The following is a 72,089-nucleotide window of genomic DNA, read 5'->3' as shown; positions in this document are numbered from 1 at the left end:
AAAACATATTCTTAAAAGGGTATGATAACAAACAACCTTGAAAGTGATCGATAAATGCTTCTTCATTCACCTTTACTATACTGTATGTGTGGAGAATTTCCATGCAGAAGACAGGCTGGACCATCTGTCTGGATCTTCTTTAATCCTTCATCACTTTGCCACTTTTGTGTAATTTACACTATTAATTTCATGCCAATAAAAATCTGTAGACCACACCATAAAGTTTTGTTGTCTGTATATTGATAGAATGATGGCAATTGGCAGGCCTTAGCATTTTCACTATAATACTTCTTATTTCTGTCATAAACCCCTAACACGTTTTTTTCATCCATGTGTCTCTGTGTACACTAATAATCCTGAACGTTTCTCTTCACATTACACTATTCATGAACATGAAAGAAGCTGAAACAGTGAATCTCTTCACCTCCAGTGAAAATGAATTGCCATCAACATCCAGAAACCCAGGGAAAAAGGCTCCATCTAGAAAAAAAAAAACAGCGTTGCTACTGAGTTAAAAATAACTACTTGTGTTAACACAGTAGATGAAATTGTGTTAGAACAACTCCAGGGGAGGGCCACTGAGTTGATCAGAGGGATGAAACATCTCTCCTATGAGGAAAGGCTAAAAGAATTGGGATTGTTCAGCCTGGAAAAAAAGCTTTGGGATGACCTAATTGTGGCCTTCCAGGACTTGAAGAGATCTTACAGGAAAGATGGGGCAAGACTATCTGCAAGAGCTGATAGGTGGTGAAAGGACAAGGTGGAATGGGTTCAAATTGAAAGAGAGTAGGAAATACTAGGAAAAAATGACTTACTGGGATAGTGGCAAGGCACAGGACAGGTTGCCCAGGAGTGCTGTGGATGCTGTGCTCCTGGAGATGTTCAAGGCCAGGCTGGATGTGGCTCTGAGCAATCTGCTCCTGTGAAAGGTGTCCCTGGCCATGACAGGGGATTGGAATGAGATGATCATCAATGTCCCTTTTCAACTCAAACCACAAAAAAAGGAAAAATAGAACTAATATTCCTTCTCACCAGACAACAATTGGTCTTCCATAATATTTGATCTTCAGAATAAAAAATCTCCATATCTAATTACACATGCCTTCAAAAATAGAAAAAATAGCTAATAAAAAAGTATATATTGAAAATTGCTTGCCTGAACAGTATTCTCAAATTCTTACTGATGGAATAAAAAGAGGCTTTAATGACCCTACTCGTCACTTTTACCACATTTCCACTTTTTTGGTGGTAATTTTAATTTTCACAGATACTTGAAAAAAGCAGGAACAGAGAAAAACAAAATCAAGTTATACTTTTTTGCATTGATTAGAAGTTTTTTTCTGTTCTCTGTTTGATCATTTGTCCAATACTGACTCAATGAATATTTTGTAGTAGGGATAGTGATACTAATTGACACATTGCAAAAAAAGTATTTAAGTGAGGTTTTACCGGTTGTATTGGAAAGAGTCTTCAGAAGTCAACAGCTAAACTTCTATTGATTTTGATAGAAACAGAACTGATTCCATGCTCAGTGACTTGCATCAGAAAATTATCAAGATTGTACCACAACACTGCTACCTTGTGGCATGACATAGAGCAAAATCATTATTGCTTTTGTGACATGCCTTTCCCTTCACTAACAGGGATGCCATGAGTCACAAACTGCTAACGCCTCACACTTGAAGGTATGATTCCCTTCCCACTCTAAGTCTTTCTATGACAATTAGTGGAAAACTATGCCTATTTTACTCATTTTATGACTACAAAGTTTTAACAGAGGATGCCAAATCACTTTCCCCTTATAATTCTAATTTATAATGTATTCCTAAGGATGTTAATTATCTTGTAAAATTTTGTAATGCTGATGTTAGGAAAATGGATATAGTTTTCCAGTAATGGCCTGAACAAATGTGGAACTAGTTTGTACATCACAGATAAAAATACCCTTCCTTACTCCACTATATTTATGTCTCATTAGTTTATGGACCTAAAGCCCTCCAGGGATTGTCACTCACAAATCCATCTAATGTTTATGAGCTCTAAATTTTGCATTTGGATCTCTAATTTATCCAACAGATATGGAAAATCATATAGATAGAAAACTCCCTAGTGCCTACAAAGCTCTAGGTTTTAATAGAGAGGGCAGAAATAGCATAAGCATAATGTTTAATATAAGCATGATGCTCAGCACATTATTGGCAAGCTAAGTGCATCACCTCGGAGGAAAGACATTCACTATATTTCAGGTAAGTGGAATAGCATTCCTCCCAGGACTGTTGGCTTGTAATGATGCAGGGTTTAGCATGGTTGTGTGTTCATGCCATCCAGTTCCTGTTGGAGAAGTATTTTAATGGAACATTGTCGACACAGGCGAGTGAGGATCAGCTATTTTCTGGTAGCTCTAAACTTTGGGGACCAAGGGGGCACTGTCATTTCTCCACCACACACATTATCAACGCTGTTTTTATTTGCAAGCCCTGTGCAAACAGGCCTACCATAAATGTGCAATAATGGCAGAAGTTGAGCACACATCACTCCGAAATTCAAACCTACACAGAGGACTGAAAATGTTATGCAGTTATTGGTATTCTACTATCTGAAACTCCTGTTAAACATACATAGATTTAACCATTCTTTCAGCTTCCTACAGCATAACACATGGTGCAGTTATGGTGGATCCTAACACAAGTATCTTTCCTACTGATGCTGATGGTCATACAGCCTCAAAACCACTACTGAGGTACCTATAAAATAAAATATAAAACTGATTTATTCATCCAAAAAGACAGCTATGTCCTAACAGAATGCATGTAGCTACACTGTAAAGTTTAGGAAACTGAACTGGAAATGGAATTTTGCCAAGAGAAAAACTTTAGGGATGGATAAGAAAATAAGGGATAGGTATTTATCAAGACTCTAAAAAGGCTGATCATCAGCAGTAACATCTTAACAGTGAATGCTTCATAAAAAAAAACAAATTCAATAGACAATACAATTCTTAAATTTGGTTAAAATAATAATATTGTTTATACTTAAATTGTCCTGTCCTGAGCAGTAAAATTTAGTGAGATAATAATGAGGTCTCTACCTCATGATTACTTGAGCATTATCTGTGTCTAAGATGCTTTTTCATATCAAATAAAATTTCAAACTAAATGGGACCTCCCTCATAAAAACAATTTAATTGAGTGTTTTTTTTACTAGAAAAATGTTACAAAAGTATTCAATAATATTAAAGGTATTTTCCCATTAAGGTCTCTCTGCTTAAAATCATAAGGCTTTATTATACTCCCAAAGATATAACTAAGTAGATTTTTCCTGGATGATTAAAGTTTTCTGTTTCTTTTTTTTTTTTTTTTACAGAGATTGAACTTTTACAGGGATTATTTTATTTACGTAGAAATAATACGCCAGCAATGTATCATTTTTATTCTTAGTTCAGTCCTGTGAACCAGGAGATAGATGTTTACATTATTGTTCTGCCTGCTCTGTGCTAAGATGCATTCAGATATAGTATAAGTTTCCTGATAAATATATTCTGAATTACATAATATATACTTCTGTACCATAATTCTTGGAATTAATACTGAAGGTAGTGGATTAGGTGTTTTATAAAAGTAGTATTTGCAATAAAATTTGCTGGCAGTAGCAACCTAACAGCAGATGGGGTTTCATAAAGAGCACATAATGATTATTCATTGCAGTATGTACATGTGGATCCTTAGATCTTCTTTCAGTTTAGTTCATTCTTTGATTTATACAGTGATTACCTAGCTACATAATTATTTGAAAAAGCAAGCAAAAGTGATGTCAGCCATCTGCTAAAGTACTAGTAGATATAAGCAAGATTTGTCTTTCAGAAGCAGATTCTTTCCTGTAATGTTGTTTACTGGTGTGAAATTAAATACCCATGGTTTTCACCTGATATGTTCTCTATTGTTAAATCAGCAAGTGATCATAGACTGATAAAATACATTTCAGAAATGTATCAGTGGGGAAGAGAGGAAGACCATTTAATGATTAAATACTGAATTGCACTTGAAAATATGAAACTGCTATTCACAAACTTTACATATCCCTAAGCATACATCTCTCTCTCTTTCTCAGTTGTTCTGACATGAAAATAAGGCTCATACTGTTCCATGTCAAAGAAGGATGGTGGATAAAAAAAAAAAAAACAACCCACATAAACAATTGATAGGTAGTTTAACCTTCAATAAATTATACTTTACTATGTTGATCCCACTCTATCTCCTGACAGAAATAAGTAAATTGGTCCCCTCTAATAAACTGCAATTACCTACCTAGAGGGGAACACTAGGCAGATTATTTGAAGGGCTTAATAAGAATTTACATGCTCTTTACATTTTATGTTCAGACCTGCATTCTTGAGACCTGCCCTTAACTTCTGAAGCAATGGAAAGTCTCCTGGTGAGCCATCAGTTCTGCTACACACACTCTTCCAGCCTGCTCCTCATGCCCAGCTGGCCTGCAGGAGTCAAATTAAAAAGGGAGCAAAGAGAAAAAAGGAGTGCCCAGGGAAGGTATGATATAAGTGCAGACCTGAGTTTTGACTGAGTGTTGATCAGCTTTCAGTTCAATTACACTGACAGTTTCTCAAAACATCTTATACAGCTGCAAAATAACCCCAACAAACTTGCCTATATGAGGTAAAATATAAATGGATTAGCACATGAAGCATGCATTGTTTTTCTGAAAGAGGAGAAAAATTCTAAATGTGTAGGTTTTGCAGACTCTTGTTTCACTTCAACAGATTTGTGCACTATCTCTGGTAGGGTAGTATTCATGGTGTCTGTTTCTAGAGTGAACGTATTCATAAACTTTTTTTATTTTTTCAGACTAGGCACTACTATATCCTTTCTCTAGGTTTTTTGTTTTGGTTTGGTTTTGTTTTTGTTTTTTTCACAAGCAATTTAAAAACCAGTTTGAATTTATTAAACAGATCTCAAAGACTGAGATTGTTTCTTGTGTGAAAATATGAATACCATTTTTTCAGATTTTATACATAAATCAACCTAAATGAAAACCATTTAACTCATTGCTGACTTAATAACATTGACGGCCATGGACTTACAGGAAAAAGGGATCTGCTCCCAAACTACTCTAATGGTATACTTTTCTGTTTCTGACCAACACCATGTATTTCACTCTTTATCTCAATGCAGGAGAATATCAATTAATTAAATAAATCAATTACAGATAAGAGAATCAATCTGAAGACAGAAGGAATGTTCATGACTTTATTGTTAGAGGAATGGAATGGGATGGGATGGAATGGAATGGAATGGAATGGAATGGAATGGAATGGAATGGAATGGAATGGAATGGAATGGAATGGAAAAGAAGGAGTACATCTGTCTGAAGTCAAAGGCAACAGTTTTACAGTTTTACAGTTGCTCAAAATCTTGACAGATTTCATTCTTATAAGATTATTCAGGTTACACATTTACATATGACTCATAAAATATTTTGATGGAACATATTTCACCATTTTTCTAAGAAATGTTAGATCTTCAAGAAATAATGTCCTAGTAATAACCAGCATATTTCTCAGGACAACAGAACCAGCTGTCTGAGATATATAGACCAACAGGTAAAGGAATTGTAGCTAAAGGTGCATCAGGTCTGGGGGTTTAAAATGTCAATTTAAAACCAGCAGAAATTCAGACATAAAAGGACTTAAATATAATAATAATAATATAAAACCTGATATATAACAATATAAAAATATAGACAGAGAGATAATAATATAGAATAATATAAAATATATTATTATATAATATATAATAAAATAAAACCTCCTGAAAGGAAGGTTTCATCAAGAAGCAAGTTTGAGAAAGCATATTAAAATTCTATCTATACCAACAATTGCTTTCCAAATATTCTAGCTACAACTGGTAGTGTTTCTTATTTTGAAGTATACTTTTTCTTCTTGGCTGATAAACAAACATATTGTGATCACACACTGGTGCTGTCAAAGATTTTGCCACAAAAATTATGCCAATATCCCTACTTCAGTTAATCTTTGGCCTCATAATATATCCTTTTATTATGGTATAATGAGCCCACTTAAGCTGGAAGTCTTGCCAGCTTTGCAAGGTTTAATAATCAAACATCAGCACATAATATCTCAATCCCTAAATTACTTAGCATTTGATATACCATACCAAATATATTTGATGCATATAAAATGATGTAGTAGAAATAACAATGGAAAGACTCATCCTGTTGCACTTGAAAATTTAAAGCTCTAAACCACATATATAGGGCTAACATATAAACAGAGGTCACAAGGTGACTCCAGCATATGGCTAAATAATCACGATAATACCAGTATTAAAATACTTAGGTGTTTATTTGTGCATGAGTCCATTTAAGGAAGAAAAGGAGAGGTTAAGTTGAGAAGGGAGGAGAATAAATGATGAAGTCAAAGGAGGAAACTGAAATACATTATCTGTGTGGAGGGCAACTAAAGGTAGTGGATGAAAGCAGCATCAACTGGTCCTGGGCACAGAATATCTAGATAAAGCTCTTGAGAACTCTGAGTGAATCCTTCATAGGGCTCTCAAGGCTACTGCCTCCAGTTGACAGTCCAGTTTCTGCTCAGAAGACTAAGTATCACCTGTCTCTAAAGAGAGATCTCACCCTTAAAACCCTTTCTATGTATCTCTGGATCCATTAGCAGTGTGGCCAAGCGGAGAAAACACTGTCCTGCAATGCAATGGTCAGCAATGGGTTACTGGTCACTGCCTGCATAAAGACTTGGGCAGTCTCACAACTGGTAGGTGAGTTGTAAGGAGAAAATCTGCTCCTATGACTTGATTCACACAAGAAAAACAGAGTTAAATGTTATAACTGTACATATACAGGCAAAAGAAAAGACAAAATGGTGCCAAAATTAAAAGGGTGAGATTAATGGAAAAAAGCTTCTTAGTGTTCCACATTAGAAACAAAAGTTGTTGACCAAGTCTGATTAATTTCCACAGTAAGATTCCTGGCTCAGCTTCAGAGCTCTTCTGCCTCATGGACTGAATGTTAGGCCACAGGAGACTAGCAAATATAAAGCTCTGCTGCCAGAGCTACAAGCATTCAAACCACTAAAATTTTGAGTCTGACTCAGAAAATAATTGGAATTAAAAAAAAAAAAAGGTAAACAAGACATTCATGTGGGGCTCATGTTCTTTATTTATTATGCAAATATCTAATTTCTCTATGGAAACCCACACCAACTTGTACCTGGCAACCACAAGGCCACAGGGAACTCAGTACTTGAGTTCCACTCACTATTTAATTGTACCCTTACACAATTTCTTTCTTTCTAGGAACACAAGCCATCTTCAACATAGCTGTAAGTTGTCAAGTATAAAAACAGTGTTCCCCTGTTGTCATTAAAATGTGCATAAATTAATTTCTCTTCCATGGTGAATAAATTTTTGGAATAGCTGTTCTATGGAGACAATCTGCGTCTTGGAACCTTTTTTGCATCAGTTCCCTGTACATGAATGATCATGCATTTGTGTTTGCAGAATTACTTGCATTAGCAGAGTGTGGCTTGTGTCTGTCCTCAAGAGAGAAAACAATGACCATATTATTGGAATAGAAGGGGCAGATGGCCACGTGTAAGTCCATGCACTCTAGTGCCCAAATCTCAGCTGCCCACCCTCAGCCACAGCCCAAACTGAGTGAATGGGTGAAGTTTCTTACAGACCAAAGCCAAAGCCTTGATGCTTTCATGTTCTCCAGGGGAATTCAGAAGAATGCATTTGTGTGCTCTAACACTACTAAGACACTTACAATACTGCTTACAGATTATGTCTATTGTATTGCTTTGACAAACACCATCTTTAAAAAACGTTTTGAACTTTCATTCTAAAAAGTCTAATTTACAAAGCATGAAGTTATAAAGAGTAAAAATGCATCTACAGGCAACCAGTAAAAAACAGATTTACCCACGAATGCATGGCACCATCTTTGTAATTAGTGTGGTACTGCAAATACATTTGATTCAGCAACTCTGTAAGTTACATCAAAATAATTGTCAATGATTCAAAGTCTGCATCACACACTGTAACTGCATATTTAAAGCTATATCTTGTAAAGTTCTAAATTTTTTTTTTTTGTATGGATATAAGGTTGTATTTTCTTATGAGGTATTTCTATGAGGTAAGTCCATGACAGTCCACTAATATTTTTGCAGAAGTATTTTATTCTACCTTTTAATTTACAAAAATATCATAGAATCATAGAATGGCTTGAGTTGGAAGGTGCCTTAAACATCATCCTGTTCTAAATATCCTGTCATGGGCAGGGACAGCTTCCAACATACCAGGTGGTTCAAGCCCCCACCCAACCTGGCTTTGAACTATATATAAGATATGTAATGAAGATAAGTACAGAGTATATTAAATTTGATTATCAAATATTAAGCCTGTAAATTTCTTAAATATTAAACGTGTTCACAGTTGACTTTTAGCAATTTCTGTCTTGTTTCCAAACTTGGAGAATATAAAACTTCATTCAAATGAAAATGAATATGATTTAATTCATAAAAATGATTCTCTGAAACTGCAGTGTACATACAATTTACCTTTTATGCATGCAATAAAAACTACAGAAACTACTTAAAGATTTTGCTTTTAGAGAAATGTCTCTTTGTAGTAATCCACTTAAAAAAACCTCCTTGTTCAAGCTTCTTGGACTATTTTTAGCAGTGGAACTTTGTATTTACTAATAAAAACAATCCATCAAAAAGTACCATTAGAGCTGATGACAGCTAAACATGGAATAAAAGCTTCACATTTAAGTATTTCAGGGTGTAATAACACCTTTTTTAAAACTGTCTCTGTATTTGGAAGTGATAAAAATCCATTTCCTGGTCTCTTGTGCGTCATGGTAAGAAACTGATGATTCATTCTTACTTGCTGCTTTGGACAATTCATGTGTACTGAGCACAATCCAACCTTGCAAAGGAATACAGGAGTTTTTACGTCCCTTTCAAACACTGAGCTTTGTGTTCTTTTGAGTAGCTATTGCAGCACTCTCACTCTATTGGACTAATAAAGATATGTTTTTTTTGCTGTTCATAAGAGCTGAGTGTAGAAACTGAAATATGAAGTTTCAGTTTACGAGGAGATATGCTACGATTTCTAGCAGAAAAGTCAGCAGTGGCAAAAGATGCCATCCCACTTAAAAAAAATATGCATGTGGTACATAAAAGTCCATTAGAATGTTTGATTCTTCCTTTTTGTCTTTTGACAGATGCAATTTTCATCGAGAAAATGATCCCCTGAAGAAAAGAGATGGAGATGAACCCAGCAATTCAAGAATGTTTAGGAAATGTCTTGTGCAATGGGAGTAATTTATATAGATAGGTCCTTCAGGAGAAATCCTTAAAAACATCCGTATGTTTAGAAAGACATTACAAACACCTGTTACAAGGCTGACATTTTCGGATTTTTTTTTAAGGTTATAGCTTATATCCCTGCAAAGAGAGCTCCAACTCATTTCCAGGTGCTCCTGTTCCGTATTGCCACATTCCCAGCTAGACTGTGTGAGTAGGGGGATCTCTTTCCATAGTGGGGAGGCCCCGATCTCTACAGGAAGGGAACATTTGTGCACTTGAGTTTGGTGCTTTCCTACCACCTTCATTGGTAACTAGTCCCAGCTCAGTTAAGCTGTACAGCATTCTAGATCAATCCCCTTGTGAGCTCAGATGCACTATCTTGTGTATTTTGAAGTGTTCAGTAGGTGAGGTACAGAAGTGAGAAATACAGCATATGTTGCACAGAACCTGTCCTTCAGGAGGAGTCTAAATCCCACCAAGACCAATAAAAATGAAGAATTTAAGCACCCAGGTTGCCTCAGGTCCTCAGAGTTACATCATGACTTCAGTGAAATCTTAGTGAATTTTGCCAAAAAATTTACTCCAAGTAAAAGAAAAGCACTAGGTTATAAAGTAAAAGATAATTGCCTCTCATTCAAATGCAGCAGCTTTGACTCCTGAAATCATGCTATATCAGAATATTTCAGCACCCGTTTTTAAGGGGAACATGAAATCAGAAATAAGTTACACAGCTGAAGAATGAATGGACATGCAGGACTTTTTTTTAGAGAACTGTGATTTTAAATTTTTACTCTTAATTAGTTCTTGTTCTTTCAAAAAAGCATTAGAGTACATTATCTGTAAAATAAAAATAATTTAAACCACTGTTTTTTAAAAACCAAAAGGAACCTGGGTAAGACAGACATCTGCCTGGAATGAATTTGGTATGACTGACCTTGATTTGGCAGAGAATGAAAGCAGCCTTGACTGAATAGCCAGTTGATGTCCCTATTCATTGTATTTTTTTATGATTTCTATGGAAAATAAAAAAGCGAAGCAAACTTTAAGTAACTGCTTGCAGTCATAATACTACTCTACATCTGAAAAGCAGCTGTTCTACTATTTGAATTACTATCATAAGGCACATTAATTCAAGAAAATGTAATAAAAAGTCACCTTAATACAAAGGTTTTCCCTGGGAAAACCTTTTTCCATTACTTAAGATGTACTACTCTTTAGTCTGTGCATATGAGGGTCTTTATATTCACTGAATGTGAATTTTTTTTCTGGTTTTGTGTTCAAAATACTTTCAGGGAATGCTAAGCTTGCAAATGCATTAACTTGAATATTTGCACACAAATATAGGACAAACTTTGAATTTCGTATAAAGGAGACATTCTTCTAATTTCCATAAAGAAAGAGTAGGCCACTCAAGCTTATACTGTAGGCAGCAGTTTCATCACTTACTATGTGTCATATAGGGAACAACGCATAAATATTTATTATCCCTTGAAATATTTTTAATTATTATTCACTTATAACAAATTACTCACTGGAATGTTCTATTCTATTTAAATAAGATGGTAATAATGTGATTAATCCCATTATACAATGAGTTTCATTATCCAAAACCACAATTAAACAACCAGTGGTGGTCCTGTTGGACTAAAGATCTTGTTTGAAAAGCACTGTAATGTTTGTCAGTCAGAAATCCTTATCCAGTAGTGAGGGGTGCTTAGGTGTTGAAGTTAAAACCAACTTTTTCAGCCATTCCATGACTGAAGCTAGCCAGTCTAGGAGTTCACATAAAATTTCAGTAACTGCTCAGAAACTTTAAATCTGTGACCTCATTGAGCTCAGGATCTTAAGAAATTGTCTGTTTTCATAACAACAAATTCTGTCTCTATTCACAGGAAATAAAGGAAAAAAATCTCACCAGCTCTGTTGCGTATTTCAACAACTTTCAGCACAAGTTAACCTGTAAGCAAATCAGTTCTCTGACTTATTTCAAACTTTTAATTCCTTCCAGAATTAGCACTAGCCTGAGGGGATTTCACAGGAAGAAAGGCAGTGTCTTATCAAGCAGAAAGGACAGGAAGGGGAAAGAGGGAAGGAGGAAGGAAGAAAAGAGAAAGTGGAAAACTATTACCAGCTAGCTCTGTGAATTTTACATTATATCAACAATGTCTAGTATACAAATGCTTTAGGAGAAATACATTTATCAATGTATTTTTAAGGCATGATTTATTTTTCACACGTCATTACATGCACTAGGACTGCTTGTCTCACGTAGTTCGTAAGAAAAAACCTAATATAGGTTTGTAGTACCTAATATAAATTGAGACAAAATATTTGATCATAAAGCTGAAAATTGTCTGATATTATAAATGAGGAAGAAAGTAATAGCTTAACTTCCCACCTCCCCACTTTACACTCATTTTTCTATCAATATAGATCTTAAATAGAAAGTATCATTTAAGTTTTAGTATAAATCAAGCAGTCTGTCAAATTAAAAAAGCTCTTTATTTCTTCTATTACTAACATACACAAGCACAATTATGTATGAACTATGAAAAAAATGCTTACCAAAATACCTAAAAGCTGTAGCTGTTCTGTATTTTAACAGAAAGACTCAGAAATGTGGAGAATAATACAAAATGAAAAAGAATACAGAATTCATTTGTCAAACTAATTGAAAACTGATCAATGAACAACTAAAAGAATACCCCTGTATTTTTCCCACAGGATTTTCCTGTGCTATCCTGCAAACTTCTCGGAAACTTGTAAAGAAATAAAACAACAGGGTGCCTCAAGGTTCCTCTGCCATGGCAGTTAAAACCTCAGATCTTCTATTAATTCCAGTGACTCTGGAACACCCAATGAGTCTCTGAGTAGGTAAAAACTTTGCTGGTCAGACGACAAAATGTTGGTACCATTACTTTTTAAGACCAGGTCTCTTGGCAGGCATTTACATCACACTGTGAACACTAGTAATTTCTCATAGTTAAATGTGAATTTACAAAATAATTGTCCGGTTTTAATACATAGGTACATTTGGTACCTTACTAAACATTAAAAGCTCAGTGAGGTTTACAATTCGAAAAAAATATCAGCTTTCAATTCCAGGTTCTTTTTGCAGTGAAAAAAAAAAAAAAAAAGATGAAAAAATTGTGTTATACTGTGAAAAGTCTTTTTCTTTATTTAAACTGAACTGGAAATCACCTGGACTGTTAAGTGAAATGGCATTAGGGACAACAAACATCTTACAACAAACAAGTAAGTGAAACACATACCAAAAATATCCCCAAAGTCTAAATAATGTGACTAAAAACATGAACTTAAAAGTATATCCTTCGACAATTATATTTTTTTAAATCTAATTTAGAATATATATTTTTTCTTATATTAAGATTCTTACTGATTGAAATTAGAGACTGCAGAGTACTGCACTGCAGATAAAGTGATATACTTTATTTTAAAGTTTAAATTACTGGAGCTTTGTTTTTGTAAGAAAAAATGAGCTTTGTTCAGCTATGCAGTATTTCAGGTTAATCTTCAGAAGCACTGATTAAGTAATTGCACTGTAAAAGAGCCCATGTTCTGCTTCTGACTCCAAATGAAATTTTCTTCCTAGAATAAGAGAAAGTTTTTCCAAGAGCCTGAAATCTCTCCTAATGATTTTTTCCTTAGAGGTCGCTTGAAAAGTTTTTGACCTTGGAAAGTATCAAAGTCAGTATTTTTCTTACTAAAAAAAGAAATTAAAAAAAAAAAAAAATTAAAGAAAAAAAGACATTATATTCTCCAGTACTTTAGCTATCAATGTTATGTTGTGTCATGTCAGAAGGCTTTCATGAAAATTCCAATCCATCCAGAAATCATGTATAATCTATTATTTTCTGCCAAAGCAAATATTGATTCTACAGAATGATAGCATTTGTCTTTCAAACATGTAGCATCTTTCTGGATACATCTTGCCACAAAGTGTAGATGGTGATTATAGATAAGTTCAAAAATAGTACATAAAGGCCATGGCAAAAAAACCACCAAACATTAAATTCTGTAGTATGATTTTGAGGATAATAGAGAAAGCTGAAAGCCATAGCTATGTTTATGTTTTCTGTTCAGCAACAAGAAATGGCAGAATGTCACACAGCCTTGCTGGAGATTCAGAATAAAAGTGTCAAAATGGGGAGAAAGGAGCAGAGGAAATAATTTCGAAAAGCACAACAATCTAGATAACAATCACAGTAAAGTCAGACAACTGTGAGCCCCAGTTTCAGATGTTAGAATAGCTGAAAGCAACTATTGTTCCTCCAACAATAAAGGCACTTCCATATACAGAATCTTGAAGCCTAATGGCAATTACTGGGATGGTAGATGGGAGGAAGAGAAAGAGCAAAAAGTTATTGGTCCTTCAGCTATCTGCCCTTTAACAAGCCAATGGTTCTTCAGTGTGTCGATTATCAGGAGGGCATTGCAGGGACATATTTCAACACAACGGGGTAGTCTCCACAAGAAGAAAAGTAATCAGAAACTGATTTGACTCAATGGACCAAATCCTTCCCTCATGTTACCTCAAAACACTCGTAGTTTCAGAACAACCTGATAAACTAGAAATGTGTGTTCCCTCTGTCAGGTGAACACGGTCTACCCACAGACAGAATTCTCAAAGGCTTATCTCAAAAATAATGAAGCACAGCCCTCATAACAAAAGAGTAGAGTTTTGTTTTACCAGGAAAGAATTTGAGATGACTTCTTTTTCTTGATGAAAGGAGACAAACAAATTTCAGTCTTTCATAAGATGAGAGGTGGGAAGGAAGGTGAAACAGGTGATTAGTTAAGAAATGGTGCAATGAAGGTCATCGACTTTTCTAAACTCCGACAAGAATCCTATTAAACACTAGGCACTAACTAGCAACTAAATACTTCTGAACTCATATTCTTTTCCTGCTAAAATAAAAGCAAAGGTCTAATTATTATATAACTGAAAACAATGGGAAAGGTACAAGCACCTTAGAAAAACTAACTTTTCAGATACTAAGTGTAAATTACAGAACTTTGATTCGGGGTGGACCGAATACATGCTTACATGCAAGCATACGCCTTAATGTCAGATGAAATAGAGATATTATGAACTGTTGTATTTTTACTGGAAGTTAACCCAAGTGCTATTATTCTGTGTGAGAAACAATCAATCCAAGTATTGTCAGGTACTGCTAATGCTTTGCAATATATCAAAACCCCGTTGGTTTTATTTATAAAACCTAAACAATGACACGAAAAGCCAAAGCCATCAACAAAGCAGCACATTTATTACAGGATATTGGATATAGGGAACAAATCATGAAGACAGTTCTAGATATTTCCCATGACAAGGAAAGAAAGACTTATTTTAGGTATTAGCCCATATTTTTTTAATATTGAAAATATACATTTGTTTATATATTTAAAGAACATCTCTACTTTGTGTCTACAAGCATGCATGTAAATGTAAATATATGTAATTTTGTATGTGTAAATACTTACATGCATCTGCATATGTGTCTTACCAATTTTATTATATATTCATGTACATCTTATTTTTGAATCATCTGGGTTTTAACCGTCATTTGCTTATTACTTCTCCTTAAGTTACTGATATTGTTTCCTAATTTAAAAACTAGTTTAATCTAATCACTTGTGAATGGCAGTGGCTGGAGAATTTGAGAACAGAATAATTTTTCCTTGATGAGCAATCTACTCACAATGAATACAGAACACAGACAAAAGCATTACATTAGATAAAATATATATGAAGTGCAGTTTATTAATGATTGATAAAAGTTTATTTCAAATCATTGACCTGAATCAGAATATTGTTCTGAACAGTAATTATTTAATACAATATTCAGCCCAAGGCTAAAAAAATACTGGCGTGTTCATAACTGCTGCCATATAGGAAATAATCCAGAAAAGAAATTGTGACCATCAATAATATGAACGTATAAAAAAATCTTGCCATTTTCCTTATTTGCACAAATGAAAGATTCTAATAGATTTATTGTAAAAATTGTTCTGCATACAGTGTATGCATCATGTAAGGAAATATATTCAAGCTGTTTACAGAAATCAGAGTTCTATTTAGGCTACTGTGATTTTCCAAGGAAAATGTCTTCATTTAAATATATATATGAATAGTAGATTGCAAAAGTGAATAATTCAGTCAAGAAATAAGATCAAGAGACAATTTCAATGCTCACAAAATGTGCTATATTATCAGATGGCTGATGACTCTTAATAAGCTCCATCCACAAAGCAGCTTTGTTTTTCAACTCAAATAATTTGTTAAAATAAAATGTTTTTTTTAATAAAAGGACTCTTTATTATATTCATATCATGAAAAGACCTTTTAGAATACAGTATACTTTGAAGAAAACAATCACATTTTGGTAATTTTCCAGACAGTAGCAAGGAGATTTACAAATGGGAAAACTAATATATAAAATATTTTGCTTCTCTCTTGAACTTTCGTTTCTAAATTCTAAAAGAAGGTTCCTTAAAGTTCTGAAATTCTAAAGTATCAAATCTATAAAAGGTTTGAATGACAGTAAGCAAATTCTCACCTTTAACATTTTCCAGAAATCTGAAAACAATATAAACATCTTGAAGAGTATTGCATTCTCAGTCTTTACACTTACATCTTCAAGTTGTGCTTATAAAACAAAAAAAAAAAAAAGGAAGATAAGTATGCAAGTGTGATAAAGAAGGAAAAATCCTACTTGCTTCTTGACTGAAAAACAAATTATAAGAGCAAGAAAATGCTCCTTCTCAGCTCTTTGCCACATGTGGACTTGTTCAGGGATTTTACCTGGAGTTGACAAGTCACCATTTACTTTCTCTATCTCATTTCAAGGCATCACTTTGGGCAGACAGGCTTTGAAGCCTTTTTATTTTCTCAAGGTGGGGTAGACCAGCCTTCAAACAGCTACCCTTGTCAAATGTTAAGCTTGCCAACCCTTCCTGGTAGCTGTAATGTTAGGATGGTATCCTAAAAAAAAAATGCTTCATCTTTCTGTATTTACTTAAAACTAGTACTAATTTTAATACTAATTCAATTTTCAGAAGCTGTCTTACTAGCAAGAAAATTTATCTCATGTTTCTTCCTAAAGTTATTCTTAATGATTTGGTTTGGATCCTTATACATTTAGAACTAGCAAGTGCAAGTTACATTTGACAGACTGGTTATAGGTTTTTGCATTCATTGTTGATCAATTCCCTCCATTATGATTTATTTTCCATCTCTCACTGCAATCATTTCCAGTGTGTTTTCAACAGTCAGAGCCACGGCTGAACTATTCCTCCTCTATGGTCACTTTAGTTGCAAGCATTTGACCCCATTTCAGAATGACTGAAACCTTTGAAAAAGGAGACTAATGAAAAGGGAACAATTGAAAAAAAAAAATAACAACAAAAAATACTAAAGAAAAGGCAGTAATATTAAAAAAACAAACACTCGTATTTACATGGGAATATTCTGCCTTGAAATCCTTATTGTTTATATAGGTCACACAAAGATCACAGGCACCAAAGTGTTAGAGAAAGCTCAGTTAAGATGCTGGACAAGTATAATTTTATTTTTTTTCCTACTCTCATACTTTTCCCTACAGCCTGTGAGAAACTAGATCCAGTGGACTAGTGAGACTAGATTAAGTGGAGCTGTTTTCACATTACAAACATTTTTATGCTGTTTCTCTCACTACCCATTCCCAAATCTTCGTGGGAGAAAACACTTATGAAATAAAATATCTAAGTATTTCCTGTATTTCCTGCATAGGAAGTAATAAGTGAACACAGTAAAACTGCAAAACTCTTAAAAATGGATAATTAACACCATTCAGCATTTTTTTCTATGATTTTAAACTGTTTTATTTCCTTCTCTGAATTCAAATTATTGAAGTAAATATTAAATAAAGCCATAATGTTGACAGGCTGAAGGGAGATGAGCACTAGCCATGGAAGTGGAAATTATACCTATTTCAAATTGTTTAAAATGTTAATTTAACGAAGTAGAAAACAGAATTTTCACATTTCAAAGAGTTTTACCTTTTTGTTAGAAAAAATGTTTGTTATTATCCTCTGGGTGGTATTTCTGTAGCTTTTGTTTTGATATTAAAGTTATTAAACTTGACTCTTCTATTCTCATTACCAGAATATTTTATGGGTAAATCCACTTAAGGAACCCATTGTGCTTTCTGATCAGTTGAAAATGAAGCCAGGTTATAATAAGCAATTTAATTTTTAATGAGCTGATTGAGACCCAAGGTCATAACAAAGGACACAAACCAACCAAACAAAAAAACCCAAACAACAACAAAATTTCCAGCATGAAACACTAATGATAGCACACTACACATGACCTGGGCAAAATAATATTTGGCAGACTACATCTAAGAACTATCCCACTTGTATTTTTTATTTTCTTTCAGAACCCTGACTAAGTCTAGGTAAGGTGCAGCATATTAAATAATACAGAACCACATAAAAATGCATGAGACTTGTTTTCTGAAAAGAACTTAGCAAGGATGTTTATTGAATGTAAATTTTCTAAGCTCAAGCTTAAATGCTACAGCTACAAGCTGAACATTTAACCCTCTAATATCTTTTATACCACCTTAGAAGGTAGTTAACTACTGTCTTGGACTATAATTCTGCCAGAATGCTGCTTGTAACTTCCACTGATATTCTTGGGATTTGGTCTTTCAGTCTTCAGAAACAATAAATCACAGGTAAGGAGAATGTTTACCCAAACATGGTGTCCTTAATTTCTTTGCAGCTCATAAATTAAGTCATGAAATTTTATTCTTTTTGAATACAGCCTTATTTAAGATTTTACTTTGCATGTCCTTTGATTTTTTTTCTTGGTAGACTTTCTTACAGCTTTCTCTAGCAGTAGAAATATTTATTCCACTAAGGTTTCTAGTAAGCACTTTATGTCCAATACACACATCATTTTACCCTGACAAAATGGCTCTCTGTATTGCAAGTAATGACCTTATGAAACTCTGTCTCGTTAAAGGAATATAAAATTTAAAATTAAATTAGATATACCTTTACACCTAGCAGACTATAAGCAAGAGAGAAGATGATAATGAGTTCTGCAGATTCTACAGGTAGTCCATGGATCAAGTCCAGCCCACAGGATGCTTTCATCTGCTTTACTAGCTTTTCTCTAGGGAAGAGAAGCAACTATTTGAGCAGCTAATTGCTGCTGGCACAGCTAAACACTTCATCATGGCACTGTCACTGCCTCTACTTTCCTAGTGGGAAGGAAGAGGAAATAAGCAGAGAGAGTGGACAAATCAGCCCCCATTGAAAGAGAAGGAGAAAAGGTACCCCTGCAGAGCTCCAAAATAATTCTTTCTAAATGACAGGAGCCTGAAACCTAGAAAGAGGCACATGCCAGTGTTGGTAGCACCTGGCAGAGCCATGAACTGCAACTTTAATGAAAGTCAAAGAGTCTAAAGGAAGAAATGGAGTCCAGCTCCTGTGGCTGTTGTGGTGACAGTGATTATGCTTGGAAAGTTTTCTCACTTCCTCAAAAGAGTTGTTCTTTGCAAAATATCCCTTCCTTTCTCTCCATTACTAACAGCATATGCCAATTCAGTTCAACCAAATGTTGAACAATAGAATAAATATAAACTCTGGCTGTCTGGTAAACTATTACTGAAAAGGTATCTAATGTAGCTCCTCCATCTTAAGGTAAGATTGGAGCAGGAGAGGAGGACAACAGTCCTAAGTGATCAGGAGGCTTCCTGTGGACCACAGAGCACACTTTGAGAACCACTAACATACGTGATCAGTTAATCATATACATAATAATACAAAAAACATTCATTAAATAATCATTAAAATGAATGTAATTTTATGTACTATTTGTATATTACATTACCCATTTCAGGTGTGTTGCAGCAGAGAAGTCCCACTTGTTAGCTATACAGGAGTAGGGCATGGCCTTAGGTCTCCTAGTAATAAGAACAGCTTGTCATAGCAAGTGTTTATTCTGAAATTCATTAAAGGATGTTTTGCTATTTCTTTGCCTGGTATTTTTTCTCCTATTTTGTTAAAAAAAACCAACTTACTGGTCTGTACCTCTGAGATTTTTTCCACATAATTTATTATTTCTGCTAAAAATGAGAAAGAAGAGGAGAAGAAAAAGAAGAGGAGAAGAAGAGTGAATAAAGAGGAAGGGAAAAGGAAAGAAGAATGAAGGAAGGGAGATCAATTCTCAGTGGGGAGGTTTTGTTTGCAGAAAGAATCTAAAAGAAGGAGGAAGGGGAGTGGAAATGATAAAAAATATAAGGAGTAAATGAAGAGAGGACTGATAACTCAGTGTCTGCAGATAGCACCAAGTAAACAAACCTAAGTGTTTAATTTGTTGTTTCAATAGAAAGGATGTAGTATAAAAAGGTGATATAATTTTAAATAGGGTGTACATATGCATATTACCCATTACTTGCACAGTGCAAGCTTCTTTGCCACATTTTATCTGTATATTATTATCATGGTGTGTGACTACTGTGCCTGGAAGGAACATCATCTGTAACTCACCAGCAACAGAGTAACAGGACTGGAAGACTGCTTCGATCTTCTTCTGAAGGTGCACAGAGACGGACACATTGCTTCACACCTTTTTGGGGAAAATGATAGAGAGCAGACAACTCTGATACAAAACATAAATGCATTTGTACTTGCCAAACTGATGTTAGAAGAGCTTTACAATAGCTCTCCACTTGCTTTGAAATAAGCTGTCAGAAAATCATTATTAATCACTTAGTTTTGAACTGTTTAATTTATCATTCTACATATAAGAATGAGACATATTTTCATTTAGGTTGTGCCAGATACACACTGATTATTTTGTTTGAATGTTTCATTCTGAATTAAAATTATATTCTGCCATATTTTTGGAGACTTCAAAAGATGAACCTTCTTTCTGTTTTTGTATAGATAGTTGTGATAAAAAACCCTGACTATTTCCTCAGTCTAAAACTCTAAATACCAATACACTGCTTGCTGTTATTTTCCCCTTCAATTCCTCTAACTTATCCTGAGCTCTTGCCAATTTTCAGAAACTATACCTCTGTTTTCAAGCATTGCTGTGGATTTTGGATTGTCAGCTGAAAATACAAACAACAAACCAGCAGTTGCAGGTAATAAGATTTGATAGTAGCACAAATTACATAGAGGACAGATGCCCAAGACTGTATTGGTCATGATGGAAGTAGGTGTTCATTAACATAGTAGTGACAATATGGTATAAATACACTTTAAATTAACATAAAAACAACATAATTCCTGAAAGTAATGTTGAATCTAAAGAAATCAATACTATTTACTAGAGAAAAAAAGCTCAAAACTCAATCTGTATTTGTCAATATCAACCTACTCAATGCAGTTTCTATACCTGTAGTATATATTTCTTGCATGGGTAAGAGAGTGACAGCACATATATCTTTTCACCTGTTACAGGATGTAACCTCAACAAACTTAATACTATACTTTGGCAGTAGAAGTGTGGAGTAAAAATATCCTTAGTCACAGTTCTGAGAATGACAGAAATTTGTCATAGACTGAAATTTGTAGTCTCCTGCGCTCAAAATGCCAAGACGACTTGTCAAATTTTTCAATCAAAAATGTTCTTTCTTTTACAAAATCTTGACATTGAACCAGTACACTCAGTGACTTTGTACAATACAGGTTTGGAAAAGGCATGATGGCAAATTACATTTGAAAAAGCAACACAAACACCACATGGTCTTTTCACATTATCTGAAAGCAGGAGGCAATTTCACGGCAATTCAAAGACACCAGCAATATTTATTACAAATAATCATGATGCAAACTGTGATAATTTTTGTGGCATTTCTTTTCTCCAACGCTAGGAAAACACCTGAAGTGATGGACTCAAGTTCTGTTGAGTATACAAACATACAAACCTGCGTGCAAAGTTATTAAGAAAGTAGCACTACACACACGATCATTTTCAAATAGTATCAGTTCAAATTACTGCCTTTGCTTGCTGACCATTGACCTAACTAAACATTTTGACAATGAGAATTATAGGGGACTCTTGAAGCTTTTGCAGACCTATGAATGACTCACAAATTTTATTTCTGACATACCTAAATCTCAGTAATAAGATGGTGGCATCATGAAGAGTTTTTGTACTCTTTTACACATTTTCTCTATTGTGCAGATGGAAGCACTTTGTGCCACTGGCAGAGCTATATTTATTCAGTTTCTTACTGATGCAAGTTGTGCAGTCTGCAGACACGTGTGGCTGATTTCTTCATTAGGGAGCTTCTTTTTGCTGATGACTGTGAATTGGTAGCTCACTCAGTCAATAACATTCAATTTACTATTGATGACTTTCCTTGGGCACACTATCCCTCTACTTTTTCTGTGAAGGTAAGACAACAGACACACCAAACCAACCAACACAGTGACACAAGCACATATACTCACATTTTTGCACTTAGGAAAATTTTCTAAGGTATGCTTTTCTAGTTTGACATAATTCAGATAGAGACACATTGTGAAAATGATGCCACATTGCATAAATCCTGATTTGAAATACTAGAATATAGACCATGTTGCTTCAGTGCCAGCTCCCAGACATGCGCTGAGCACTTTCTCTCAGAACTCTGCAATGTGTTCATGAGACACAGCTCATTCTCCCCATATGGGAAATTCAGTTGCACAGGCAATGCTTCTACTATACCTGGAAAACTGAATTACTACATCCTCCTAACAGCACAATCCCTTAATAACCACAAATGCCATTATTTAAACTCATGTCCTGATCCCAAAAACTTGGCTATAACAATGATTAGACAATATGGTCCAGCTCACAGAAAGTTATGATCATCTTTTGGTGCCTTCTTCCAAGATAGTCAAGGCACACTGCACTATCCATTGCAACATGATGCAGGTATACTATGCAAATCAGAGCATAAGGCAGTTTACAGTGTAGCAGATTCTGTGGCTAATTCTGTTTAAGTTATGATGCCTTTATAAAGTTTCATAATTATATTTTGCAGCACAGTGCCACAGGCTTCCTTGTTCCTCAAATGGAAAGGAATGAACTTTCCTGCATTCACTGGGCTGACCAGAGCAAGAGAAGATATTGGTGGGCTTTCAGTTAGCCTTGTATAAAGACTAGCAGTCCTTCCAAAGGAAAAGAGCTCCAGAGAAGTTTGGACTGTCCTCCTCTCTTCTGCTACAATATACCTCCTGTGACATCGATGTGACTTACTGAGTAATGGGGTTTCTTTTGGAACAGCTGGGATAGCCCAAGGGCTCCTCGTGATCGTGAGCCAAATACCCAATCATATGTGAAAGAAGCTTAAAGTCATGCAAAACACAACACAACGTTCGGTACTTTTCTTGCAGCTTTTCTCTTTCCACAGATCAACCCCTAAGTAATAAACCTTTCTGCTAAAGACAACAGAGCTAATGAGCTTTGCTACACCATATGTCCGTCAGCTGGGCCATAACTACCTCCTGTGTCTCCTGGCATTAGTGACTACAAAGCAAGAAGGACCATTATAAACTTTTAAAAGGTTAAAGATTACTTTTCCTCTGGATTAACTTGGCTGAAATACACACACAGTCTTCTGAGGCATGTGGAAAAACTTCCATAGTCTTAATGAATGAAGTCACTACTTTCTAAGATTAGACTTCTGATACCTCCTGACAAATCGTTTTATCCAAGTTTATTTCCTAACTCTTTTCTGAGTGATACAATATTTGATTGCATTGTATCAGTGATACAATATTGCTGTAGAATGGCTCTCCTTTTTTTTGTTTGTTTGTTAGAAATAAGTTCCCTTTTATTGTATTAATTGTTACATCAACTTAACGAATGACTGAAAACCTAAATTTTTCTTTCAAGGAATCAAAGTTTGTGTGACAGTACTTTTAATTATAGTTTGACCTATTATTTTCAATGAAATTAGGCGACTTAAGAAAGGACTGCTCCTTTATATGGAAATTTTAGGTGCCTGAAAATTCCTGAACACAAAGACATAGGTACACTGAGATTCTGAACATTACTATTGCTACATTTAGTGTTGTCTGTCTCATCCGTGCCTATTTATTCAGACTTCCAGATCCAATACTTGCTGCATACTTCTTAAGAATCATCATACTGTCCCTGAATACTGTTTTGCAGTACTGCTTTACACTACATTAAATAAAATACAATAAGCGGCAGAATTTATATCTTCTACAGCTTTCAGATGTAAGAGAGACGGGAGTTTGCGCTTCACAAATAGTCAATGCAAGCAGGTGAGGAGCATGTAAGGAGCAGGGCTGCACTCTGCAGAACTGAAGCATTATTCATACAAAACCATGCAGGAAATCAATAGAAAATCCAGAAAGAGAATTCTTAGTTGCCAGTTCCATATCAGGAAGAAAGCCATTCCTTCCCAAAAGTTAGGGGGTTTTCCCCTTTATTTAAGAGTGCTTCCTTGCATTGGAACGTGCAATAGATACTTCTTTCTGGAGGACTCAGCCAGATTCTCTGAGGATTTTTGAAATTTAATTTAAATTAATGACTGTCTAAATCTCTGTGAGGCTCTCTTTTCATAGGGTAAGAAGGTATAAGTGAGCAAATAAAACGCAGGTTCAGTAGGTAGTGTTTTAAGAATTTTCTACTGGTGCCTATAGATATTCAGAGAAAAATGTCTTTCTGATTCTTTCATGTTTCCCAGTAAGGAAGGAAGGAAATTATAATTGTCAGTGCAAGGAATTTTCAAGCAGAGACTTGACACTTAGGGGAAAAAAAACCAAAAAACCAAAACAAACCAGCAAACCAATCCCACCACATTAAAAAAAAATCCTATTAAAGCAAAACACTAGAATCTAATAAAGTCTTGTTTATAATCCACAGAGTGATAACATCAGAAAGCAGACAAATAGTGGAAGAAACATGCTCCTTCACACTGTCTTGCAAACATCTAAACTGAACAGGAAGTCAGTCCACAAATATTTGACCCAGAAGTTATTTGCTTCCTAAATAAAAATGAATATAGTAAGTGCTGCACCTTGATAACCTTTTGAATATCTGCATTGTTGTATATTTTTGCTATATTTTTTTCTTCAAAAGTTACTGTATAAACTCTTCAATATTCTGTATGTGCTTCAAAATTTAAACAATAAAAATGTCATTTTTCCTGTTTTAATCAAATACTTAAAAATACTTTTTTTTCTTTTAGTCATTAAGAAAAAAACAATGGCTCACCAAAAACAGGATTGAAAAAATAAAGTATTAATTAAATATTAATAAAAAAAAGTTTTCCTAATGACTTCACATGCAGATCTGTAGCTCCACCTACAGGAGGAGTAAAAAGAAGAGAAGGGCGATAAAAGCGTCTTAACGCCTGTAAGTAGTGGTTTTAAATCAATATTTTTTTCTCCTTAATATATGATAGTTTGTGTAATATTCCCTGCTATGTGAAAGTAGAACAAAATACTCTGAAAAACGTAAATTCCAGCGGGAAGATAAAGGAATCTTTCCCAGAAGTCCTAAGCATGACTTCTAAATTCTTAAATGTTCTTAAGGTTCTAAATGTTCTTAAAGACTTGATTCTTTGATATTTTTGTAAGTACTACAAAATTTGATCTACAATTTTATTTAAAAGTAAATTTAAAAAGTTTTAGTAAATAACACTTTATCTATTGATTTTGATTTCTTTATATGACTTTGCCCTTTAGCCACTTTTAAAATGGAAAATGTAGTATGTTAAATATATACACTTGTTTTGACATAAAGATAAATTATCTTATTTCTGTAATCTATCTCAGCCTTGGACAGACACAGGGAAATTCCTGTGAGGCAGACACTGAGTCTTTGAGGCAACATGCAACGTTCTGAAAGAACACAAATAACCTTGATATGAGAAACAGTCATGGTCTCTGCCAATTTGTTAAATTGCATCTCTTTTCGATTCACATAACTTCACTGGCCTGGGTTCAGCTTGAAGTGGCTCTTCCCTCAAATTCTCATTTCTTTAGCACACTCAGGCAGCTAGTGACAGTTTTGTCTCTTTACAAAGAAAAAAAAAAACAAAACAAAAACCAGAGCTGGTTATCAATATATGGATTTAATATGAACCTTTTTTTTTTAGTATCTTGGAGGTGTTAAAAATGTATTTTGAATTGGTAAATAGACAGGATCCATCAACATGTGACAGGTTTTGAAAGGATTCACGCCTCTTTACTACCTTCTTGAAAAGAAACAAAAGGAAGAGTAAAGAAAAAAAGCATATGGAATATGAGGAAAAGCAGTTAGTAGAAGGATCAGTGTGTTGGAGGACTATGACCAACTACTACTGAATGTAGCAGCTTGAAAATGATTATCTAATTTAAATCAGATAACAATCTAAAAAAATAATTGCTAAGTGAGATTGTTTCATTATACTCTGCATAATCATCGGCCACAGTACATTGTTTTCAATATTTGTTTTTTAATACATTTAAGAATTAGCTGAACAATAAGCAATACAGTAATCAGCACTCCAATTCTCCCATTGTCTCAGAGCACATCTAAGCCCTTCAATTTTAATTTTTTGTTCCTCTTGTTCATGACAGATTTTTTCAGACTTCGACACAGTGGAAAGGCGGAAAAGACAGAAGGGGATAAAAGCAATTAACTTACTGAAATAAAATAATCAACTTTGTAGCAAGCAGTAAGGGATTTCCTATACAGCTATGGCATTACCAGTACCCGAGTGAGGAACTTCTAAACTATCTGTTGCCACTCTGCCAAAACAGTGATTGTATTAAAGATGTATCCCAGATGCTTCACGCTCCGTGGATGCAAAGCAGTCATATGGAACCGTGTAGAGCAGCTGGGACACACACATGAAATGAGATCTCTCAGAGTTTATATATAAATTCCTGTTCTGATAGTGGTACTAGGTGTAGAAAAGCTACAGCCATTGTAATTAATCTGAAATCTGACCCAGCTCTTTTATTTCCATTAATACCGTGATTTCTTTATAGTATTTCTCATTGCACTCATATTTAGCAATTACCACAGAGCCTGATCTGTAGAACAATGAAAATCAACAGAAGTACCAGGATACCAAAACCTTTGACTAGGTTGATCTCAACAGCTGGTATGAACATTCATAGGGGAAAAGTCTACCAGCATCGTGGATGCCATGCACACGACACTTCCACAATTTAAATATTACATGTTTGTTTGGTGGCTTTTGCAGTGACACTGGAAAATGTAATCTGGATTTAGAGACCTGAAGCATTTATCTCCATGTTAACACATCTTTATCTGATACACAATGGCATTGGATCTAGCCAAAAGCGCACATCTTAATTAATTTTGTTTTCATTTTAAGTTCTTTGCAAGAACAAAAAAATCTAAAACCTGCAAGAACTATAAATATACATATACATAAACATTTCTACATATATAAAAATATAAACATACATTTTAGAAGACCTTCAATATACCTCACACTCATATCTTACTATATAAGTGCAATCATTCCAGCAGAAAAATGTAGCATGTAGCTAGAAGGTGTAATTTCTATAAACAGGTTTTGAATTGCAAAAGGCAGTACAAGTAATTATACACAAATAATATAGATAAATACTGTCATCTTCTTGCACTTTTCAGTGAAGACAGAAAACTATTACCTTGGTCTAAAATTATATATTTGAAGCAACTTACTAATTCAATTTAATATATTCTAATTTATATTTTATGTTCCTTGATTTTAAAGAATATATCAGGTCCTTAAAGTTTTTTGAGGTAAAAAAGGCATAATCATTAAGCATGGACAATATTATACTGATATTTTCTAAAACTAACATAATTACTAGCAGAATTTCTGCTTTCCTCTAAACTTCACTAAAATTCTCTTTAGTACCTATTTTTCTGTATATCAAGCACTGTCCTACAGATGGAGAACAGCTCAATGAAAAAAACTTTTGTATGGGACTACTATAAAGAGAACGAAGAAGAGATGAAACAGAAATTATGTCTCTCCCAAAATAAGGAAGACATAATATTACTGGCTTACATGTCAGAAATTAACATTCTGCACAAACAGACTTCCATTAAATTCCATTTGCCATTGAAATAACAAATACCACACAAGGTTTTTATGCTACAGGCAGATATTTTTCCTTTTTGTTTTTCTAAACTATTAAAAAAAGCTTTAAAATGTCAGTCCATATGATCTACAGACAAATGTGGAAGGATTAGATTTGTACACGATCTCTTAAAAGTACCTCACAAGTTTTGACATAAGGATTCTCTTTAGAAAATATTACTTTATGAATGCAACTAGAGATTAATTTACCACAATTTTACTCTTCTTTCTATAGAAAATCCCAAAGTGGATCTGAATTAATTGAGTAGAATTTGAAATAAAGGTTCATCTGACATCTTCTGGAAAAGTCGTATTATAAAGGATATAGATACCAGCCAGATACCCCCTCTCTCCCTCAGTTTAAGGGAAGTCTAGAAAGTTACTGATTTTTTGTTAAGAATACTTCAGTACTATAAATCAATGAATAAATATACTGATCCATAGGTTATAAGCCATAAATATACTATTTTCCTCTGTCATTGACAGACACAATCTTTCTTTTGTATAATTCAATCCTTCTTCCCTAGAAAGGAGCATAATTTCTGGCAGGTTAAAATGTAAGATGTAAATTAGGAGGACTCCACAGCAGACCATGAAAAAACATATAACTGAAGACATAAACATTTCTTGAAAGTGTAAATAAAAGACAAAGAAAAGTTAAGGAAAGACTGGTGGTATGGCTGGATTTTAAAATACAACACGACAAAAAAACAAGTAAAGACTTTATTTTGATGAAGTAAGTCATGTACAAATCTTCTTAACATTAGCAAGAAGAAAATACTGGAACAAACAGATAAATTGAGAGCTGTACTTCATTAGGTCTAGGTGCAGTTATTCATGAATTCTGCTGGAGCCTTGAGGTCATCTGGCTGAACTCTGAGCTCTAATGCAGTAGTTAAGAGAAAATGAAAAAAAGGCTGCAGGGTAGCAAATCTACTTATCCTAGGCTAGCTATGACCCCAAAATCATGAATAACAGCAGTCAAAAATTACTGTTTTTTAAAAAAGATATGATATAGGAAAATATTAAAAACCAATTAGTAATTTATGCCAAATTTATACACTGAAAGTGCAGCAGGAATAACTTCTTCTAAGGAGAGCTAAAATAAATATTTTGACATTATATGATGTAAAAATTATATAAAAATATGCTCATAATTTTTTTTTCAAATGTTTTTGACAGTAAAACCTGTGACTGCCCATGAGAGAAGAGGAAGAGTTTTCTCATTGATTAAGCCATGGTTAATTGGAATGAGACAAAGCACAGAAATTTAGAAAATGCAGGACAAAGATACCTTGATGGTAGTAAGAAAGAAATACAAATAAGACAAAGCAAACCATGATTTTTTACATGTAGCTGTTGGGCATCCTTCACTGCTCATCAGTGAGGGTGAGGTATCAGCAGAATAAAAAAAACGTATTTTATGGATTTTGCAACTACCTAGTATGATATTTCTTGCTGATGGAAAATGAGAGTGAAAAAAAATCTTATGAGGATGATCTGATACTGTATGTAACACTTTCACATTATTCAAAGGGAAATTATAATTGTCTAATACAAGTCCTTGCTCTAAAATTTAAAAATGTAATAACTACCTCTCAATTTAAAACTTTAACATACCTATAAAATAATTTAGTATCCATTCTAATGCAATGTTAGAATATTTAGTACCTATTTTAATTTAATTTAATATTACAATATATAGACATAACTGTGACCAGTTTTATACATGTGTAAGGTTTAGAACCTTCTAAAATCTTATAAAAATAGCTAAGGGAATATTAGAAGGTGAAAGGGAAGCATGAGGAGAAAACACTAGAGTTAGGCATATTAGTACAAGAAAAGTGTGTCACATGCAAATTCAGTGCTAAATAATGTGAGTTAGCATGTTGTTTCACAAACCTTACTCATACAGACTTATTTTAAAGAAATTAAAATTGTATATTTAAAAATCACATGGAACAGAGATTCAAGAACAGAAAGAATCAGATGTATCATAGGCTCTTGTATTTGCCTCAGACTTAAATCTAAATGTTTTATCTGATTAAAGCATAGTCTGCAATTAAAAGAGAGATCCAGAGTTTCTTTGAGAACCTGAAGAGGTGCAGAATTTATCATTGTTCCTCAGAGTTTGTTCTATAGTTGATCTCATAACGAAAAATACTTACTGTATTTACACTGTAAAGAGTTTTAACGGCAATCTTCAGAAAGGCTATGAAGTGTTTCTCCACTAGAAAGAAAATTAGACATTTTCTCCAGTTTCCAAGCACTTAGGGCTCTTTTCTATAAGTTTTATACTTTTTGGCTTCATTTTACTCTCTGGGCATAAAGAGGTGACACAATATTCTTTTATCATTTTTGTCTATATTACACACGTGAACAATTTAATCTCTCTTCTCCTAACCACTACTTATTTCTACATGTAACAAATAAATAGAAAAACCCTTTTAATGCAGTGTTGTGTGTATGTGTGATAGTGACTTATCTATTTTATGACCTTTTAATTATTTTGAGAATAAGTGTTTTCAATGGTAAAATCCCAATTTTGAAAGTATTGCTTATGTATCTAATTTCTAAGCACACAACTACTGAGGCAGATGTACAAAAGTACTTACTTTTATCAGACAAACTTTAACATTCTCAAAGAAAGAATTCACATTTGTTTGACAAGACTTTATCTTCCAAAAACCTTCTGCTTTGAATTCTAGCAGTAATGCTCTGCACTCAAAGCTTTTGAACTGTTATGTATAGAAACCCACCTCACCATTCTATTAACTTCTCTTTTACAACACGGGTCACGTTGCTTGGGTTTCTTCTTTTTTTTTTTCTTTTTTTTTTTTTAGCTTTAATATTACATTCACTGCTTCTAGGAGTTTCTAGAGTATTCCAAGATTCCCCTCAAATGAATATCGTGTATGTTTACTTCTGAATTCAATTCATCTGAATCAGCTGCTTTCAAATATTCATCATAAAAATACTGCTTAATGCTTTCCTTAGAAACTAATTGCTTGGAAAATACTTCACCATCATTATGAAGTACAATGCACTCTCCTACTTCTTTCCAGAAACAGAAATTAAATAGATACTGAACACTTTCTTTTTTTCTGCCACTACTAGCAATTTAGTTTTCTTAAAATTTTAATGGTATCATTTATATATATATAAGAATATACTCTTTTTCATCCTGCCTAATATAATGCAACATATATGTTATGCCCTTAGCTAAGCCAGAGATTGTTCCCTGGTCTCACTTCCGCTATATTTCATAGTTTCTAGTTCGTATCAAATATATTTTCCTGCCTACATTTTACACTGTGATATTTTATATATGTGTTTTTTCTAACTGGTGTCCTCGTATTGTCACCCAATAAATTGGTGGTTTAGAATCTGCTTTTCTCAACCATAGTACAGTGGCTATTTGGCTGGCTACTAAGCTTCCTCTTCTTTAATTTCCCTTTCAGTCACAATCTCATGTCTATTTACACTTAATCTCCAAAGAACTTAATTCAGAATTATGACATGTTTAACACTGAGAATCATGTTTAACTCTGAGAAATTAACCTCTTTCAAGAATCAGTTCTCCACATTAATGCTAAGGATCTTCCACTCTTTCCCAACAGTAAGTATGAGCAACTTAAAAGCAATGGTCCAATGGTTAAGTGTAAACTTTCATTACAATGATTAATTCATTTATATCTAGCCCAATGAAGTCCAAAGTGAAATGAGTGCATAGAGTATCTAGTTATACATCTCCTAAAATTTAAATCCCAAATAGCAATTCCATTTTACTTAAGAATGAAAGAAGATAATTAAAAAAAATAAAGAAATTATCATATTAATAATAATATATATTACTATATTAATGTATTTTAGATTTAGAAGATAAATAATTTAACCATCTTTTTTTTCCTGCATAGCAATAAACAAATTGTCTATATATCAAATTTCAGTTATCAAAAATGTGAGCATGAAGAAATATTTGAAGACTAGGCAGTCCATTACCAAGGAAGGGATTACTAGGGTTTCAAAAAGAAAGTGGTTTTGACTATCCCCATTAAAACATTATAGAATGTTTTAGTTCCACATAGTTCTTATATGTGGAAACCTAGTAACTCCATATAGAATAGAATAGAATAGAATAGAATAGAATAGAATAGAATAGAATAGAACATATCTCAGCTATTTGTCTGCACACAATGGAGCAATACAGCCCACATGTCTGAAAAACATATTAGTTTCAGACCAAACAGTGCTGAATGTAAAACAAGTGTGATTTCATCCCTTTATATGAAGCCAACAGGTACAATAATTTCAGAAAACTAACCAAAATAAACTAAAATGAAAATTATAACATCTATTTGAAAAGTGGTAGAAATCCAAACATTTTCTTTTCTATTTATAAATGTCTAATACATATCATTGTATCAAAATTCCAGTTGTGAAATGTATTACTTCAGACAAGTAATTTTAATATTTAAGTTCTGTTTCAGACATCTCTGTTATAGATGAGCTTTCATCTTTAAATTTTGCTTGTTAATATAAGCCCTCACTATTACAGTGAGTGACAGATAGTTTCCATTGCAACTTCTGGATTTCATAAGTTCATAATCCTCTGAAGCCTTGCCAATGACTTATAAGAGTGTTTTTTTCTAAAGTGGGTGTAGTTTTGTAAGGTACTCAGTAGGGTAACTGTGATTCCAGTATCAGTTGTAGAAGATGTTCCAAACTATGTAAGAGCAGACAGACTGGAACAAATCAAAGACATCTCTCACTCAACACCCCTCCTTGTCAAAAAACTGTTGGCCATGTAACGTGAAGTTTAAGCACAGACAAACATAACCAAATGATTATTTTCTCGAAAACTCAGCATCTGGCACAAGGGCAAAAAAAGAGTTTGGGTCAAAGGTGTCATCTATATTTTCATATCCTTAGCTGTGTTTCTTCCTAAGAAAATTTAAGCACATTTCAACTGTCAGCATTCATATATATATATATATATATATATATATATATACACACACACACTTGAATATATATATTAAAATTGTAACGTATGTCTTTCACCTTCAATTATTTTCCTATTCCAGAGAATTAGAAAGGTTTTCTTCATCTTTTTTTTGGATGTTTACGTCAAATCTTCTGAGGTGCCCTGCTTCACAGGGTGTACACTTATATATATAGGTGTGACCCCTTACATGCCTTCGTCAATGACAGGGACAGTAGGATTAAAGGCACCCTTAGCAAGTTTGCCATCAACACCTAACTCTGTGGTGCAGTTGGCACACTGCAGGGAAGGGATGCACTAGGGTGACCTGGTCAGTCTTGAGCTGTGGGATTGTGCAAGCATCATGGAATTCAACAAAGCCAAGTGCAAGGCTGTGGGTGTGGGCAATCCCAGGCATGAATACAGGCATGAATACAGGCTGGACAGGTGGGTGGATGAGAAGATTGACATGAGCTGACAAAAGTGCACCTGCAGCCCAGAAAGCCAAACGTGTCCTGGGCTGCATCAAAATCAGCATGGCCAGCAGAGTGAGGGAGGGGATTCTGCCCCTCTCCTCTGCTCTTATTAGACACCACTTGGAATGCTGCATCCAGCTCTGGGGTCCCCTACATAAGGACATAGACCTGTTGGAGTGAGTCCAGAGGAGAGCAGGATGATCAGGGGGCTGGAGCACCTCTCCTATGAGGACAGGCTGAGAAATTTGGGGTTGCTTAGCCTGGAGAAGAAAAGGTTCCGGGGAGACATTGTAACAGCCTTCCAGTGCCTAAAGAGGGCCTGCAACGGAGAGGGAAAGGGACTTTGCATAAGGGCATATAATATAGTTTTAGGGCAAGAGAGAATGGCTTTAAACAAAAAGAGGGCAGGTTTAGATTAGACATTAGGAAGAAATTCTTTATTGTGAGGATGATGAGGCACTGGAGCAGGTTGCTCATACAAGCTGTAGTTGTCTCATTCATGAAAGTATTCAAGACCACGCTGGATGGGGCTTTGAACAACCTGGTCTAGTGGAAGGTGTCCCTGCCCATGGCAGGGGTAGGGATGGATCTAAATGGTCCTTAAGGTCCCTTCCAACTCAAGCCACTCCATGATTCTATGATTTCATACGACATAGGAGTGTCATCAAGATGCTCCTTGAACTCTGCCATGGCTGGTGCTGTAACCACTTGCTGGGAAGCTCGTTCTAGTGATGACTGAGATTTCAGCAAAAAACCTTTTCCTAATGTCCAACCTGAATTTCCCCAACACAGCTCCATTCCATTTGCTTGTGTTCTATTGCTTGTCAACAGAGAGAGACCAGCACCTGTCTCTCCTCTGTGCCCCTTTAGGAAGTTGTAGACTGTGATGAGGTCAGAAGTTGAAGATCTTCATAGTCACCAGAACCGAAACAGACAATTCCCACTACCAAAGGCAGCAGCTCTTTTTTATCTAGAAGCCATTGACCTGACCCTGTGGCTATATTTTTCCTTAGAAGAAATAATTTTCCCCTAACCAAACAGGGAAAGCAAGCAGCTGTCAGACCCTGAACTCATTATACAAATGTATTCATATTACCTCAACTTAAAGGTTTAATTCACAGATTTAATTCAAAGGTTTAATTAAATCATCGTCTTCCAATAAAAGTATTTTCTTAAAAGGCTATAGATTTTCTTTCTTTTATCCAGTCATGTGATGTTTTTTTCCTATTACACACCTGTTTATTTGCATCCATTTTCTTTAAAATATAGAACATTAGCACACTTTTGATCAGTTTTGTTTATATAAACTGGAGAACAGTCCAAAGACTGAATTCTGTGGTAACCCTTGGACAGGGTAAGGTTAACACAATGCACTGATTATTGGGTCTGAAAAATGGAGAATTCCTACCTTTTCTTGACTATGAAATGCTCACAGTAGTAAAATATTTCAAATTCTGGCTAGCTGAAAAACCTATTCGTTAAATCATTATAGGACTGTAATAATTAAGATTTCATAACATATTAAATTTAACATGCAGTCATGTAGAATTCTTGAGTCTTTGTAACATGACAGCATGTGATTTCTGACACAATTTTAAAGCTCAAACTGCCCAGTATATTCTTGCTAGTTTACTCACAGCTTTGCCTGACATATTTATAAAATGTGATCAAAAGCATTTCAACTACCTGAAAAGAAATTGAAAAAGAAGTGGAAACTTGCTTGTTCAGATGTGGAAGAAAAATCCATCTTTTTTGTAAAAAGCCTCCTACACAGATAACATGGCCAAGGGCAAATAAAATGCTTGTTTTGGCAAAACTCCTTTACTGACTAGCTGTGTCTCTTGATATTTAACCAGAACTTGCTCAGATTTTACCAATTTAAAAATGTTAATACGTACATTTAATTTTCAGCTGAGGATTTCTGAAATACAACATACTGCATAGGATGTGTATCAGCAGCCACATGCAATGTTAGCAGCTCTTTAAGCCCTCAGAAGTGCAATTTAAAGAGTCCAGACAAAACCCAGGCCATTATATGAGAAAATAAAGCAAGCTATTTTAAAGGTTGTATCACTGTGTGTAGGTGGCAGCGGGGGCTGCTTTTATTTACTTTTTTTAGCAGTCTCAATTTGAAGACCATTAAAAGCCCAAAATGCCAAGAATGATATCACAGGGATTTAAGTGATGAAAGAAGCCAATGAAGGCAAGTAAACAACACAAGATGAAATTTTAGGAAACTAAAATTTTATAGCTTTGTCTTCCTTTTTCCTTTCTGTTTTTATTCCTTTTTTATGCCTACTTTTCTTAAGTTTAATTATTCATTCCTATCCATCTTCGATATTTTTCAGTTTCCAAAACACAGAGTAATATTCTGCTTGCATAATCACAGTGAACAGTCAATATATTAAGTAGCCACCAAAACTAATTATTAGCTTGACTTGGTCAAATCAAAGTTCTTCTAAGGTGTATCCAGCAGCCTAATGAATTAACTTCAATGGAAGCAAATATAATACGCTAGCATAGGATCAATTTTGTTATGGGCTTTACATAGGGCTTCCTTTTCTTAGAATCTCTATAAAAATAAAAAGAGTCTTGGTTTACTCATAATGAAATTGTTTTTTGAGACCTGTGAAACAGTTGAAATTTCACATAGTGTATTACAGACTAAATGTAACTGACATCACTCAGTGTCTTCTCACTGCTGTGGACAACTGTTGCTATAGGCCCATCATTAATAAAATAATACCTTCATTAACCTCCCATATTTTGAAAATGTAGTAGTTCATTCCAGTCAAAGACACTCTGTGCTCTTCAGAACAAACACAGAATTGTTCTGTGTTCTTGCTGAACACAGAATTTACAGATTATCAGGCGATCAAATTTTTGAATACTGCTCGCTAAATGTTACCTAAAGTTGGTGGCATTCCTTCAGGCACAGAGCGCATCTGTCATTTGCATTTCATTGACCTTGAAGCTGGTTAGAGATGAAACTTCACCTATTCAAAGCAACCTGTTTAAAATATTCAAATAGATTTTTTTAAAGTGCATTTCACTTTTTAATTTCCTACTGTTCTTCTTCCATTGAGAAAGCACTGTCTGAACCCAAAGGGATTTCCACGTCTCCCTTTCATGCTTTTTGTTGCTACATGGCAGTGACCGCTAGATTGGCAAATAGAATAATTGCCTTTGAGAGATTCCTTTAAGGATGTTAAGAGCATGAACTTCACTCTTTTAAAGTAGTATCTTAAATAAATGCTTCAAAACAAAGTCAACTATTGATCCAATTCTTTGAATAAAAAGTTCTCCCCATTTGACAATAGCATTTACTACTGAAGACAAAATGTACATTAATCTTTCTAGTTTATTGTCTTCAGCTGACAAAGGTAGAATTACAGAGTTGCAGCACAAAGAAAGATTTGTACCGTTTGTTTGAAATGACGAATCTACATAAATTCATTGACTGACTTAAAAGCAATCTTTACATCTCCATGTCTTGTCACCTGAACAGAAATAAGGGTATAATTTATGCTTTCTTTCCTAGTAATATTATTGAATAACTGTTTATTTTCTAAACACATTTTTTATTACTTTGTTTATTGTAGTGATGGTTTGGGGTTCCCCCTCCCCGCTGGAAGTGAAAAAGAACATCCAGAATGCCTATTTACTGCCAGAAGAGCAGGGTGGCAATTTTAGCCAGCAAAACCCAACCAACCAGATAGCAAACACACACAACCCCACCCCCACATACCCTTCCCAAATATTCTGTAGAAGTTTCTACCAACTTCACAGATTTTACACTTCTGTCGTCTTCCACTGGGATATCTAATTTGAACCCTACTTTCTAAAGGGAGAGAGGAATGGAAGACAAGAATGTCAATATTCTGCCTGTCACGTGTGTGTATAGCAGTATAAAAACAGCCACTGTGGGACAGTAATATTTTTGCCACCGTCTGCTGCAACGAGAAACTGAGCTAAGGACGGATACCGCAGGAGCAGCGAAAGGAATCCTTCATGGAGTCTTACCTTCCCAGTTTTCAACTTACATTCCCTTCCCTTAAAATAACCATAGCGGTGTACTTGGCCCTAAGGAATGGACAGGTGAGACCTACCGTGTTGCTCGAGTTGCACGCGGATTTAGGGGACGGAGGAGAAAAAGGGCAACAAACCAGAAAACAAAGGTTCAGCGTCTGATAAGACAGACAGAATGAAGCTTGCGCTGCACTGATCACGCATAAGCTCGAGCAAAACAGAAAAGCGCTGCACACAAAGTAACACTGCGGCTAGCCAGTCTAGGGTCTCCTTGAAAGCAAGCGGCGTGCAGCGTTACCAGAGGCACACGTACGTAACCACACACACACGGGCACTGACCAGCCCCGGCTCTCCCGGTACGCGCACACCGCGGGCGCGGCCCCATCCCCTCCTGCGCTCCCGCTGCCGCCCGGGGCTGCCGGCCGCACGCTCCCGGCGCCGCCGCTGCCGCACCGCGGCCGAGCCGCTCCCGCCGCACCGCGGCCGCCGGAGCTCCCCACGGGGGAGGGCCGCAAAACAGCGCCGTAGGGACCCCCCCGGCTCCTCGCGGCAGCAGCCCGCTATTTGCCGGCTACCCTCTTCCCCGGCCTCGGTCACCAGTCGTCCCCTGCCCGGCTGCCCTGTCCCTGCGGTGACCGGCAGGATCGCCCTCCCGCCCCCGCTGCCCGGCGCGGAGGACGGGGCGTCCGGCAGCACCTCCCGCCCGCTCTCCGCTATCGGCCGGCAGCGGTGCGGCGGCTGCCCCGCTCCCGCCCGCCTCCGCTCCCGCCTCCCCGCGGCGCGCCCGCCCCTCGCCCGGCACCCGGCGCTGCCGCCGGCCGCAGAGCAGCCCGGCCGCGCTGAGCGACGCGCTGGGAGCGGGGCTGTCTGCGCAGCGTGAGGGAGGGGAGGGAAGGCCGGGGAGGGGGGAGGGATAGGGGAAGTGAAAGGGAAGGGGGGGTGTGTGTGTGTGTGGAAAGGGAGGAGGGGAGGGGAGGGGGGGAGAAATCAAATAAATAAATAACCTCCGCACCAATAAGAGAGGCAGCGGCTGCCGAGAAGGCTGGGATCGGATGGGAGAGGTCCTTCTTGGGCTCTATTTGTTTGTTTGTGACTGGAGCTGCAAAGTTCAGAGCCAAACGTGTTGCTTTCCGGCGGCGGCGACCGCCCCGCTTCACCTGCTCCGCTGACGGGTGCCTGCCCGGGGCGGCTCTGCGGGTCCTCTGCCCGGCATCCTGCCCGCCGCTGGGGCCGACGGACGCCGGAGGAGCGGGGGCTGTGTCTCTCTCCTGCCCGTCTTCCCCTCCGCGCCTGCCGCAGGGCAACGGACAGGTGAGTGCTTCTTCGCCGCACTTCTGCCCAGCCCGGCGCGGAGGGTGCCTCCGCTCCGTAGTCACCTGTCGCTGCAGGAGCTAGCCGCTCGTTTATCAAACTTTGCCTCCTGTCGCCTCCCGCACCCCCTGCCTTGCCTTTTGCGGGAGGGCGAGCGCTCGGGGTTAATTGGTTTTGCGCAGAGGGAAGCCGCGGGGGGCGGGAAAGGGGGGTCCCGCTCTGCCGAGCGCGGCTTAGCCTTGTCGGGAGAGGGGTTTGTCCGAGCCGCTCGCCTCCGCTGCCGCTCGGGGCCGCGGCCCGGGGCCCCTCTCCCCGCGCGAGTTGGCGGCGCGGGCGCCCGGCGGAGCGAAGTTGTATTGTGCCCTGCGGGGAGCCCGCGGGGCCCGTGCAACAGGCGCCGTCCTGCGGAGCGCCGGCGGAGGAGCCTCTCCCGCCGGCGCGGGGCTCCCGGCGGCCGCGAGCAGACCCGTGCCCTTTTAGGTAATCCCGCTTTGTTTCCAGCAGCTCCAGGGCTTTGCCTTGCGGGGAGCCTGTGCCGTGCGGCTGCTTGTGAGCGCCCGGAGGCGCGACCCCTCTTAGGAAGGGGAGAAAGTTGCCGCTGCTCGGGAGGGACGGAGCCGGCGCTGGCAGCCGGCTGCGCGGGAGATGCGCGCTGGGGCGGCGGGCGGCTTTGCCCGCCCCGCGGTGGCGGAAGGCAGGCAGCGAGCGGTGCTGCGGGGCGCGGGCGCCCGGCAGGTGGAGCCGTGGGGAGCGGCGGCGGTGCTGGTTTATCTGGGCTGGCGCGGCCAGCGGAGCCCGGAGGCTCGGTACCCCCCGGGGCCCTTGGGGTGGATGCGGTGCGCGCCTTCCTGCGGGCGCTGCCGGTGACACGGTGCCCTGCGGTGCCAGCGTTACCCCTGCTCACACGCGTATTTTATTCTACCATTTATCGTCGTTCTGCTTGTCACCGAGTATTGGAACATTTTAAGATTCGAGGGGTGTTCTGTCCTGTCCTAATTATCACAGAATGTATAAAAGCGTAATTGCTAAAATTATTCAATAGTGGTTATCAATTAAAAAATTATCCCAGTACTCTGCAGGTAGCAAGGAACAGACTGTACTAATTGGACAGTTAATGACATTTCAAGGGGCAGGTTTTCTTAAAATAGGAAGCTCCACTCTTCCAGGGAGCTGAATAGAGTGTTAGAATGTTTAATAATTATATTACAGTGGTGGTAACACTTCTGCAAGAGCTTAAGGTGTTCACTTGGCCAGCAGCACTGGGACAGCCTTTGCCCAGTTCTAGAGCACTGCTTAACAGAAGGCTGGGTTTAAACTACTTTTCCTTTAATAGGTGGATTTAATTAAATGGTGTAGAAATATGTGTGAAACAAATCAAAGGAGTGGCAATATTTTACATATTGTCCAGTGAAATCTTCTTCCACCTTCAACTGACATAATTTGACTGAATTGATAATTGAGTTTTATGCTACTAACTACTTAATACTTGAATTCTATGTCTCTTTGTGCCACTTACGCCGATTGGAAAGAATTGCTATTTAATATTGCGGAGACTGGATATGGGATGGTGTAACAACACTTTTCTTGTTATCCTTTTGTAACTAAACAGATAAGGTCGTATTTTTTTTATAATAGTAATATCCCAGGTTAAACACTTTACTTCAGTAAAGAAGTGATAAGTAAATCAATAGTGCAGCTAAACTGTATTTGCAGAACTCCTGGTTCTTCACATTGCTCATGTTTCTTGCACAACTTAAAAATGTTCTATTAGAAACTCATACAATGACTGCATAAACTTGTTGCATTTTGTTGTAAAAGTTTTCTTAATGTAATAAAGTTGGCATAACAAGAAGCAATGCAATGTAATCTTACGTTTGCTGTATGTTTTTTCCAGGGACAAAATGTTTTCCATTATCTTAATCAAAGACATACTTAAGGAAAGTGCCAGAAACTGAATTTAATAAGAGATTAACTTCACAAATTAAATAAGATATTTTATAGTAAGAACTACTGTAGAGAATAGCACATAATTACAATTGTGAAGTATGTCTGGACTTTTATATACCTATGCTTTATTCTGTCAGCCTTAAGCTTTTGTTACCAGTATGGTTTTGTGCTCCTTTGAGGTATAAAAATGCACAAAGCAGCTCCTGAAATGCTGGCCTAAATAGTGAAAGGGCTTGGAGTGTGTATTTCTCAAGTTGATGAAAATGGTGAGCTTTACTGAAGTTATATTCATAATTGTGAAACTAATTTATTTCCTTCTTGTTTTGGGTGCTATAGCTGTCACTTAGAAATTTTTTTGTGTTGTGTCCTTACCTTGCTCTTTTCACTATTATAGATACGTATCTCAAACACTTCCTTTATTCTTGCACACCAAAGTATTCAAATATTTCTTAGGAGCATTGCTGCTGACTTCTGAACCTGAATTCCAGTGCATCCTGTCCAAATGAGTGCTTCTGGAAAATCAGAACAATAGAACTTCTGGATTTTTCCTCTGTTCCTGTAAAAATGTTAGTTTAGATGAAGATGTTGTTTAATGTTAAGATTGGATTTTCTCCACAGCAAAAGTATGATTTTCCACACAGGTGATAAATAGATAGCTGAATGTGTTATTGGAGATTTACAAAACACTGATGTCTTGATATCTGGATTTTTTGTGTGTCTTTAACAAAACATGGAGTGTGAGAAAATGCTGTAGAGGGCTTTTTTTTTGTGGAGGAAAAGCCCACAACTCTGAGACAAAAATATTAAAAAGTATTCTCCATGACATACTGAATAGTATAATGCTGGCTGGGGTGGGGAGGTTATTTATGTTTTCCACATATTGTATTAAAATGATACCAGCATATGTTTTACAGGAAAATTAACTCTGTTTTTAAAATCTTTCTTGTGAAATGCAGACACATTTCTTCTGTATAACATGTAGATGCTTTCCCCCTGATCTTTCCCGGTTCTTTTTCTGTAAATCTATACAGGAAGGTTCCCTGGCATTATAAAGCATGTTCTTTTGTATTGCTTCCAATTTCTAGCACTTGAAATCTTTCTTTCACCCTACCATTTGTTATACTAATGTTAAACTTACTGTCCTTGCTAAAATGTCTTTTCTGCTCTTCTGACACAACCTAAAAAATGCATACCAGAGTTTAATACACAGTTTCTAGAAATGTTGTATTTACTAAACTGACAATTCCATATGGATAAACCTGAAAACTTTAATCACGGAAAATGCAATTTTTATATTGGGGGGAAGGAAAAGAAGTTCTTAAATCCTGTCTAATGACCATACATTGCTTGTTAAATGAGGGAATGTCAGCTTCTGGGCACATGCCTCTATCATAACATACCCTATGGTTGACTTGGAAGCTACAGCTGCAACTCATAACAGGTAAAACACAATATTTAAGAAATAAAACGTATGTTAATGCATTGAGGTGAAGAGTCTGTGAAATTCAGTATCTGAGAATATTTCTAGTGTAGCTAATAATAGTAATTATTACCTGTGATGGATACTGGAATAAGAGTTCTGGAAGCCAATACTTATGGGGATTTTTAGAATATGTTGGCTTCATATATGCTGAGAATTTTTGTTTCTGTTATAACAGCATTTTACTTCATTAAAGATAGCAATTGAAGTTACAAATTAATACATCCTATAGACTTAGCCAAGTCACAGTTTGCGAATTATCATAATGACTAAAGCATTGAATTACACTTTTATTTGTGCAATAAAGAAAATATCATACAAAACTTGCAGCTCTGTTAAGTCACGAATATGTCCTCACTTCTGAAATTGTATTCTTTCATTCAGGTCTGTAAAGAAAGCAAGTCTTACATGTGGACCTGTTTTTTCTGGACTACGATTTCAGAAATCTAGTGATGGATAGCCAAGAATTAGGTTTTTTGAAGACTTAACATTTTATCAAAGAGAGGAAACTCTTGATTTAGCACACACATGCACTGTTGCGTACCTAAGTATGCTTGTATATGGTTTCTGTGTGGAACCTAGTCTTATTTAGTTAATCTTAGCAAGAGACGCTATCTGCTTTACAAACTGCTTTAGAGATTTAATTTATTTAGCACCTTCTGCCCCAAGTAACTTGGACTCCATCTATTAAAAAATAAGACTAAATTTGAAAAGATTCTTTTAAAGCATAGGAAGTGTCTTTTACTGTGACATCTAGAAAGATCTGCAAGGAATATTGGCAAGTACTTTTCCTCTAGAAACACAAATTGAGTCAAAGATAATTTAGTTTTGTTGATTCAAATTTTAACTGTGAAGTATTGCATGAGAGAAACTGCTTGGGAGCTCTGATGAAATCTAGAACTCTTGAGAATGTCTCTTCTAATAGCTGCTAAATGTTCCAGTGTTAATTAGGCAGTAATGTAAATTGAATCAAATGTTACAAGAGCATAATGTTCTCCTGTTGAGTAGAAGTTCTATGCCTAAGCAAACATACTTTCAGCAAACAAGAATATTTCAACTTTGCCTGTTCAATGGGAAGTATTTCTGCAAAAGTCCTAAGCAGTGCCCTCTAAGATGCCCAGAGAAGTCTGATTGTCATATTTCTATTGTAGCAATCTAATGAGAGCAGCATCTCTTTCCCTTCATGGAATGAATGGAAGGACAGTTTACAGAAGTCTGTAGAGTCACACACATGTTGGCTCTCTACTACAGTCCTAGTCCATACCCATACCTAAGACCAGACCTACTTTCTGCCAGTTGAAGCTCCTCCAAGGGTAGAAGAAAGCAAGGTGAGCTGTGTTCCAGAATGCTGTGACTGTTTGACAGTGCAGATCTGTAGAGGGCAGATCGGCAGCTATCTCACTGTGTGTCATCTGGACCTCTGTGGAATAGCTGGAGAAAGAGCGTTTTGAGCACAAGGGCAAGTGGTCAAGTTGCTCTTCCCTTCAGATAGACACCTATGCATTGACAGTTCTTCTGTGTAATCACATCTTTAAAGTGGTGTTAAGCATCAAATTGATTGAATCTCTGAAGAAATATATGGTGACAAATCATTCTGGCTGAGGTTCTACCTTTGTGTTGTAAGCCTGTTCTCCTTAGATCAGGGTAACATTGAGAGGTAGCCGTAATGATCTTCAGAAGAACCTCATCTGTTTCCTGAGCAGGGCACAGTCAGGAGAAGACAGCCAGCCAGTGAGGGTTGAGGTTGTATTTATCCACTTTTAGAGCAAGTTGGGCGAGGAAGAAGGATGATGGTAATTGACAGTGGATGTTGCGTGTGGGTCACAGCAGGAGTGAAACTTGTTGAAGTTTGGACTGAAACACCACCAGCTCAGCTCTGAAAGACATTACTCCACTTTATGGTAGACTGACTATTATCTGTATGATTTCAGATGAAATAAATTGAACTGCTAGCAAAATTATCAGAAGTTGCACTGATTTATGTTAGGAGTGAGAAGACTCATTCAGAACTTGTTCCTGCAGATGTTACATATGTGTTTAATCTGATGATGAGGTCTGCTGCTATTTTTAGGATTACAACTCGATGTAACAGGAGATATGAAGCATAATCTTAATGGAAGCAAAATCTGTTTCATGCTTTTCTGTTTGGAAAAAATGCTGTTTTCATTTTGGTGGATGTCTGCAATAAATCCCACTTCAGCAAGCATATAGAATACTGTTTCTGTTACATGCTAACCCCTGTAAATCATTGGGGTATAGCTTGTTCTTAGGCAGCAGAGATTACTAAACCTAATTTTAGGCTGAAATAAAAGTCTATATTCAAAGAACATACAAGTCTTACCACCGTAATTTTTAAGTATTTCTAACTATTTCCTGCAGTGGAAGGGATAAAATACATGGATGAGAATCAAAATGGACTAGCTGACAGTCTAAGGGGAAATCAAGCTTTGAAGTGAAAAGGCAATAGTCAATAGAGATTCATACTTTTTCTTTTTTTTAAATTTCAGCAAATCTGCTCATTTAGGGTGCAGGCACAGGATAGCCTGTGAATTAGGTACCATGGGTAAGAGGTATACTGTCCATTCACTTAAAGGCTACTGCTAATTTAATTGGATTTTTAGCTGCCTTTCAGGCTAAAGTGCAAGTGTATTCCTGTTGCATTTCAGTGGGAAGTAAAATATGTTCATTTGCAGCTGCAAGACTAATTAATTTTACTTCACTTTGCAAAAGATTTACTGTGGCTTATGTGGCCCTGGGAGAAAGAATTTTAGATTGTTGTAAAGTGCTCAAGAATGAAGATTTTTCTTAGTTTTTTTCTTAAAGTCTGACTAGTTATGGTTTACTTCAGCAATAGCTAAGATTAGCTACAGTGAGGTTAGAATAAGGGTTAGGTGTTACCACCCTTCCTTAGACTCACTAGTAAATACTTCTAACTTAGTATTTTCTCAGATATTCTTTTCTGATTTGTCATGCAAAAAAATGGAGAAGAAAGAGAATCAGAAGAGATTGCATGAGACTGATTTAGCACCAGCTGTTAAAACAATCAAGGGGAAAGACGAGTACTTATTCTTTAGTGGGAAGTGAAGGAGTGAGGATTGGATTTAACATAAAGAAGAAAAGGAGGGGTGGTAAGAAGAGAACAGAGAAGGCTTTAAAGTATTGCCTTGCCTGAAGTTCTTGGGGCAAAGAGGTTAGTCACCAAGGGGGGAGGAACTTTGGATTTTGGTTTTTTAAAACTTTTTATTGAAAAAATCCTATTTTGTTTATTTTTTGTTTGTTTGTTTTTTTTTTGTGTAAGACATAAGTTGGGCATGAAGTTTGTGTCTTGAAGACCTTGTAATGAGTCCTAGAGGACATGCAATGAATGTCTTAAACAATATGAGGCTTCTTTAGATTTAAGCTGAGTGGGGGAGTGCTACTCTTTATATGAACAGTTTCCCTTATGCTATGTGGACTTTGTGATCTTGGAGAACTGGAAGAGCTTTTAGTAATTTCTACAATTTTCCGCCCTTGTTTCCCTTTCAAAATCTTTCATTCTACTGTCTTTTTCTCTGTCTTTGTTTTTTGTACCCTGGGATTGAAGAACATGAGGATCAGAAGGTAAAACTGACCTAAACTAAAAACTCCCTGAACCAATAGAACTGACTGGTGCTGTGATCACACTCAATTTCACACTGCTGCTAGTGTCATGTAGAGTAATACTGTGAAAGAGTCTGCCAATTTTTGGTTCAGCTACTAGTTGTCACAATGGTCAAGAGTTAGGGAGAGAGTATCTGTCTTTAGGTAGTGAATGAGAAATTTATTAGCAAAAGGAAAACTGGTGTTTTTCCAAAGCTTTTTTTTCTCATTATAAAACTTTCATGTTGAATCTTTTCCTGACTGAATATCTGTAGCTGACTTTCAAAAAATGTGCATGACATTTGAAACCTTGGTTCTGTACATATTTTTCTTGATGGAAAAGTTAAATTCTTCAAATTCTTTGGCTGATTATTTCTATTCTCTAATAACTTTTGCAGTTGAATTATTGAGAGGACTATACACACAACCAACTGATCTAAAATGAGTAATTCTGAGGTGGAAGAAAAAACCAAAAAAGCCAAAACATTTTCTACTACATTGAATTACCTCAATGCCTCCAGTTAGTTTTGCTGGTGCAAATGAGGGTGCAAAGTAGGGGTGAAGATGGAATCTGCTTTAGAGACCATTGTCATTAGAAGAAAGATTTATAGAACTTCTGCCTTGTGCCTGGTATCATTTATATTCTGTAATCAGAAGGTTTTGTGATTGTTTCTTCTATTATCTTTTATCTGCTGTCATCTTCCATAAGACCTAGAGAACTAGTCTGCCAGCAGGACAGGGCTCTTGTGCTACATGCCATGGGCATTTAATGAATACAGATTGTATTATATCCTGGTGTTGGACAGAAGATTCTCCTGTCTTGTCAAAATGTATGCATTTATGTAAGTGGCTCATCTAGTAAAACATGTAACAAGTTTTTGCTGTTTGGAATTTTAGAAAATGTAGTTGAACTTTCTCACTTTTATTTTGGGTTTGGGTTTTGGTTTTTTTCACTCGCCTATGCACCATTCTACCACCTGTTTTGTATGGGAATTTTCTGGCTTTCAGATCACATACTGAGGATCTTATTTGCTATTTATGTATAGGTAACTTGGTATAGAGTAAGCAGTGTGCAGCTAGCTATTGTATTTTCTGTTGCTGCTTTTCCTTACTACAATGACTTTCTCCAGCCAGCCAACAGGTCTTCCCTCTTGGTCTTCTTTTTTGGTCACACGTGTTTCTCAGATGTGACTGCATTCCTGCTATTGTAGCCATCTGCATTTACAGCTCGTAACTGAATTCACTGTGGTCAGCCCTGGGTGCTGTATCCTGAGCTTAGTGAGTTTAGTGGCTGTCTTTTTTTCTGAGCCTTTGTCTGACTGTGTCCTTGCCCTTTACCTCCCCACAGAAGTACTCCTAAGTTGGTATTTTGGGAGAAAAATCTGAGTCTCAGGCAATCTTTTTTGTGAATAACCTGTAAGTCTCGAAAAAGATTTATTGTGAAATCTTTGGAGAGCTCTTCTTTCTTAAGTTTCTTATAGAAGGAATAAATCACAAGGAAAAGATGAGGAAACTAGATGGTGTTTTTCAGATTAAAATACTGTCAATTGACCAAAATTAGTCTTCTAATTAATTAATCAAAATTAATTCTTCATTACTGTGCAAATTATGATCTGTTTAAATGGTGCGCTCAGCAGTTACACTGTTACACTTGCTCAGATTAACACAAGAAGCATAGTCTTCTTTTTTTTTTTTTTTTTTTTCTTTTCCTGAAAGCCAGTTTGAAGCTGGTAAAGAGTGTTAGACACATGAAACACTTGTCAGCTTACCTAGGAAAGATGCACACTGTGTGCATAGGTATAAGACTCTTATTTCATCGCTGTCGTGGTAACTCATCTCAATCTTACTTTTGGGAGGCCACTTCTAGGTTTAATGTCAATTTGCATTTCAGTGAATACCTTGTTTCTATTTCTTCACTGCAGTGAAGATATCCTTGCTTATTATATGACAGCATTTTTGAAATGTCTATCAGGCTTGTAAAATCTCGACAGTGACAAAGCATACACAGTAAAATGTAAGCTGTAGAAAATAATATTGCATAGTGAACCTCCAGAAGTTTCAAAGAAAAACAAAGTTGACAACAAAAAAAACCCTTCCTGAAGTTATTCTGCATTTTCCTAACATTCCTTCTGTATTCTAAGATGGTGAATAAATGTCTTTACAGGTTTAAAACTTGCCAAGCCTGGATGCTGAGGAGGCTCACAACAGAAGTTTAAATGTCAGTAAGAAATTTTTTTGTTTGATAGGCTTCAATACCCACAGTAGAAACACTGCTAAATGGGGGAAAAATATGTGTCATAAGTAAGTTATTTCAGGAATTAGGCATTCAAGCCACTATCATCAACCTTCACTTTTAAAAAACAAAAGCTTTCATCTTTGTGCCGTCCTCTGTGAAGAATACCAAACCTGTCTAATTTCTGCATTTATTGTCTTCTAAGGGGTTATGCTATGTAATATGCAGAATTAATATATTGTATTATACCTCAGTTCCTCAAAATCAATAATCAGTCTTTTTCTATTATAATCATTTTTTGCCAGGAAGTACAAGGAGAGTGTAACACAGCAAAGTAAAAATTGCATCTACTTCTGTGTGATTTTTCTACTGCAGCTTATTCTCTGGTCCTCAGAACTAACAAAAGCTATCAAATATTCTGCATATTGTAGACATTACAGTGATAGGTCCTCTTTATTTAATATTTTTTTATTGTCCCTGCTGTGAAAATAGCTAAACACAAGTAGGTTTTAATGAGAAATTAATTTTAATTCATTACTTAGGGGTTTATGGGATTTGAGGTTTGACAGTGTGTATGAGATGTATTTTGGCTAGGACTGCTGATGAAAAACTGTTGAAAATATCCTTTGCTTCATGTTTTACATAGTTATCAAATGCCTTGTTCTTTTCGGTTTCTTTCTCAGGACTTCTCTTCAGGAAGCCATCTGTAGTTAAAAGCAATGCCATGTTTAGTCCGGATATGTAATCCTTCACTTCTAATAGCATCTCATTATTAAACCAAATCATCCAGTAAACAAAAAAATCTGTTAAAAAAAAAAAATACCTATATGCATATATTTTCTCTTTTCTTAGCACATTGAGCCTGAAATTCACTATGAAAATGCTGAATGCTGAACTACATCAGATTGAAAGCCAAAGTTTTAGTTTTCTGCTGGGCCAGAAATTTTTCTTCGTTATATTAATATTATGAAAGTTTTGGGTTGATTTTTTTTCCCCCCACATCTTCCCTTAGATGTTATTAGAATTAGAAGTTATTAGAATGTTAATAAATAAAAGATGTAAAGATGTTTTTTAAGTGGAATTTTTATTTTGTAAGAGGATTTGAATTTTCAAACCTTTGTTAATGTTTCAAGGTGACAGGTTTTAGATTCAGTTATCAGACTCCCTTATTGTCCTATTTATCCTCTATATTTTAATTTCTTGTACAGCTGGTAAAAGATTCAAATAATTTATAATTACTTTAAATGGATGAGGAGTAAAATATTTTAATATTTTAAAATTGCTTATTTTTGATTTACAGTTAACAAAATTTAGTATGTTAATTTCTTATTATTTCAGTGAATTTTGTATCTTCATAAGCACGAAGTCTTCGTGGCTAAAATACAGTGAGAAAAATATTGTCAGTGAATTTCAAGTAATTTTATTTCCATGATACTCCTTTGGTGAAGGGGAGGGTGGATGGAATTAACTTTTGGACAGAATGTGAAAATCTGTGAGAAAAATTTTATCCTTACTTCACTTTTCATTTTTTGATGATTTGATAGAGAGTAGGCCAGTGGAAGCCTCATTTTCTTTTACTGTATGTTAAAAGAGCAAAATGTAACCTTTGTCACTAGCTCTGTAGAGTTCTTACACAGAGTAATTTTCTGCTAAATTGAAAGCTTCTCATAGTCAATAATCACTTTATATAATAGACATATATCTTACCTTGTAGCTAAATTATCATATAAAGGTGCTTTATTGTGAGGAATTTTCTTAGGTTGGCCAGTTAGTTGGTTGAAATCCAGCAATGTGGTGAATCAATTTCTTGGTATAAATGTAGACAGGTAATGACTGGCTCTATAGTCCTCTCAGTCTGTCACTGATATTTTCTCTATGGATTAATGGTAAACATGCTGCTACTCAGGTTTGGGAAGCTAATTTAATCTGCTTTACAATGTGGATAGCCTTTTCTGTTGTTTGTCAGGTACCCTTTATCGCTTTATTGTAATGTCATTTTTAATATTGATTTACAAAATATTTTGCTTGCTGACTGTCCTTGCTCTCCTCATTCAATAGCGTGCTGAAGCCAGTGTCCAAACGAACTGAAGATGCTCTTTAATAAATGTATGTTTGTCACTGGCCGCTTTTGTTGCGTATGGTTAGGATTTTTCTGGATATTCCAAGTATGGTCAGGCATGCATTTTAATTCAGGGAAATTAAGCAGTCTGATCTAGTCTGCCAGCTTAGAGCACTTCAGCTCTCTGTGCTTCGTGGAGAAACTCTTTTTTGAGGTCTGTTCAGGCTAGCTGCTTCTTCAGTGGCTGCAGCAAGCTGGTGAACAGAAAATGTCAGGTGTACAGTGTTTTGTCTGAAATGTCACATCTCTTTAAGGTTTGCTAGACTGACTCAGGGCTATACATTGGAAGCATCTTTTCATTCAACCAGAAGTCTCGTGTTCTTTTGATAGAAGTAAACACCTATGAGACGTGATTATTCTCTTTAAAAGGACAGTAATAGTCATTGCAGGCACTTCTTAGTGCTTAGGGTTGTGCAGACAGGGGAAAGAAACACCAATGCCTCAGTCTTTAATTGATAACTCCTGTATTCTAGAGAAACAGCAGGTTAGTGTTTTTACAGTGCAACAAGTAGTTTTGAGAGAGAAATAGCCAAGAAATAATCACTCTACAGTGTGAATATGAGAGGACATCTTGGATGCACACTGGATTGCTTTTGCTTTTTTTTTTATTCATTATATAGTTAGGTAAATTCTATCAGCAAGAACTAGAATCTAGGTTTCAACTCAGTAAAGTTTTAAAGCTGTTGATTGCTAAGGTTGTAGACACACAGGCATTCAGTGTCAGAGCTGGATATAAAAGCTCTGGCATTTAGGCATTGTTAGTGAATGTCAACTATTGTACTTGAAGAATGATAGCTTTAGAAATAAGTGTAGTGAAGTATATAAGCCACCTTTCTATTATCACAATATTCTTACTCTCTTTGCAAAAACAGAATGTATTTTTTTTTTTTTTATTTAATGTGACAGACTCATGGTTATAATTTGACTAGCAGAGAACTTCGTCAGAAACTTGACAGGAGTTCTAGGGTTCAAACAACTCTTTCTTACTAGGAAAAACATTGTGGGAAGGTTTCTGTGTTGCTTTATTGTCAAATGATAATGTTTAGCAATCTGCTAGTAAAAGGAAAGAAAATTAAGACTGTGTTGGGAGCCTGTATACCAGCAGTCCTACCAAAGACCTCTATGCAATCAACTCAATTGCTTTAAAAAAAGATACTGAAAAGAAGGTGTAAATCTAAACTCCTTGCTGCTAATGTGTGTCCCTCATACTCACACAGTGAGTAATAAATGCCTTCTGTATTTCAAAAATGTATATGTGGGAGTGAAAATATATCTCCAGTCAGTTCTTAGTCATAGCACATATAGTGAGGTATCTTACCTGATTATGATCATTTGCTCTGTTACATTTCTGTGTGCTTAAGCTTTAAACATAAAACAAGAAGATTTTTGCTTAATTACCAGACCAAGAAAGAAGTTCAGTTTATAAACCATAACAAAAATGTTAAGTACTGTTTATTTCTCTTTATAACAATAAGGGGCCGAATTGTGATTTTTAAGATGAATGAGCATAATCTTTGTAAAATTCATCTTACTATGGCTGAATGTGTGTACAGTAAAATTATGACTTGCTTTTGTAGGGAGGAGCTATTAAAGGAGGTTTCTGAGGCATTACTATGCTATAACCAGAATTATAATTATGCATAAGCACAGTGATAAAGAATTTTAAAGAATCAAATTTGGGAGTCTAGAAAAGGCTTTCCTCATCATGATTCAGATTAAGCACTTCTCCTACATGAACGTTCCTCTTTGCAGAAGGGTTTAGTCAAGGAAAAAACACCTTGAAATGCAGAGAGCCTTAAAATGTTGCCACTGGAATTGTACCAGCCAGTTTGCTAGAAGGTAGTAGAAATGCTTCACAAATGGTAAGAACTGAAGATATAGCATAGTGATTATTGCCTATAATCAATATAAAGATCTATCCTGGATATCAGTGAGACTGGTTACTACCCAGAGCTCCCTGATGGACTTTGTCCGGAGGGTGGCTTTTTCAGGAGAATTGCAGAAGTGCTCCCAAGGTCCCTGCCTCTTTCACAGGCTAGCTGAGAGATTCAATAAGCAGAGAATGTAAGTGAAGTTTTTATACTATGGGAGGAGAACGTTGTGATTTGTAGTAAAGAAGAATCCAAGTAACAGACCTATGATTATGGGGAATTCTGATAATGTCACTTACTTTGGAAAAGCCAGAGTGTGCGTGAGTCAAAAATCAGCTGTTCTATTGCTAGGTTTAACTTTGATATAAATTTGTACATGGTATGGCAGTATTTGTAGTAATAGCACCAAGGGCATGAGGAACAAGAGCAAGTTTGTTGTCTCGCATATAGCAACTATTTTACAATAGCAGTTTTGTGTCTGTTGTTCAAATGCCTAAATATATTCGTGTATTAATACACAATAATACCATGCGTTAATAATGACAATTATGTAATTGACATTTTGCACTTGAAACACATAAAGATGGGTTATTGGAAATCATGATCTCTTAAACATGGGTAGATTTTTTTTCTGAAACATTACTGTATGTTACGTTTCGGTTCTGGCATGTCTCTTAAGAGTCATTCTGTTTTTTCATTTTATCTGAATATCCTAATAGCAGTTTTAATGTATCTCTAAATTTTTAATCTAAATTTCTACAATTTCTGTTTGTGCACATAGTTTTGTTTTTTGAATGAAAGCCACGCAAACTCCCTCTGAAAACTGGTATATTGCAAGAACTTGTCCCATCTAGCATCATGTCTATAACCATTTTGGGTTGCTTCTCAATAGAAGTCTATAGCTCAGCAGAGCTCAAATTAAAGGCTGAGGACAAAAGAAGGACTGCAGTTTTACGTGTTACTTGTTTTGGGTTCTTTGTGCATCAGTGGTGAGTTTGAGTGAATACTGAAGAACTTCAAAACAAGACAAATTTGTACTAAAAGTGTACCCTAACCTGCTAATACAGCTGTACTAGAGGGGCACGCTGTCCTTATGGAGCTGGTGATATTGAAAAAGATGTGAAAGCTGAAAAAGAGAAGAAAAACCTTGCTGGATACCACTACCTCCACTAGTGTCAAAGATTTTTTTTTTTTGGTGGGGGAAATTTTCTAGAAATTCAGTAGTTCTGACTGTATAGTCAATGGGCACTGAGTGATCCTTGCATAATGCCAACTTGAGTGATTCCTATGAGAAACTACCACTGTATGTACCTCTGTCAGAAGTCAGTTTGCTGCTGCTGCTGCCTCCTACAATTTACTACTGTAAATCTGTAAAGCAGAGTGAAGCCATCTAATGTCTTTTTTCCTGATGCCATGTAGCTTTGCTGGCCAAATTCAGGAGGAAGATACTATAACTTCTTTCTTTCAGAAAGAAAAAATACATTTTTTCAGAGTGTGCTCACTTAAGGCATTGCCTTGAGAAACGGGAGTAACTCTATGGACTACAGTAATGTTCCTCAGTTCCTCCTTTTCTAGATCTTCAGGAATGTAAAGGTCAGATTTTTGACAGAGCTGTGTATTAGGATCATTACAGGAGAGCTTGGAAAAGGTAGGTTGCTCATCCAGTCCTGATAGACTTGGTAATTAAGGAAAATACACCTGTTCTTAAAAAAAAATGAGGTAATTGCTTAGCTGTGGTGGGATCCAAATTAATAGTGATATCTCAGCTAGTTATTAAAAGGTCACAGCTGTAAAACTTCTGCTGTTTAGTGGCACTTTACAACTTGAAGAGGAAGTTGGTTTATAGGAGTTGCTTGAGTAAGATAGAAAACAAAAAAATGTTAATTATATATGAGAAGTATTTTTTAAAAACAAGTAACCCTGAAGTCCCAGAGAAAAATTTGAAACTCCTTCTGAAGATGCAAGTTTTACATTTTTAAAGAAGGAAATATCATATGAAAAGAGAAAGGAATTTGACACAATTAAGTATGGACATACATTGATTTATTTGTAAATGAAAATTAATTGAAAATTTGTTTAAACAATACTGTTTGGAATACAAAACAAGAACACACCTTGGCAAGTGTACTTACGTGACTTACCTCAGTAATTTTGTTGATTTTATTTGAAATTCTGAAAGGCTTATCTCCTTGATTATATTTTCCTTTTAAAGGCAGAAATTTGAGAAAGAACACTTCACTTTCTTTTGAGGATAGTTGTTGCTGCTTTTATTTTTTAAGTGAACAGGAGGAATTCTATAAATACACCAGGAGCAAGCTACACTGGCAGGCAGATTTTAAGGGCTACTTAAAACTTGATTGGAACACTACATACTCTGAAGGGTAAGAGTTATAGATAGATAATATCTATCTGAAGTCTTGAAATTAAAAGTATAGTGAAACTTCTGCATAGTTTTGTAGTCAAATATAAGGGAATTATATATATATAAACTTTAACAAAAAATATTTGCAACAATGCTGAAGAGAATACTCCGTGAATATAGTAATTCTTGAGAACTGCTAACCTGATGCTTCCAGATAGCTGTCTCTGGAATTACTGCTTGATCAATCAGCCACACAGATGTCTTGTTAGTACTAGTGCCTGCAGTTTGTCCCACGGAATATAGTGGTGGCTTCTCACATTGTAGATAAAAGCAGAACATGAATAATTGCAGAATAATCAGACAGTCGTACAAAAGCTGTTTGATTATCACCTTAGTCTTACATGAGGATATTCTCTGAGAACTCTAAAGCTTGTAGTATATTTAAACTGCTCAGATGTCTGGTTGCCTGCACTGGAAAAATCAGGTGAAAAATTCAGCATCTGCTAACTGTGCTTATGCTTCACTAACTCAGACATTTTTAAGGACATGTCTGTACTGACCTGGTGTATCAGTTTAATCACTAGCAGCATCTAAGACTTCTTTTGTTATTCCTCCTACTAATGTCATATGCCAGGATTTCTGGAGAAATGAACAAGAGTATGGGAAAAATTTTAGCCCCACTAACGACCTAACTTCTTTAAAGCTGAACTAATTTACAATATTTTCTCTCTTATCTCTTATGCTCTCGCAAGGAATTATCAAAATATGAAAATAGAAATTCCCATACAGTTACATAATGGACTTAATATGGAGCAAAGCTGAACTGTTTTGATCTATTTATATAAAGTTACAGCAGTCTGCTGTAATTGTAGGATGTGTGAGTGTGGTAAACTAAGTCACAGTTCTAGTGAATAACGTGTCACTATCTTCCATCTTAGCTATTTTCCTTCATCTTCTCCACTTCCTCCTCTCCTGTATTCCTTTCTCTTCACCAGGTTTGGCTTGCTCAAACAAATGACAGTAAAGTTAGAAAAATCAGGGGAAATAATACTGTCTGTTCATTAGAAAGTGTCAATCCAGACATGCAGGATTATTTTTCATGCATACAAGCAGAAAGATCAGTCAGCAGTTGCCAGTTTTTGCTGCCATAGCGTTCGGTTTCTACTCCAGATTCTATACTGCTAAAACCACAAATGCATATTGTGCTATTATTTTCTTTGTAGGAAGAAATAAAGTGTCTGGAATGCCATTATAAGTTTCCTGGGAACTTGGGAAAACATATATTTTTTCAGACAAGAGTACATTTGCCTAGTTTTTTATTTTTTTTAATAAGTTAACTGAGTAGGAAGAAGACTTACTGGTTTATCCATTAAAGAAAAGATGACACTTATGACAAATGATGGATATTTTTGTAAAGTAAAAGGGGTTTAGGAAGCACATTGAAGTTTTTGTATTTTTTTTTTTTCTTTTTTAGTATACCTTGCAGGAGTAAAACTTTTTTCCTTGAAAGAGAAAGACAGGTGACAAATTTGATCAGTCTTTTGTAGCTCTTTGTTCTGTAAAAAAGAATGGGAGATACCTAATGTTTTCAGATTTTGATCCAAAGAGAGATGTTTGAGTTGTGAATTGACAGTACTCTTGCAAGTATTCATCCTAGAATTGCCTGATACAAAATCAAGATTCAACTCCTACAAAAGGTCAGTCCATGTAAAGAAAGAAAACTGAAGAATGCAAAACATATGCAATAGAAGAAGCAACTGGAAAAGCTAAATGTTTCTCATAAAGCTACTCTACATAGCAAAATATTTGATTGAGAGTAAGGACTGTCTTAAAGGATGTATTGTTGCTTGTAAGTAAAGCTGAGCAGATGGAATGCTAATCACCAAGTACCAGTAAGAGTCCCACTTCCTCACTGTGCCCTCCTGATTTATTCACCTTTCTTGCACCTCATCTTCCCACCCACCTCCATCTAAGTTCAGAAAATAGGAAGAAAAGGTGGAACTTAATTATGATTATAGATTCTGATCACAACAGTATTTATTCAGAAAGACATATATCAAGTACCTTTTTTCACCCACTCAAAATGTCAGCAAGTGATGAACAAATACATTTTTATTCTTTCTGGTTTACAGTGTTGCAAATCTTTCAAGATCGAGGCTTTCAACACAACAAAGAAAAATTCCTCATATTCATCTTTCTAACAGCAAAGATGGACTTCTTACTTAAAAAACTTTAAACTCATAAATATAGCTATATCTATTTAGTCAATGTTTACATGATTAGAGGTGGTTAAAATGTGCGGTTTCAAGGGGGATGGCAAGGTAAATGAAATTTTGACAGTAATGAAACCCCTTCATTTTCTCTAGATGCAGTTGTTAATACAATATTTAGTCCTGCTAGGAGTTTTTTTTGTAGCTCTGAAGTCTGAATTTACTTTTGGGCAGCTTTGTTTTAAAACTGTTTTGTCTTGAATGTATTGCCTGTAATTTTGATAGATTTCTTAGTGGTTGTTGCGGGGTTTTTTTGGGTATTAATTATACACAAAGGAACTATCTAATCTAAATAAGTGCAAGACAACTTTGCTAATAAATATAAATCTTGTCTCTATAGAACGTTTTAAAAAGATGTGCTATATAGTCTCAGAAGTTCTGTTCTTCTGCCTTTGGGAGTAAACTGTGAAGTTCAGCCAGCAGAGCTGTCTTTCTCAGAGGGCATAGCAGGCATTGATAATGAACTGTAAGCTGTAATTCTGTAGTGGCATCAGACTGCAGAATGGCAGCACTCTCTTGGGTACAAGTGCCTAGGTTGCAAAGTTTTCCCAGTGAAGTGGCTGATATCTTTAGAAGGTGTGTTTGATTCCAAAGGACATTTTATTTTTCTTTTAAGGATGAAAGCAATTTTGACTTTTCTAATGCTTAGTTATGATTACATTATAATGGTGAATAGAATTAGTACTCTAAGAGATTTGTTGTTTGAACTTGGTGAAGTTCATTGTGATTTCAATGTAATTGCTACGCAGTTAAATTGTTTCTTTTGTAAATAGAATAGGCTGCCTGTTTTCTATTAATATGTATTGAGACCAAAGTCAGAAAATTTTGAGTTTAAATAGTCTATCATTTGGGGGAATTTCTTTTAATGTGCTTGAACAATCCTATAGGTAAGCTCTGTTAAGCATTGAAAGGCAAGTAGAATTTTTTTTTAATATTTAATTATTATCTTAATTACTCTCTAAAGGTAAGGTGTCTTGTAGGTGGTAAAGGCAAGGAAACATTGTAGTTGCAAATACAGATTGTGATAATTCACATTTCTTAATAACTATGTAATATTCTTCATAAATGCTTTCATAAATAATTTTATTTCCAACTTTAGAAATTCCAGTGACTGACACATGGCTGGACATGTATAAACTATGCAATAAAATCTGAGTGTCTGAGAAGCCAAGGCACTTGTTTGCTTTTCTTACCATAGCTGAGACAAAGCAAAAAATAAACATTTTTTTTTTTTGGCTGAAGTGAAGAGAAACTGTTCTGGCTTTTCAAAGCTTGATCATAAAATAATATTGTTAATATTTACTGTTAACTTCTGTATTGCAACTGCTCAAAAAAAGGTGAGCAGAAAAGCATAAGAAAGAAAATGAAGAGAATACATGAAACTTCTATTGAATAAACATTCATGAGAGGAAATCAGAGTGTGGTCTAGTAAGTACTGGATGCATTGTAAACAGCTAGGATTTAATACACTGAAATTTGAGGATGAGAAATCTATTTATTTTTTGTTATTTAAAACATTTCTTCTACTCTTTTAGATAGTCACTGACTGTTACTATTTCTTTTGCTACCCTGGAAAAGAAGAATTTCTTGTTACAGCTATTTTAAACTTCACTGTTTCTTTGTATGTGAAAATTCTAAATAAAGACTATAGGGATACCAGTCTACTTTCCATGTAAAATATTTAGTCTCATTTTCAGCTAGAGATATTTCTAGAACAAGAGAAGAAATCCAAAGATCTCTTCACTATAGGTTTAATGTCTTATCTCTTCTTGTCCTAAAAGCTGATTTTTCTTTACGCACAGCTAAGCAGGAATGCATACTATTTCCTCAACAAGAGGAAAACACTTGAGTCTAATTGAATGATGAAAATATGGGAAGAAATAGTATGTTCAAGACATGTAAATTGACTGAAGTTTATCAGTGAACAACTAATTTTTAGTTATTTATTCTAAAATAAATATATGTATTTTTTGTCCTTGTTACTTTACTGCTATTCTGTAAGAAGTTCCTACTTAGGTCTCTCGTCTTTAAGTTGATTGATGGTGGCTTCTTTAAATGATCTTCAGTACAACCCTTAAAACTGTCTTTTCAATTAAATGCCATTCTTCCCCTTGTAATCCCATATTTGTCTAAACATTAAAACCAGTTTGAAGTTTTGACTGGGCTTCTTTTCAGATTTGTGTGGTTGCACTGCCAGAGTTAAATAGAATTTCTTTAGAGGTAAGAACCAGGTACATCGTCCTGGAGGCTGTAACAATGTGTATATCCACAGTGGTCAGGATATCTGCATCTTCTGTCCCAATCAAGTGTCCCTCTGTTTCCTCTGTTTTGTTTTTTAACTCTAGGTGATGAATTAAAAGGCAAAACTTCAGTAGTGTAGGAATCATGACAAGTAAAAGGAAAGGTACTCACTGGCATTTCTGAGCAATGGTGTTTGTAATAAATTATTTCTATAATCTAGATCCATGGAGTAGTAGGCAGCTTTCACATGTCTTATTCTTTGTATACTCACCTCTTATGCATTTACAAAGAAATTGCTTTTTTTTCCCCTTCAAATCAAAAGATTTGTGTCTCTAGTTATCCACGTTGATCTATAGCCAGCCTCTTTTAAATACATCACCTAAGCAGTGTTCCACAGTCTGAAATTTTCAGAGATGCAGGTCTTTCTTCTTCTGCAGTTTTCACTTATTTCACTGACCTGCATTATTTTATCTCTGAAAGTTTATGTAGACATTTGCACTGCAGCAAAATAAATATATGAAAGTGCAATCACTGTCCTGTAACTGGTGAACATGATGGGGTTCTTTTCTTCGGTTACTGTGTTCAGAAGTCTATTTTTGCTCTGAGTAATTTTAACAGGTTTTTCAACAGTAGGGGGAAAAACTGAAATGGTGTCTGAGTATTTAAAACTTAAATAAAAAAAAATTAAAAAATTAAAATTATCACTGGATTGAAGCCATGCACTTCAAAATTTTTTGAAGGAGGAGGAAGTGACATCCAGAGAAGAGTCAAAAGCTTAACATTTTTAATGGTAGAAAGCTGTGAAACAAAAATTTGTACCAGAAAAGATAAGAAATGCTCATAAAAAGTAGGGAAGTTATCTGTAAAGTTTATGGGGATCATGTTTCCTTTGTCTAAAAACTTGCACATTTGCTAGCTTCCACATGGTAATGTATATGGAACATTGAAGCAAATTTCAGAGTATTAAGCACAGTTTTATAATATCTAAAAGGACCTTCATATCTGGGAAAATAAGTTTTTTCTTCATGCAGGTAAAGGAGAGATCAGTTAAAATTTGTTGTATCAGTCCTTGAAAGAGTAATCTGTCAAATGCAATATGTGCTGCTAGTTGTGTTAGTTGACAGTAATTAGGATGATAAAGTAAAAAAAAAATAAAAATGCCTTTGCATTCTGCCAGTGATTATTAAATCATGTTAACTTTTTTAGTTTAAAGTATTTCTTTGCTTACAGATAATGTAATACATCCTTTAAACTCCAGGCAATTATAACTGTATAGGCAGCTTGAATATGACTGCAGTTTTGCAAGCCCACTTGTAAGGGCTCTAATGGGGCTGGGAAAGTGGTTTAGGCCCAAAGCTGTATAGCTCTGTCAGCTGGAATTTGTGCCCACTTCAGGGAGAACTTTAAATGAGAAAATGGAGCAGTTTTTGTTAACCTGTGGGAATTCAAATGAAAGGGGCAGCTGGAAGGCTGGAATAACTAGCCAATGCAAGGTGTGACTTACCTTATCAATACGTGGAAATGCGGGTTACTTATTGAAATAATTTTTTTTATTAGTTGCACCTGAGAACATTTGTGGGAGCATTGAGGGGATAACATAATCAAGTGGAAAGCAATACTGAGTGGATTAGATAGTTTTAGTCTTGAAAGAGGACTAAATTCCAGCAACAGTCTGTCAGTAATGGTATATACATGTGTCTCTAATGGTAAACACATAGGAAGTTTGAGTAGTGGATTTTTTTAAGATTTTATAATAAATAGATTACTGAAGATGATGAATAGAATATTTTCAATAAAGTACATGGGCCAGAAGTAAAATTTGAAGTATCTGAGAACCAGACTAAAGAAGTCCTCTCTGTAGTAACTGTAAAACTTTAATAATTTTAGCTGGGAGAGATAGATGGATTATTAATATGGAAGTTAACTAGGATTATGATTGCTTTTATTTTTTTAAAAAAGGGGATTTAAACTTTATGTGAAAGGTGAAGAGAAGAATAAAAGTGGAAGCTAATTATGGAAGACGAAGGTAAGGCTTGTCATACAAATGACTGTAGTATTGTGTTTCTAATTTTGACTGGGATCTCTGAAATGAATTATGTCTCATGTCAGGATGAGCAGTCACCATGTGAAGCATGGTAGTAGCAGGAGTAACCTCAGCAAACATCCTCATGAAGACTTTTTAAGCTAAGTGGTGTGATACAGAGATAATTTTTGAGTAACAGACAGAACTTACAGAAAATTCAAATAAATGCTTTAAGTTATTATTGAATATTTGCCGGGAGTTAGCACTAATGGAGGAAACCTGATATTCACCAGTTAATTTTCCTGTCACAGTAAGTTACACTGTAGTGCTTCATCTTCAAAATGGACAACAAATCTCTGGAGCATTGTCCTTTACACTTCTGGAAAATAAGTAAATGGAGTGTAACTGTGACTGAAGCTCAAGACACTTCCTTGAGGAGTTCGTGTTAGATTTTCTGTTTCATTTCTGATTTTTGGATCTCGGATTTGGAATCATGAGGTAAATTCCAGACACCTGGAATGATAATTGTGAATGAATCTCAAATTATCACGTGTTCAAAGGTCTGATTTTTAGTAGAAAATGAAAATGGTTTCTTAAGATTCAAAGTGAGCCCTTTTCTGCTGGAGTTCAGAATCCAGTTTTATTACTAGTTGCTTCTATGTGCTTATAAATTTAAGTTATTTTCTTAACAGAGTTGATATATAGGAAGTATAGGAATATAATTTACATAATTTAGTTGCATTAGTACTTGTCCTCTTATTTTAAATAATTTATGATATTACACAAACTAAGAGAAAAGGTGCACTGTAAAAAATATAAGCAGCCGGAAATGCTGAAATCGAGCTGAAAGATTTGTGATTAAATGCTTGAGGGGGAATATTCATTTTCTCTGCATGCTTCTGTAAAACTCCATTTTTCACTGGCAGTTACATAGAAACAAAAAGGCCTTTTAGCCAGTATCTATCTGTTCCTCCTCTACTGGATCTTTTGGCAAGTAAAAAGATACATCTGAGCCAGGGACCTGTAACCCTACCGCCAATGGAACCTGAAGACTTGGAGACAATGAATCGGTAAATATACCAATAAATATACCAAGTAACAAAACTATTGTCATGCCAGTATCTTTGCTGTATGCTTTCTCCTTGGCAAGTAGCCATTGTCGTACTGGGTCCATGCCTGTTACTTCTGTTCTTCCCCTATTGTGTATCTCTAGAGGTCTTAAAGTGATATCCCATACTGGATAAATAACGAGACCTGTATTAATCAATTATGATCTTTTGTAATAAAGCTTCAACGTTTATCAGTTAATATTTTATGATTTTTTTTCTTAGATTGTAAGGATCCTTTCTCACTGTGGTATTTTACAGATACAGCATAATCTAACCCATTCAGCACAGAATCAAAGATGTAATAGTGCTCACAATATTAGAGCTCTGTTATAAATTTCAGTAGCACATCCTGCACCAACACACTTCATGCAACTTCCAAGAAAAGTGACAGACTTGGACTGATTCAGTCTATGTCACATAGGTCTCATCCCCTGATTTTCACATCTAAAATACCTGTTTTCAGGAAGTATCTAGCGCAGCTGGAAGGACTTAGAAATTATATAAGAACAACACATTTTTGCTCATTTTCTGACTTTTTAAATGAATGTTAGTCTTTATAGCATTCTGGGGCAGATACCTCTGCAGTTCCTTATGAGGAGAACCATAAGGATTTAAGTTGAGATTGGGATGGAGGGAAAGTGAGTAAGGTTTGGTCTTGCCACATTATGAAGTACAAAAGGGAAGTCTGGCTGTGCTACATTACTGTCCAGCAGATGAATTATTCACTGTTACATGCTGCTTACATTTTGTGGCTCATATTTGGTCTTTCTCCCTGTCCTCCTTTTGCTTTATGTCTAAGAACTGGTGAAAATGGAAAGTGATGTTATTTTTGAGCATAAGCTTTAAAAGAAGGAAAACTGCCAGTGTGATATATTCTGACACAGTAGGATGTGAAGTGATTTTTTTTAAACTAAAACCTCTGAGTAGTTTAAAACTATATATTCTTCAAGACTGATATTCTTGAAGGGGTAGAAACTTGATTTTTTTCTTAAGTTGTGAGGATTTAGTCAGGTGATATTTTTTAGTGTACAAGGAACAATGACTTCCTATATAATTTAAGTTGGGGTTTTTGAAAGGGGGAGAAAGGTGGGAGAAAGTTTTAAAAGACTAATGATTGTTTTGTCACATGTTGACATGCCTGAGGACTCCTGATTCTGTAGATTGATTGTCTTTTTAAACATTCATAATCTTTAAATGCTTTAGGTCCGTGAAGAAGACACCAGTTGCAGACATGGTTATAATAGAGAAGAATATAATGACAATTACTGACTGTCTCGTAGTGATCCAAGTTTTTTAAGATCACTTTCTTCTTTCACAGATAAAATTTGAAATGTATTTCAGGCATGACTCTTAATGTTCTTAAGATGCCACTTTGCTACACTTAAGTAAAAAAATATGCATTCACCATTCTATAAGGTCATCATGGACTGATGCAGCCAATAAAATAAATGAGTTTTGTGAGTTTCTGGAAGTCATTGGGTTCCCTTACAGTTCAAAAATATTTAAAATTAATATCGCATATTAGTGTTAAGGCAATAAAATAGTTTAGTGAAGCACCTGCTGTACTGCATTTAACAATCTGCAGCATCTTGCAGTTGGCCTTGTTGAACCTCATGAGATTGCCATGGGACCACACCTCAAGTTTGTGCAGATCCATTTGGATGTTATTCCATTCTTCAGGCCTGTCAGCTGCACCACTGAGCCTAGTGTTTTCTGCAAACGTGCTGCTGGTACTCTCAATGCCATGGAATGAATAATTGATTTAATCCCACATAGATGAAGACGTTAGACAGTACTGGTCCCAGTACAGACCCCTGGGGGACACAGCCCATTACTGATCTTTATCTGGATGCTGAGCCATTCACTGCTACCTTCTGAATGTAACCATACAGCCAGTTTCTTATCCACCAAATAGTCATAGAATCATAGAATGGTTTGGGTTGGAGGGGACCTTAGAAATCATCTAGTTCCAAGCCCTGTGGCACAGACATGGACACCTTTCCCAAGGCCAGGTTGCTCATAATCCCATCCAACCTGGACTGACATTTCCAGGGATGGAGCATTTACAACTGCTCTGGGCAACCTGTCCCTATGTCTTACCACTGTCACAGTAAATAATTTCTTCCTAAAATCTGGCCTAAACCTATCCTCTTTCAGTTTAAAGCCTTGTTCTATCACTGTGTGCCTCTCTAGCTCTCTCATAGGCTCCTTTTAGATACTGAAAGGCCCCATTAAGGTCACCCTGGAGGCTGAAGTGTCCATCCATCAAATAGAGATCTTTCAATTTCCAAAGAAGGGTGTTGTGGGAGGCCATGTCAAATACCTTGCAGAATTCCAGGTAGATGATGTCTGTAGCTCTTCCTTTGTCCACAGCTTGCTTTATTCTCATTCCGATAAGTATTCAACAAATCTCATATAAGGCATTATATTTATAGACTAAAAAAGGGGTGGGAAGCTATGTAGTTTTCTGTACTTAATATTCAGAGGAAAATTGGACTTGCCTAAAAATATGTTTACAAAGAATTAAACATTTGAAAATATGTTTACAAAGAATTTAAAACTATCTGATCTGTTTATTTTAGAAGGTGGAATGATTCCAGAGACTTTGTAATTGTACTGAATCCTTCTTAACCTTTTGCATGTTAAGGTTTTATAATAGCTAAACATAATGATCAAGATAGAGCAAAGATAGTGACCTGGAAATGAGGCAGGGGGACACACACTGCAGTAGGGGGTGAAACAATAACATCATTCTTCATGTGCTTAATATTACTGCAATAGCCAGGGTTTTGGTGCACTTCTGTAAAATTATAACTGTACCAAACAACAGGTTCCAAGCCCATTAATCTGCAAACTTCATCTCCATTCCTATGCAATAAAATCTATAAGAGAGGTCACATATGAGTCAGATTCTTACCTTAAACTTATTGAAGATATTAACATGGCAAAAGACAGTAGCTGCTACACAAGCTAAATTTCATACATCTCAGAAATCTAGCAGAAATTTCACACTGTTAGCAATATAGTACTCAGTAGCATAAAAAGGACTTCTTACTGTTGTTCAAAACAAATGAAAAAAATCCAACAGAATTGAGGTTTACCAGTGTGATCTTGAGCTCTACCAAGACATCAATCTGTAGCAAAACTGGCACTTTAGGTAATACAAAATTAAGTGAATAACCCCACAATACTCATTCCGCTGTCTGTGGAGGAGACTTAATGGACCCAAAACACATCTCTATAAAATACATCTCTATTTGTCTTTAGCCTGCACAGAATAAAAGCAACATAGAAATGATATATTGTCAAATTATATACTGCTAAATTTCATAACTATAATGTGGTGTACTGTGTACAATCTTTCACTTCTATACATTTAGCATCATCTGAAGTTATTTATTTCCTTCTTATTTGACTAGTTATAATCCTTAGGGCAAGCTATATCTCACTAATGGCATATGCAATGCAGTCTTAAAAGGAGGTGAGAATATGTTGGTATTCTTGAACCATGGTGGGATACATCCTGTGATCAGACTTAGGAATGTGGTAGGGGAATTGACCCAACTCAAGCGTCTGTTCAGGGTTACAGTCTTCATTAAGTTGCTTAAGTAAGCCTTCCAGTGTACACTTAAAAACACATTATATCTTCTATTTTTAAATAATTTCCATGTTATTTTATAAACATTCTAGTTTTTCATATTTCCGGTTTTCATAGATCTGAATCAAGACTGAATTTTTTTTTTAAGTAAACAAAACTTTTAGAGAAGTTAATACCTTTTGAGGAGCATAATATGCTACAGAGAAAATGCAAGCCTGTGCTTTCAGGTTTTATTTTTAGTACTGGTGGTGGTAGTGGTGAAAAGTTGGTTCACTTTGAGCACTTGCATGTAGGTTTTGGGCCACTGCTATATACCAATGTCAAATGTGTTTCTTGCTTTACAAATACCACAATCAGAAGAGAAGTCAGAAAAGTTCATATGAACTAATAATAATAGAGTACATAGGACACTTTAATCATCTGAGACTTCTGAGAAAATCAATAAATATCAATGGAAAGCCTACTGTTGATTCCACTAGGTATTTATTTTTTGGAATAAATAGTTTTCAAAAGTGTTTTATTTGGTAAACAGCTGCTGTTGCAGTTGTTTTTATGTCATAATAAAATTCCAGGATATTGTGCTAATAGTCGATATACAGTAATTACCTCCTTGGCTTTTGTTTAATACTTGTGATAATTTATATTTTTATCTTATTTATTCTCAGTATTTCTACAGGTTGCTAGCTCACCTTCAGTAAAACACGCTGTTATATGTTCAGCCTAAATGTTTAGTCAAATAAATGTACCTAATAATGAGAACAAAGCGGTGCATTTAGGCTTTTTTCTGACCTTTTGGTTCCATCAAATATGAGCTTGATTAGGTGTTGATTTTAAATATACAAGGACATTTTATTCACTGTCGGCCCAGTTTATCCAGTGTATAGGATACATAAATACCCACATGCTGCAATATATTACCTGAAACTTGGTGTTGCAATGTACTGTCTGTGTACCATCTTGAAAAAATCTTGCCCAAACCTATATAATGAGATTATCATCTCTGATAATATTGCAAGTTTATCTATTTCATTTCAGTTGTAGTTGTAGAAACATTGCAAATAATGAAGTAGGGAAATAATTAGTGGGAAAAGAAGTATTTTGGACAGAATATGTAAAACTCCATAATGATTTTTGGGCCTAGGGGAGAGATGAGGAGTCCAGGAAAGTACATCAGTGTAAAACAAAAAACTGTTAGGGCATGAAAAGCAATTAGGAACTTGGATACAAATGTTGAAGCCTGGGGAAGAACATTTGTCTTTCATGGTGGATTACAAGGGCTTCAGCCATTCACATACTTCCATATTGTTTTTGTGAATGTGGGAACTGATTGCATGACACAAAATATACTGTGTTATTGAAACTAAACACTTAGAGTTGTTAGAAATAATGACAATACACACTATAATATAAAACGTGATGTTTCTTACAGTTGTTTTTGAGTGCCTTCTAATTTTTTTCTCCTGTATCTAAATTGCATGAGTATACTCTCCTTCACAACATTTAATCTGCAGGTAAACCAAAACTTTCTTTATGCTATTTAGAAAGTATCACTAAGCATGAATTAAAATTAAATGTGTAATTTAATTAAATGCTTGCTTGGTGAGGTTTTTGGAGGTTTTCTTTTGGACATTTTTGGAGGTTTTTGGTGACTATTTGTGAAGTGCTTTATAAATATCAGTGTGTGTATTGTGGGCATCTGTGCCTGCCAGTTGGCATGCTTTGTCGAGTTTATTCAACTTCTTAAAACAACTAAAAAATTATTTTTAAATGAATGAAATCTGCTTAAAGCTGTGTCCTACAGTTAAAAAGAGGGCATAGAATATTAAGAAATAAATATCATTAAGTTTGAATTACTTGCTTTAAGCTGTATTCTTAAATACATCATCTTGCTCTGAGGGATTGTCTAAACAAACAAAACAGATTTCAAAAGACATTTCCTGATTCACTGGTCAGTGACCATAACAGTACAGTGGAAAGAATTCAAATAAGGGTTTTGCTGCATTTCTGAGTCCCATGACCAAGAGCCTGGAAAAAAATTCTATTGATAAAAAATTATGGAATTCTAAACTGATTTGCAAAGCAGAACTCCTATAGTCTGCTTCCGGAAAATTTGGTCGGTGTTGTTTCAGCTTGAAACACCGAAATCAAGAATCAGTTTTAGAATCCAGGATCACATCTAAAATTAAGAAAAAACCCAGCAGACTTCAAGGTTCACAATACAGTTTGGGTGTAGGCAGAATTTTTTAATGACTTGTATCTTGATTAATTATAGTAATGCTTCTGAAATTTGGAATGAGATGTATATTCTAAATCAAAATCAGTAAAATGTGCAAAAGTCAACATTTTTTTAAATTTATTACAGCATTTGTAGTGCAGCTGTGTCTAATTGTAGCTGAAGTTATTTACTAGCAATACTACTACCTTGGAGTAATTTTTATAAGACGAATTATTTAAATTTTTAGGACCCTTATGAAACTACAGACTGAAAGAGGTAATGTGATGGCTTCTCCTTATATTTTGTTGTGTTATTCTAGGTTCTTTCATTAAAGCATGCTAATATATGTTAAATTGAGAAGAATGCATTTGGTATTTGGTGATCCTTAGCTAAGACACTGAGACTTTTGCTGCAATATTTTGCAATGATTTTATGATCTAAAGTAAAGAAAATGTTAAAAAATAGGAAACATTAGAAGTAGTGTAGACTGTTAGAGCTGTTGTCAGCACTCCAAGTTCTCCTCCAAGATCTACACCATCCTGCCCACATGCCCTGAGGTCCAGGGCTAAAATATGTCCAGCTCCAGCATGGGTACAGCTGCCCAGGAGCTGACATAGCTGGCTTGGGTTAGGCACTATGAAGCAGCTGAGTTGTAAGACACAGCTGTGAGCTCAGACCCTTGTTTTTTTCCCAAGATGTGTTGTGGGACTCTACTTTGGTCTTCACTTCACTGATCCTAACATCACCTCACTGCCCTGATGTTAGATGTGCCTCATCGCTGTGGACTAGTCTAGTGATCACAGGTAAAAATCACTATGATTTTTACCCTGATGTCTTCTAATTTAGGTTCGTGATATACAAGTGTCTATTTGATAAATATTTTCTTATTTACAATTCTGTACCTCATTAATGGATATGAAAAGAATTGGTTTCTATTAAAATTTAATTTGGCCTCATGTCTTTACTGCAGAGTGTAACAATGGCCCACTCTAACACTTCTTTTTTCTGGGTGATACTAAAGGGCTAATGCTAGTGTCAAGGTTTGTGTAAGAGTAAACTAAACCAACAACAACACACATAGAACCCCACAAAGCCTGGACGTGCAACATACAAGATCTTCCAGCTTACTAGTATTTGGCAGGTTCTTAAAGGAAATAAAAATAAATTTAAAATGCTTTCTGGATAGTAAGCACTGACATACAATTTCTTTCTGTAGGCATGGACAGTTAGCAACCACATGTTCTCAATATCCTTTTTCCTTCAGTGCAATTGTTCTCTCACACTGCAGGATAAAGGATGGATGTCTTGCATGGTTATCTTCCCTTATGAGGGCGCTGTGTAGCAGGGTGCTTTCTTTTCTCTCTATTGTATATTTATCTAAGGAAGGAGGAGGCCTGTTCCTGTTAATTAGCGAGAACAGACAATACTTTCTATATACAGTATCTTGAGAACAGAAAGAGTCCATTTCATGTGGATGCCTTTTTTTTTTTTTTTTTTTTTTTTGTGTTAAAGTGTTTCAGCTACTTTCAGCTATGTCAGGGTCTCTGCCAAAGTTACTATAGAGGAACAAGGCTTTGAAATGCTCTAAGAATTCTGGTACTGCTTTTAATAAATGAAAATAGCTATCAGTAATGCATTAGTGCATTATAGGACTTTCAAATCACTGCACCCAGACTGTGATGAATCACAGTATGAAGTGAGAATAAATGTGCTGAAAAACACAGTGAGAGTCTGTTTGCTCTTGCCATGTTAACTTCAACTGAAAATAGTGTTTTAGAAACGTGGAAGCTCTTACCTTAATTTTCAAGATATGCTATTGAAAAGGGATTGTAAGTCACCTAATCTAAAGCTTCATTGTAATGAGCAACCTGTCCTCTGATATTGTTCATAAATTGATCAAATTTCCTTTATACCTTTAATCCTGAAACCTTTGTACTATGTACACAGGTCTAAAGTATCTTTCCAACTATAGACTGTATGTATAACTGTATGTACTTCATTCATATCTTTGTGGTCACACTACAGCAAGGAGAGTACGAGGAATTAATTCCTTTGGGTTGTAATAGCCAGAAGAGAATATTTCCTTGTTCGTGCTGGTATCCTATTATCTTTCAAGCTCATCGCAAAATCCTTAGAAATGGAGTTGTGATGTAGTTTCTCCTTCATTCTCAGTCACTCATCAGAAGAAATTTGATAGATGCTGATTTGCACATTCTGAAACAAGTACTCATATGGACAGCACACTTAATTTTGGACACTCGTGGAAACAGCTTCCCTGCAGAACACACATGAACCTTTAGACAGAGCCAATTTTTCTGATATCAGAAAAATCTGGTTGAGTACTTAAAGCAGTAATTTAGTGGCATGATTGAAAAATTACCACTAGCCTTGCATTATCTAGTAATGGTGCATTCTTCATAGTGATTTCACTATGTTGTGTTAGTGACCGGACCCTAAAAAAATAATTGTGATACCCACAATAGCTAATTACAATTACAGATTCATAGTGGAATGTATTTCCTACATCCTTGAGTATAAAACGATTGTCTTCCTAAATCCTTCATTATTTAGCAGAGGAAAGCCATTTGCTGAATTTGTCAAAGTAATATATTAAAAGCAGCCAAAAGGCATTTTGATAGGAATACTGTCTCAATAATAATGTGGACAGATCTGTACTAGCACCATATGCATGAAACAAAGTGTTCCATACTAAGTACATAAAACTGACTTGGTCTTGTACTTTAACTTGGACAATCTTTCATTTGGGGAGTGGTTCTTCCTAAACATGAAAAATTAATATAATGCAATATATTCTGGGTGACAATGAAAGTGATTCCGTTGTTCTTGGCTTAATCATTATTGGTTGTACAAAAAGCAATGACAGAAAAAAAATCACTGTAGAAATTACTGACCAAAAGAAAAAAAGAAAAAAGGCAGCTGGAAATTAATTAAGTATATGAAACCATTGCAAGGATTATGAAGGTTGTAGGTTACCCTGGGTTATACCACTCCATAAAACTGATTTTCATCTCCAGATCTGTAATCATTTCAGGGAAAAAAAAAAAACCAAACCTTCTGTAAAAACTCCTGAGTAGTTTCTATGCTATGAAGAATATAAAAATACCTCACAGGGTAGTATTGTTTCTCCCAAAATCATACAGTCATTACTTTTCCATCAGAAAAGTTAGACAACTGATGTGTAAAATGTTCTTTCCTACTTAACCCCTGCCAACAGCAGTACATACTGTAGAAGCTACTTGATGATGTCAAAGAAAAAGCACTTTGATGTAAAGAACATCCTATTTATGATCTCCTTTTTCATTTTGCAAGATCTCCTGCCAACTCTAAAAAAAACTTCTGTCTTTCAAAAAGATTTGATAGTATTTGATAATACTAGAAATATGAAATCTCGTAGTAACTCATTTTCTGTGTTAATGCAGATCACATTTCTTCCCAGGATATTTATGGTGCCTTCTTAGCTCAGCATCGGTCTGACCAAAAGTATGCGGTCTATTTTAGGTGCTGAAAGAGGGACTGAGGGAAGAGAGATTTATTGCAAGTTCAAAGGTAGAAGCCCAGGAAATTACTTCAGAATAGATGAAATACCTATTAAGTACAGCCAGTTCTCTTGCTTCAAACATCAATTAGAGATTTAATGTTTTCCCTAGAGACTGAAGTAGTTTTATTTTGGGTATATTGATCTACTGCAACTGTATACAATTAACTAATACTGCATGAGTAAACATCAGTGTAGGTAAAATTTAGAATTTCTATCTTCAGCAAGTAAATAGGAAACAAGTCAACATGACTTGTTAATCTAATGTTTAGCTTAGTAAAAATAATACAATCATTAACATAGGGTAATATTTATGTTTGAATTCTTAATATTTAGATTTCCATTTTTTTTAATAATTCAGTCAAGGAGAAATAAATGTGCTGGAGCAAAATTAAATACACTAAAAATGTTGAAGAAGTCATTAAATGTCTTTTGAAAAATTATAGTAAATTTTCTTAATGTTGTAATTTTAAATATTATAATTGCCATACAGTGTTAAGCTTTATTACACAGGATTGTAATTTTTACTGTGTGTGAGTCTTTTGTTTTTCAGCATAGAAATAGAATTCACACAGATGTCATTCAGCACTTTAAAATCACTAGAAAAATATGTCAGGCAACTGTATCTCTATAGCCAGTTATGACTGCAACTAAGAATTTTCTGTGGTTTAGAATTTGAGATTTGAAGTTGTATTCTTTCTTTAAAAATACTTTGTCATAATTAATTCAATTTTTTTTAAAATTTTCATTATATTTATTGTATGTGAAGTTCTCTAATAAAATACATGTACTCTATTTGAAAAATTTTTTTCTTTAAAATATGGAGCAAATTACTGGCTTTTTAGTTTAACCTGTTTGTTGCTTGTTGCTAAGAAAAGAGCCACTGGCACATTATCTCTATGTTCAAGTAGTTTACTTCAGCTGATATAAATAGCTACTGACCATAAATAGGAAATTATTGTATATAGATGAGAAAAAATAAGATACAAGAAACACACCTCACATTTCTGCTAAATATTTTTAAGTGTTTCTCAAATAAATGGTAAATAACAATTTATTTTTATGAAGCACTGACTTTGAAAGTACAATGAATGAAAAATAAAATTTCATTAAAGCTTAATTTCATTTTAAGTCATTTCAGGCTGA

At 35.7% G+C, this 72,089-nt stretch overlaps 1 long non-coding RNA gene across 1 annotated transcript in view; it reads right to left on the bottom strand.

Moving 5' to 3' along the window:
• Positions 1–71,673: 71,673 nt before the first annotated feature.
• LOC147653031 (uncharacterized) overlaps positions 71,674–72,089 on the bottom strand; it is a 9,309-nt gene continuing 8,893 nt past the window's right edge. The window contains exon 3 of the long non-coding RNA XR_015287021.1: positions 71,674–72,089. This exon is cut by the window's right edge and continues 1,557 nt beyond it. This is a non-coding gene — a long non-coding RNA (uncharacterized LOC147653031).

The sequence above is a fragment of the Cyanistes caeruleus genome, chromosome 5 (genome assembly GCF_971803275.1).
Source record: "Cyanistes caeruleus chromosome 5, bCyaCae1.hap1.1, whole genome shotgun sequence".
Classification (NCBI taxonomy): domain Eukaryota; kingdom Metazoa; phylum Chordata; class Aves; order Passeriformes; family Paridae; genus Cyanistes; species Cyanistes caeruleus.
This window is presented reverse-complemented; position numbering and strand designations above follow the sequence as displayed.